The sequence below is a fragment of the Aegilops tauschii genome, chromosome 7 (assembly GCF_002575655.3).
Source record: "Aegilops tauschii subsp. strangulata cultivar AL8/78 chromosome 7, Aet v6.0, whole genome shotgun sequence".
NCBI lineage: Eukaryota > Viridiplantae > Streptophyta > Magnoliopsida > Poales > Poaceae > Aegilops > Aegilops tauschii.
The window spans coordinates 66,616,303-66,688,391 of record NC_053041.3 but is presented as its reverse complement, the minus strand read 5'-3'; the positions used below and the strand labels follow the sequence as shown (position 1 = coordinate 66,688,391).

The 72,089-nt window shown below is 45.1% G+C and overlaps 2 protein-coding genes and 1 pseudogene across 2 annotated transcripts; 2 read left to right on the top strand and 1 right to left on the bottom strand.

Annotated features, from left to right (window-relative positions):
• Positions 1–41,601: 41,601 nt before the first annotated feature.
• LOC109762716 (uncharacterized) lies at positions 41,602–43,710 on the top strand. The gene is made up of 6 exons (XM_020321592.4): positions 41,602–42,338; positions 42,423–42,512; positions 42,629–42,781; positions 42,895–43,019; positions 43,129–43,258; positions 43,437–43,710. The coding sequence occupies exons 1-6, from the start codon at positions 41,760–41,762 to the stop codon at positions 43,560–43,562; spliced, it is 1,203 nt and encodes a 400-aa protein (XP_020177181.1). The 5' UTR covers positions 41,602–41,759; the 3' UTR covers positions 43,563–43,710.
• A 15,830-nt stretch (positions 43,711–59,540) lies between these two features.
• On the top strand, positions 59,541–62,758 carry LOC109762706 (GDSL esterase/lipase At5g45910-like; annotated as a pseudogene).
• A 3,861-nt stretch (positions 62,759–66,619) lies between these two features.
• LOC109762705 (F-box/FBD/LRR-repeat protein At1g13570) lies at positions 66,620–68,836 on the bottom strand. Its single transcript, XM_020321582.4, has 3 exons — positions 67,763–68,836; positions 67,517–67,660; positions 66,620–67,390 (listed from the first exon to the last, which is right to left on the bottom strand). The coding sequence occupies exons 1-3, from the start codon at positions 68,753–68,755 to the stop codon at positions 67,013–67,015; spliced, it is 1,515 nt and encodes a 504-aa protein (XP_020177171.1). The 5' UTR covers positions 68,756–68,836; the 3' UTR covers positions 66,620–67,012.
• Positions 68,837–72,089: the final 3,253 nt, after the last annotated feature.

Below are 72,089 nucleotides of genomic sequence, written 5' to 3'. Positions count from 1 at the left end.
TTCCAAGCCATGGCTTGATAGCCTATTACAAGTGTAGATTCTTTGTTCATTGTGATAGCAAAGAATCCCCAAGCAATATTTTGAGCCGTGCTCAGTGGGTGCCTATGTTTGAGTTGTTCTTTTGCAACACTCTCTTTGGCCCCAAATTAATTTGGCTTTGAGCTGATCAAGAGGTGTGACTATGGTTCGAATACGACCAAGCCCCCAAGTGATTTTTCTGGTGGCTTTGCACCGATCAAGAGGTGTAGCTATGGTTCAAATACAACCAAGCCCCCAAGTGATTTTTATATAAAGCTTTATAAGCTGAATCAAGGTGTAAATTGGACGCCGCTTTATGAACAGAAGCCCCCATGTAGCCACACATGATATAAGAAAAACAACAGATACCCCGCTTTAGCTGAGGCTCTGGTTTATTATATTGATCATAATATATACATTGTCATAACTATGTACACAAGCAGAGCCTATGGCTCAGGTATAGTAAGGCCGAAGATGAGCGATATTCCACGGCCGGTGGGTCTCCTTCTCTGATTTACGTGAGTCCTTGCGCTCTCGAACATCAATAAGATAGTATGACCAGTTATGCAGATTCTTGCTGACCACAAAGGGTCCTTCCCAAGGCGGGGATAACTTGTGCATATCTGTCTGATCCTGGATGAGTCGGAGCACCGATCGCCTTCTTGAAAAGTTCTGGTTCTAAGCCGGCGGCTGTGATAACGACGCAGATCTTGCTGATAAATCGCCGAACGGGCTGCTGCAATGTCACGCTCCTCATCCAACAGGTCAAGCTCTTCCTGTCGTGCCTTCTCATTGTCAGCTTCAACATACGCCGCCACACGAGGCGAGTCATGACGGATGTCACTAGGGAGAACCGCCTCCGCTCCATAAACCATGAAAAAAGGTGTATAACCCGTGGATCTGTTGGGCGTGGTATTGATGCTCCATAACACAGAAGGTAACTCCTCCACCCAACAACCCGGCGTCCATTGCAAAGGAACCATGAGCCGGGGCTTGATGCCTCTCAAGATCTCTTGATTGGCTCTTTCTGCTTGACCATTAGACTGGGGGTGAGCCACTGATGATACATCAAGCCGGATGTGCTCACATTGACAGAACTCCTTCATAGCACCTTTGGACAGATTGGTACCATTATCAGTTATAATGCTGTGTGGAAAACCAAACCGGAAAATCACCTTCTTGATGAATTGAACCGCCGTAGTACATCACACTTACTGACTGGCTCTGCCTCCACCCACTTAGTAAACTTATCAACCGCCACCAAAAGGTGGGTCTTCTTGTCCTTGGATCTCTTAAAGGGTCCAACCATATCCAGCCCCCAAGTTGCAAACGGCCAAGTGATTGGAATCATCCTCAATTCCTGGGCCGGAACATGGGCTTGACGTGAGAATTTCTGACAACCGTCGCATTTTTTCACCAAGTCTTCGGCATCAGCATGAGCCGTCAGCCAATAGAAGCCATGACGAAAAGCTTTCGCTACCAGGGACTTTGAGCCGGCGTGGTGACCACAATCTCCTTCGTGGATCTCACGCAAAATTTCACGGCCCTCTTCAGGAGATACACAACATTGAAATGCCCCTGTCACACTGCAATGATGTAACTCCCCATTGATAATAGTCATAGACTTGGACCGCCGGATTATCTGCCTGGCCAAAGTTTCATCCTCTGGTAACTCGCCCCGGTTCATATACGCCAAATATGGAACCGTCCAATCCAGGATAACATGAAGAGCTGCCACCAACTGAGCCTCCGGATCAGGAACAGCCAAATCCTCTTCGCCAGGGAGCTTGATGGACGGATTATGACGCACATCCAGGAATACATTGGGTGGAACCGGTTTACATTGGGAACCCAAGCGGCTTAAAGTGTCCGCCGCTTCATTCTTCCACCGGTCCACATGATCGACCTGATAACCTTTGAAGTGACATGCGACAATATCCACCTTTCGACGATATGCTGCCATGAGTGGGTCCTTGGAATCCCAAGTACCAGACACTTGTTGAGCCACCAGATCCGAGTCACCGAAGCACTTAACTCAGCTTAGATTCATCTCTTTAGCCATCCGAAGACCATGGAGTAAAGCCTCATATTCAGCTGCATTGTTAGTGCAAGGGAACATTAAACGGAGAACATAACAAAACTTATCACCTCGTGGGGATGTTAATACGACTCCAGCCCCCGAGCCCTCCAATTGCCTGGACCCATCAAAATGAATAGTCCAATAAGTATGAGCCGGCTTCTCTTCTGGCGCCTGTAATTCTGTCCAGTCATTGATGAAATCCACAAGTGCCTGAGATTTGATCGCCGTCCGGGGCATATATTTTAACCCGTGAGGCCCAACCTTAATAGCCCACTTAGCAATCCGGCTAGTTGCTTCCCTGTTTTGGATTATATCCCCCAAAGGAGCAGAGCTGACCACAGTGATGGGATGACCTTGGAAATATTTCTTAAGCTTCCGGCTTGCCATAAAAACTCCATACACCAGCATCTGCCAATGTGGGTACCTTTGCTTGGACTCAATAAGTACCTCACTGATATAATAAACCGGCTGTTGAACCGGATACTCCTTTCTGGCCTCGTTGCGCTCCACCACAATAGCCACGCTAACAGCCCGGGCGTTAGCTGCCACATATAGCAACAATGGCTCTTTATCAATAGGAGCAGCAAGAACCGGGGGATTAGCCAGCTGCCGCTTTAAGTCCTCAAATGCTTCATTGGCGGCGTCACTCCAGACGAAGTCATCCGTTTTCTTCAGCATCTGATATAAAGGGATGGCCTTCTCACCAAGGCGACTAATAAACCGGCTCAAGGCGGCAATCCGGCTTGCCAGACGTTGAACATCATTGATACACTTCGGTTTAGCCAACGAAGTTATAGCCTTGATTTTCTCCGGATTAGCTTCAATGCCCCTGTTAGACACCAGAAAGCCCAAGAGTTTGCCTGCCGGTACACCGAAAACACACTTGGCCGGATTAAGCATCATTTTATAAATCCGGAGGTTATCAAAGGTCTCCTTCAAGTCATCTATCAATGTCTCATTCTTTCTGGATTTTACCACAATATCATCCACATAAGCATGAACATTGCGGCCGATCTGATCATGAAGACAATTCTGCACACAGCGCTGATAAGTCGCCTGGGCACTCTTGAGCCCAAAAGGCATGGACACATAGCAGAAGGCTCCAAAAGGAGTTATAAACGCTGTCTTCTCCTGGTCCTTAACTACCATTTTGATCTGATGGTAACCAGAATATGCATCCAAAAAGCTCAAACGCTCACAACCCGCCGTAGCATCAATGATTTGATCAATACGAGGGAGAGCAAAAGGATCTGCCGGACAAGCCTTGTTAAAATCTGTATAGTCCACATACATACGCCAAGTGTCGTTCTTCTTTAGCACTAGTGCCAGATTAGCCAACCATTCAGGATGAAATACTTCAATGATGAACCCAGCCGCCAAGAGCATGGCTACTTCCTCACCAATATCCTTGCGTCTTTCTTCATTGAACCGGCGAAGAAATTGCTTAACCGGTTTATACTTTGGATCGACATTGAGAGTGTGCTCAGCAAGTTCTCTCGGTACACCTGGCATGTCAGAAGGCTTCCACGCAAAGATGTCCCGATTCTCACGGATGAACTCGATGAGCGTGCTTTCCTATTTTGGATCCAAGTTAGTGCTGATTCTAAACTGCTTGGATGAATCGCCTGGAACAAAATCAACCAGCTTAGTCTCATCAGCCGTTTTAAACTTCAAGGCCGGATCATGCTCTGTAGTTGGCTTTTCAAAGAAGTCATATCCGCCGGATCAACATTGTCCTTGTAGAACTTCAACTCCTCTGTTGCACAAACCGACTCAGCATATATCGCATCACCTTCTTCATATTCCAAAGCGATCTGTTGGATCCCATGAACCGTGATGGTCCCCTTATGACCCGGCATCTTGAGCTGCAGATAGGCATAACAGGGCCTTGCCATGAACTTAGCATAAGCCGGCCGTCCAAACAGGGCATGATACGGGCTCTTGATTTTCACCCCTTCAAAAGTCAATGTCTCTGACCTTGAATCATGCTCATCTCCAAAAGCCACCTCCAAAGCTATCTGCTACCTCTTGAGCACTGCGTTGGTTTTCCCTTGAAGAGGAAAGGGTGATGCAGTAAAGTAGCGTAAGTATTTCCCTCAGTTTTTGAGAACCAAGGTATCAATCCAGTAGGAGGCCACGCAAGAGTCCCTCGCACCTACACAAACAAATAAATCCTCGCAACCAACGCAATAAAGGGGCTGTCAATCCCTTCACGATCACTTACGAGAGTGAGATCTGATAGATATGAAAAGATAATATTTTTGGTATTTTTATGATAAAGATGCAAAGTAAAGAAAGCAAAATAAAAACAGCGAAAGAAATAGCTTGTTGTCGGGAGATTAAATATGATGGAAAATAGACTCGGGGGCCATAGGTTTCACTAGTGGCTTCTCTCGAGAGCATAAGTATTACGATGGGTGAACAAATTACTGTTGAGCAATTGACAGAAATGAGCATAGTTATGAGAATATCTAGGTATGATCATGTATATAGGCATCACGTCCGCGACAAGTAGACCGACTCCTGCCTGCATCTACTACTATTACTCCACACATCGACCGCTATCCAACATGCATCTAGAGTACTAAGTTCAAAAGAACAGAGTAACGCTTTAAGTAAGATGACATGATGTAGAGGGATGAATTCATGCAATATGATATAAACCCCATCTTGTTATCCTCGATGGCAACAATACAATACGTGCCTTGCTGCCCCTACTGTCACTGGGAAATGACACCGCAAGATTGAACCCAAAGCTAAGCACTTCTCCCATTGCAAGAAAGATCGATCTAGTAGGCCAAACCAAACTGATAATTCGAAGAGACTTGCAAAGATAACCAATCATACATAAAAGAATTCAGAGAAAATTCAAATATTGTTCATAGATAAACTTGATCATAAACCCACAATTCATCAGTCTTAACAAACACACCGCAAAAGAAGATTACATCAAATAGATCTCCACAAGAGAGGGGGAGAACATTGTATTGAGATCCAAAAAGAGAGAAGAAGCCATCTAGCTAATAACTATGGACCCGAAGGTCTGAGGTAAACTACTCACACATCATCGAAGAGGCTATGATGTTGATGTAGAAGCCCTCCGTGATCGATGCCCCCTCCGGCGGAGCTCCGGAAAAGGCCCCAAGATGGGATCTCGCGGGTACAGAAGGTTGCGGTGGTGGAATTAGGTTTTTGGATCCGTATCTGGTAGTTTGGGGGTACGTAGGTATATATAGGAGGAAGAAGTACGTCGGTGGAGCAACGTGGGCCCCACGAGGGTGGAGGGCGCGCCCCCTACCTCGTGCCTTCCTGGTTGATGTCTTGACGTAGGGTCCAAGTCCTCTGGATAACGTTCGTTCCAAAAATTACGTTCCCGAAGGTTTCATTCCGTTTGGACTCCGTTTGATATTCTTTTTCTATGAAACTCTGAAATAGGCAAAAAACAGCAATTCTGGGCTGGGCCTCCGGTTAATAGGTTAGTCCCAAAAATAATATAAAAGTGTATAATAAAATCCCAATAATGTCCAAAACAGAATATAATATAGCATGGAACAATCAAAAATTATAGATACGTTGGAGACGTATCAAGCATCCCCAAGCTTAATTCCTGCTCGTCCTCGAGTAGGTAAATGATAAAAACAGAATTTTTGATGTGGAATGCTACTTGGCATAATTTCAATGTAATTCTCTTAATTGTGGTATGAATATTCAGATCCGAAAGATTCAAGACAAAAGTTTAATATTGACATAAAAATAATAATACTTCAAGCATACTAACTAAGCAATTATGTCTTCTCAAAATAACATGGCCAAAGAAAGTTATCCCTACAAAATCCTATAGTCTGGCTATGCTCTATCTTCACCACACAAAGTATTTAAATCATGCACAACCCCGATGACAAGCCAAGCAATTGTTTCATACTTTTGATGTTCTCAAACTTTTTCAATCTTCACGCAATACATGAGCGTGAGCCATGGACATAGCACTATATGTGGAATAGAGTGGTGGTTGTGGAGAAGACAAAAAAAGGAGAAGATAGTCTCACAGCAACTAGGCGTATCAACGGGCTATGGAGATGCCCATTAATATATATCAATGTGAGTGAGTAGGGATTGCCATGCAACGGATGCACTAGAGCTATAAGTGTATGAAAGCTCAACAAAAGAAACTAAGTGGGTGTGCATCCAACTCGCTTGCTCGCGAAGACCTAGGGCATTTTGAGGAAGCCCATCATTGGAATATACAAGCCAAGTTCTATAATGAAAATTTCCCACTAGTATATGAAAGTGATATCATAGGAGACTCTCTATCATGAAGATCATGGTGCTACTTTGAAGCACAAGTGTGTGGTAAAAGGATAGTAACATTGTCCCTTCTCTCTTATTCTCTCATATATTTTTTTTATTTGGGCCTTTCCCTCTCTTTTTTATGGCCTCTTCTTTTTTTAGTCCAGAGTCTCATCCCGACTTATGGGGGAATCATAGTCTCCATCATCCTTTCCTCACTTGGGACAATGCTCTAAAAATGATGATCATCACACTTTTATTTACTTACAACTCAACAATTACAACTCAATACTTAGAACAAAATATGACTCTATGTGAATGCCTCCGGCGGTGTACCGGGATATGCAATGAATCAAGAGTGACATGTATGAAAGAATTATGAACGGTGGCTTTGCCACAAATACGATGTCAACTACATGATCATGCGAAGCAATATGACAAAGATGGAGAGTGTCATAGTAAACGAAACGGTGGTAAGTTGCATGGCAATATATCTCGGAATGGCTATGGAAATGCCATGATAGGTAGGTATGGTGGCTGTTTTGAGGAAGGTGTATGGTGGGTGTATGATACCGGCGAAAAGTGCGCGGTATTACAGAGGCTAGCAATGGTGGAAGGAAGAAAAGTGCGTATAATCCCTGGACTCAACCTTAGTCATAAAGAACTCATATATTTATTGCAAAAATCTACAAGTTATCAAAGCAAAGTATTACGCGCATGCTCCTAGGGGGATAGATTGGTAGGATAAGACCATCGCTCGTCCCCGACCGCCACTCATAAGGAAGAGAATCAAATAAATAAATCATGCTCCGACTTCATCACATAACGGTTCACCATATGTGCATGCTACGGGAATCACAAACTTTAACACAAGTATTTCTCAAATTCAAAACTACTTAACTAGCATGACTCTAATATCACCATCTCCATATCTCAAAACAATTATCAAGCATCAAACTTCTCATAGTATTCAACACACTCATCAGAAAAAACCTTTTTTACTAATCTTGAATGCCTATCATAATTAAAGCAAATTACCATGCTGTTTTGTAGGACTCTCAAAATAATCTAAGTGAAGCATGAGAGAACAATAGTTTCTATAAAACAAATCTACCACCGTGCTCTAAAATATATAAGTGAAGCACTAGAGCAAAAACTATATAACTCAAAAGATATAAGTGAAGCACATAGAGTATTCTAACAATTTCCGAATCATGTGTGTCTCTCTCAAAAGGTGTGTACAGCAAGGATGATTGTGTCAAACTAACAAACAAAGACTCAAATAATACAAGACGCTCCAAGCAAAACACATATCATGTGGTGAATAAAAATATAGCTCCAAGTAAAGTTACCGATGGAAGTAGACGAAAAGAGGGGATGCCTTCCGGGGCATCCCCAAGCTTTGGCTTTTAGGTGTCCTTAGGTTATATTGGGGTGCCATGGGCATCCCCAAGCTTAGGCTCTTGCCACTCGTTGTTCCATAATCCATCAAATCTTTTACCCAAAACTTGAAAACTTCACAACACAAAACTCAGCGGAAAATCTCGTGAGCTCCGTTAGCGAAAGAAAACAAAACACCACTTCAAGGTACTGTAATGAACTCATTCTTTATTTATATTGGTGTTAAACTACTGTATTCCAACTTCTCTATGGTTTATAAACTAATTTACTAGCCATAGATTCATCAAAATAAGCAAACAACCCGCGAAAAAACAGAATCTGTCAAAAACAGAACAGTCTGTAGTAATCTGTAACTAACGCAAACTTCTGGAACTCCAAACATTCAGCCAAAATAGGAAGACCTAGAGAATTTGTTATTGATCAGCAGCAATTGGAATCAATATTTTATCACGTTCTGGTGATTTTTAACAATTATTTTCGTGAACAGAAAGTTTCTGGAATTTTCAGCAAGATCAAATAACTATCATCCAAGAAGATCCTATAGGTTAAACTTGGCACAAACACTAATTAAAACATAAAAACACATCTAACCAGAGGCTAGATCTAATATTTTTTTCCTAAACAGAAGCAAAAAAAAAACTAAAAATAAAATTAGGTTGCCTCCCAACAAGCGCTATCGCTTAACACCCCTAGCTAGGCATAAAATCAAGAATAGATCTAGGTATTGCCATCTTTGGTCGCCAATCCATAAGTGGCCCTCATAATAGATTCATAAGGTAATTTTATTTTCTTTCCAGGGAAGTGTTCCATGCCTTTCCTTAACGGAAATTGGAATCTAATATTCCCTTCCTTCATATCAATAATTGCACCAATCGTTCTAAGGAAAGGTCTACCAAGAATAATAGGACATGAAGGATTGCAATCTATGTCAAGAACAATAAAATCTACGGGCACATAATTCCTACTTGCAACAATAAGAACATCATTAATTCTTCCCACAGGTTTCTTAATGGTGGAATCCGCAAGGTGCAAGTTTAAAGAGCAATAATCAAATTCGCGGAAACCTAACAAATCACACAAAGTTTTTGGAATCGTGGAAACACTAGCACCCAAATCACACAAAGCATAGCATTCACGATCTTTAATTTTAATTTTAATAGTAGGTTCCCACTCATCATAAAGTTTTCTAGGGATAGAAACTTCTAACTCAAGTTTTTCTTCATAAGATTGCATCAAAGCATCAACGATATGTTTGGTAAAAGCTTTATTTCGGCTATAAGCATGAGGAGAATTTAGCACGGATTGCAACAAGGAAATATAATCTATAAAAGAGCACTTATCATAATTAAATTCCTTGAAATCCAAAATAGTGGGTTCATTAATATCTAGAGTTTTAACTTCTTCAATCTCACTTTTATCAATTTTAGCATCAAGATCTAAAAAGTTGGAATTTTTGGAACGCCTTCTAGGTAAAGGTGGATCATATTCAATCCTATCATTATCAAGATTCATATTGCAAAAAAAATATTTAATAGGGGACACATCAATAACTTTTAGATCTTCATCTTTATTTTCATAGAAATTAGAAGAACATGCTTTCACAAAGCAATCTTTCTTAGCACGCATCCTAGCGGTTCTTTCTTTGCACTCATCAATGGAAATTCTCATGGCTTTGAGAGACTCATTGATATCATGCTTAGGAGGAATAGATCTAAGTTTCAAGGAATCAACATCAAGAGAAATTCTATCAACGTTCCTAGCCAATTCATCAACTTTAAGCAATTTTTCTCCAAGCAAAGCATTGAAATTCTTTTGCGAATTCATAAATTCTTTAACACTAGTCTCAAATTCAGAAGGCATCTTATTAAAATTTCCATAAGAATTGTTGTAGGAATTACCATAATTATTAGAGGAATTACTAGGATACGGCCTAGGATTAAAGTTTCCTCTATAGGCGTTGTTACCAAAATTATTCCTACCAACAAAATCCACTTCCATAGATTCATTATTATTCTCAGTCAAAGTAGTCAAAGGCATATCATTAGCATCAGAAGAAACACTTTTATTAGCAAATAATTTCATAAGTTCATCCATCTTTCCACTCAAAACATTAATTTCTTCTATCGCATGCACTTTTTTATTAGTGGATCTTTCAGTGTGCCATTGAGAATAATTAACCATAATATTATCTAGGAGTTTAGTAGCTTCTCCTAAAGTGATTTCCATAAAAGTGCCTCCCGCGGCCGAATCTAAAAGATTTCTAGAAGCAAAATTTAATCCGGCATAAAAATTTTGTATAATCATCCACAAACTCAAACCATGTGTAGGGCAATTACGTATCATTAATTTCATCCTCTCCCAAGCTTGTGCAACATGTTCATGATCAAGTTTCTTAAAATTCATAATATCGTTTCTAAGAGTGATGATCTTAGCGGGAGGAAAATACTTAGAGATAAAAGCATCTTTGCACTTATTCCAAGAATCAATACTATTTTTAGGCAAAGACGAAAACCAAGCTTTAGCACGATCTCTAAGCGAAAAAGGAAATAGCTTCAATTTAACAATATCATTGTCCACTTCTTTCTTCTTTTGCATATCACACAAATCAACGAAGCTATTTAGATGGGTAGCGGCACCTTCACTAGGAAGGCCGGCGAATTGATCTTTCATGACAAGATTCAACAAAGCAGCATTAATTTCACAAGATTCAGTATCGGTAAGAGGAGCAATCGGAGTCCTAAGGGAATCATTGTTGTTGGTATTGGTAAAGTCACACAATTTGGTATTATCTTGAGCCATCGTGGCAAGCAAGCAATCCAACACACGAGCAAACAAGAAGAAAGCGAAAAAGAGGCGAACGGAAAAGAGAGGGCGAATAAAACGGCAAGGGTGAAGTGGGGGAGAGGAAAACGAGAGGCAAATGGCAAATAATGTAATGCGGGAGATAAGGGTTTGTGATGGGTACTTGGTATGTTGACTTTTGCGTAGACTCCCCGGCAACGGCGCCAGAAATCCTTCTTGCTACCTCTTGAGCACTGCGTTGGTTTTCCCTTGAAGAGGAAAGGGTGATGCAGTAAAGTAGCGTAAGTATTTCCCTCGGTTTTTGAGAACCAAGGTATCAATCCAGTAGGAGGCCACGCACGAGTCCCTCGCACCTACACAAACAAATAAATCCTCGCAACCAACGCAATAAAGGGGTTGTCAATCCATTCACGGTCACTTACGAGAGTGAGATTTGATAGATATGATAAGATAATATTTTTGGTATTTTTATGATAAAGATGCAAAGTAAAGAAAGAAAAATAAAAACGGCGAAAGAAATAGCTTGTTGTCGGGAGATTAAATATGATGGAAAATAGACCCGGGGGCCATAGGTTTCACTAGTGGCTTCTCTCGAGAGCATAAGTATTTTACGATGGGTGAACAAATTACTGTTGAGCAATTGACAGAATTGAGCATAGTTATGAGAATATCTAGGTATGATCATGTAATAGGCATCACATCCGAGACAAGTAGACCGACTCCTGCCTGCATCTACTACTATTACTCCACTCATCGACCGCTATCCAGCATGCATCTAGAGTATTAAGTTCATAAAAACAGAGTAACGCCTTAAGCAAGATGACATGATGTAGAGGGATAAATTCATGCAATATGATAAAAAACCCATCTTGTTATCCTCGATGGCAACAATACAATATGTGCCTTGCTGCCCCTACTGTCACTAGGAAAGGACACCGCAAGATTGAACTCAAAGCTAAGCACTTCTCCCATTGCAAGAAAGATCAATCTAGTAGGCCAAACCAAACCGATAATTCGAAGAGACTTCCAAAGATAACCAATCGTACATAAAAGAATTCAGAAGATTCAAATATTGTTCATAGATAATCTTGATCATAAACCCACAATTCATCGGTCTCAACAAACACACTGCAAAAGAAGATTACATTGAATAGATCTCCACGAGAGAGGGGGAGAACATTGTATTGAGATCCAAAAAGAGAGAAGAAGCCATCTAGCTACTAACTATGGACCCGAAGGTCTGAGGTAAACTACTCACACTTCATCGGAGGGGCTATGGTGATGATGTAGAAGCCCTCCGTGATCGATGCCCCTTCCGGCGGAGCTCCGGAACAGGCCCCAAGATGGGATCTCCTGGGTACAGAAGGTTGCGGCGGTGGAATTAGGTTTTTGGCTCCGTATCTGATCGTTTGGGGGTACGTAGGTATATATAGGAGGAAGGAGTACGTCGGTGGAGCAACAGGGGGCCCACGAGGGTGGAGGGCGCGCCCCCTACCTCATGGTCTCCTCCTTTATTTCTTGACGTAGGGTCCAAGTCTCCTGGATCTTGTTCGTTCTGAAAATCACGTTCGTTCTGAAAATCACGTTCCCGAAGGTTTCATTCCGTTTGGACTCCGTTTGATATTCCTTTTCTGCGAAACACTGAAATAGGCAAAAAACAGCAATTCTGGGCTGGGCCTCCAATTAATAGGTTAGTCCCAAAAATAATATAAAAGTGAATAATAAAGCCCAATAATGTCCAAAATAGTAGATAATATAGCATGGAAAAATCAAAAATTATAGATACGTTGGAGACGTATCAAGCATCCCCAAGCTTAATTCCTGCTCGTCCTCGAGTAGGTAAATGATGAAAACAGAATTTTTGATGCGGAGTGCTACTTGGCATAATTTCAATGTAATTCTTCTTAATTGTGGTATGAATATTCAGATCCGAAAGATTCAAGACAAAAGTTTAATATTGACATAAAAATAATAATACTTCAAGCATACTAACAAAGCAATTATGTCTTCTCAAAATAACATGGCCAAAGAAAGTTATCCCTACAAAATCATATAGTCTGGCTATGCTCTATCTTCACCACACAAAGTATTTAAATCATGCACAACCCCGATGACAAGCCAAGCAATTGTTTCATACTTTTGACATTCTCAAACTTTTTCAATCTTCACGCAATACATGAGCGTGAGCCATGGACATAGCACTATATGTGGAATAGAATGGTGGTTGTGGAGAAGACAAAAAGGGAGAAGATAGTCTCACATCAACTAGGCGTATCAACGGGCTATGGAGATGCCCATCAATAGATATCAATGTGAGTGAGTAGGGATTGCCATGCAACAGATGCACTAGAGCTATAAGTATATGAAAGCTCAACAAAAGAAACTAAGTGGGTGTGCATCCAACTCGCTTGCTCACGAAGACCTAGGGCATTTTGAGGAAGCCCATCATTGGAATATACAAGCCAAGTTCTATAATGAAAAATTCCCACTACTATATGAACGTGACAAAATGAGAGACTCTCTATCATGAAGATCATGGTGCTACTTTGAAGCACAAGTGTGGTAAAAGGATAGTAACATTGTCCCTTCTCTCTTTTTCTCTCATTTTTTTTATTTGGGCCTTTTCTTCTTCTTTTTTATGGCCTCCTTTTTTTCGTCCAGAGTCTCATCCTGACTTGTGGGGGAATCATAGTCTCCATCATCCTTTTCCTCACTTGGGACAATGCTCTAAAAATGAAGATCATCACACTTTTATTTTCTTACAACTCAACAATTACAACTCGATACTTAGAACAAAATATGACTCTATATGAATGCCTCTGGCGGTGTACCGGGATATGCAATGAATCAAGAGTGACATGTATGAAAGAATTATGAACGGTGGCTTTGCCACAAATACGATGTCAACTACATGATCATGCAAAGCAATATGACAATGATGGAGCGTGTCATAATAAACGGAATGGTGGAAAGTTGCATGGCAATGTATCTCAGAATAGCTATGGAAATGCCATGATAGGTAGGTATGGTGGCTGTTTTGAGGAAGGTTTATGGTGGGTGTATGATAACGGCGAAAAGTGCACGGTATTAGAGAGGCTAGCAATGGTGGAAGGAAGAAGAGTGCGTATAATCCATGGACTCAACATTAGTCATAAAGAACTCATATACTTATTGCAAAAATCTACAAGTTATCAAAGCAAAGTGTTACGCACATGCTCCTAGGGGGATAGATTGGTAGGAAAAGACAATCGCTCGTCCCCGACCGCCACTCATAAGGAAGACAATCAATAAATAAATTATGCTCCGACTTCATCACATAACGGTTCACCATACGTGCATGCTACGGAAATCACAAACTTTAACACAAGTATCTCTCAAATTCACAACTACTCAACTATCATGACTCTAATATCACCATCTTTATATCTCAAAACAATTATCAAGCATCAAACTTCTCATAGTATTCAACACACTCATAAGAATTTTTACTATTCTTGAATACCTAGCATATTAGGATTATTTAAACAAATTACCATGCTATTTAAGACTCTCAAAATAATCTAATTGAAGCATGAGAGATCAATAGTTTCTATAAAACAAATACACCACCGTGCTCTAAAGATATAAGTGAAGCATTAGAGCAAAGCTATATAACTCAAAAGATATAAGCGAAGCACATAGAGTATTTTAACAAATTCCAAATCATGTATGGCTCTCTCAATAGGTGTGTACAGCAAGAATGATTGTGGTAAACTAAAAAGCAAAGACTCAAATCATACAAGACGCTCCAAGCAAAACACATATCATGTGGTGAATAAAAATATAGCTCCAAGTAAAGTTACCGATGGAAGTAGACAAAAGAGGGGATTCCTTCCGGGGCATCCCCAAGCTTTGGCTTTTTGGTGTCCTTAGATTATATTGGGGGTGCCATGGGCATCCCCAAGCTTAGGCTCTTTCCACTCCTTGTTCCATAATCCATCTAATCTTTCACCCAAAACTTGAAAACTTCACAACACAAAACTCAACAGAAAATCTCATGAGCTCCGTTAGCGAAAGAAAACAAAAGACCACTTCAAGGTACTGTAATGAACTCATTCTTTATTTATATTGGTGTTAAACCTACTGTATTCCAACTTCTCTATGGTTTATAAACTATTTTACTAGCCATAGATTCATCAAAATAAGCAAACAACACTCGAAAAACAGAATGTGTCAAAAACAGAACAGTCTGTGGTAATCTGTAACTAATGCAAACTTTTGTAATTCCAAAAAATCAGCCAAAATAGGAAGACCTAGACAATTTTTTTATTGATCAGCAGCAATTGGAATCAGTATTTTATCACGTTCTGGTGATTTTTAACAATTGTTTTCGTGAATAGAAAGTTTGTGGAAATTACAGCAAGATCAAATAACTATCATCCAAGAAGATCCTATAGGTTTAACTTGGCACAAACACTAATTAAAACATAAAAACAGATCTAACCAGAGGCTAGAACAAATATTTATTCCTAAACAGAAGCAAAAATCAAAAAACTAAAAATAAAATTGGGTTGCCTCCCAACAAGCGCTATCGTTTAACGCCCCTAGCTAGGCATAAAAGCAAGGATAGATCTAAGTAGTGCCATCTTTGGTAGGCAATCCATAAGTGGCTCTCATGATAGATTCATATGGTAATTTTATTTTCTTCCTAGGGAAGTGTTCCATGCCTTTCTTTAATGGAAATTGGAATCTAATATTCCCTTCCTTCATATCAATAATTGCACCAATCGTTCTAAGGAAAGGTCTACCAAGAATAATAGGACATGAAGGATTGCAATCTCTATCGAGAACAATAAAATCTACGGGCACATAGTTCCTATTTGCAACAATAAGAACATCATTAATTCTTCCCATAGGTTTCTTAATAGTGGAATCCGCAAGGTGCAAGTTTAGAAAGCAATCATCAAAATCATGGAAATCTAGCAAATCGCACAAAGTTTTGGGAATAGTGAAAACACTAGCACCCAAATCACATAAAGCATAGAACTCATGATCCTTAATCTTAATTTTAATAGTAGGTTCCCACTCATCATAAAGTTTTCTAGGGATAGAAACTTCCAACTCAAGTTTTTCTTCATAAGATTGCATCAAGGCCCAACGATATGTTTGGTAAAAGCTTTATTTTGACTATAAGCATGAGGAGAATTTAGCACGGATTGCAACAAGGAAATACAATCTATCAAAGAGCAATTATCATAATTAAATTCCTTGAAATCCAAAATAGTGGGTTTATTAACATCTAGGGTTTTGATTTCTTCAATCCCACTTTTATCAATTCTAGCATCAAGATCTAACAACTCCGAATTTTTGGAACGCCTTCTAGGTAAAGGTGGATCATATTCAGTCTCATCATTATCAAGATTCATATTGCAAAACAAGGATTTAATAGGAGACACGTCAATAACTTTTAGATCTTCATCTTTATTTTCATAGAAATTCGAAGAACACGCTTTCATAAAGCAAGCTTTCTTAGCACGCATCCTAGCGGTTCTTTCTTTGCACCCATCAATGGAAGTTCTCTTGGCTTTGAGAGACTCATTGATATTATGCTTAGGAGGAATAGATCTAAGTTTTAAAGAATCAACATCAAGAGAAATTCTATCAACGTTCCTAGCCAATTCTTCAACTTTAAGCAATTTCTCTTGAAGCAAAGCATTGAAATTCTTTTGTGAATTCATAAACTCTTTAACACTAGTCTCAAATTTAGAGGGCATCTTATAAAATTTCCATAAGAGTTGTTGTAGGAATTACCATAATTATTAGAGGAATTACTAGGATAAGGCCTAGGATTAAAGTTTCCTCTATACGCGTTGTTACCAAAATTATTCCTACCAAAAAAATTCACATCCATAGATTCATTATTATTCTCAATCAAAGTAGACAAAGGCATATCATTAGGATCAGAAGAAATACTCTTAGTAGCAAATAATTTCATAAGTTCATCCATCTTTCCACTCAAAACATTAATTTCTTCTATCGCATGCACTTTTTTATTAGTAGATCTTTCAGTGTGCCATTGAGAATAATTAACCATAATATTATCTAGGAGTTTAGTAGCTTCTCCTAAAGTGATTTCCATAAAAGTGCCCCCCGCGGCCGAATCTAAAAGATTTCTAGAAGCAAAATTCAATCCGGCATAAAAAATTTGTATAATCATCCACAAATTCAAACCATGAGTAGGGCAATTACGTATCATTAATTTCATCCTCTCCCAAGCTTGTGCAACATGTTCATGATCAAGTTGCTTAAAATTCATAATATCGTTTCTAAGAGATATGATCTTAGCGGGAGGAAAATACTTAGAGATAAAAGCATCTTTGCACTTATTCCAAGAATCAATACTATTTTTAGGCAAAGACGAAAACCAAGCTTTAGCACGATCTCTAAGCGAAAAAGGAAATAGCTTCAGTTTAACAATATCATTATCAACATCTTTCTTCTTTTCCATATCACACAAATCAACGAAGCTATTTAGATGAGTAGCGGCATCTTCACTAGGAAGACCGGTGAATTGATCTTTCATGACAAGATTCAACAAAGCAGCATTGATTTCACAAGATTTAGTATTGGTAAGAGGAGCAATCAGAGTGCTAAGGAAATCATTGTTGTTGGTATTGGTAAAGTCACATAATTTGGTATTATCTTGAGCCATCGTGACAAACAAGCAATCCAACACACGAGCAAACAAAAAGCAAGTGAAAAAAAGGCAAACGGGAAAGAAAGGGCGAATAAAACAGCAAGGGTGAAGTGGGGGAGAGGAAAACGAGAGGCAAATCGCAAATAATGTAATGCGGGAGATAAGGGATTGTGATGGGTACTTGGTATGTTGACTTTTGCGTAGACCTCCCCGGCAACGGCGCCAGAAATCCTTCTTGCTACCTCTTGAGCACTGCGTTGGTTTTCCCTTGAAGAGGAAAGGGTGATGCAGCAAAGTAGCGTAAGTATTTCCCTCAGTTTTTGAGAACCAAGGTATCAATCCAGTAGGAGGCTACGCGCGAGTCCCTCGCACCTACACAAAACAAATAAATCCTCGCAACCAACGCGATAAGGGGTTGTCAATCCCTACACGGTCACTTACGAGAGTGAGATCTGATAGATATGATAGGATAATATTTTTGGTATTTTTGTGATAAAGATGCAAAGTAAAATAAAAGCAAAATAAAAAGCAAAGGAAATAACTAAGTGTTGGAAGATTAATATGATTAAGATAGACCCCGGGGCCATAGGTTTCACTAGTGGCTTCTCTCGAGAGCATAAGTATTTTACGATGGGTGAACAAATTACTGTTGAACAATTGACAGAATTGAGCATAGTTATGAGAATATCTAGGTATGATCATGTATATAGGCATCACGTCCGAGACAAGTAGACCGACTCCTGCCTGCATCTACTACTATTACTCCACTCACCGACCGCTATCCAGCATGCATCTAGAGTATTAAGTTCATAAAAACAGAGTAACGCCTTAAGCAAGATGACATGATGTAGAGGGATAAATTCATGCAATATGATAAAAAAAACCCATCTTGTTATCCTCGATGGCAACAATACAATACGTGCCTTGCTGCCCCTACTGTCACTAGGAAAGGACACCGCAAGATTGAACCCAAAGCTAAGCACTTCTCCCATTGCAAGAAAGATCAATCTAGTAGGCCAAACCAAACTGATAATTCGAAGAGACTTCCAAAGATAACCAATCATACATAAAAGAATTCAGAAGATTCAAATATTGTTCATAGATAATCTTTATCATAAACCCACAATTCATCGGTCTCAACAAACACACCGCAAAAGAAGATTACATCGAATAGATCTCCACGAGACAGGGGGAGAACATTGTATTGAGATCCAAAAAGAGAGAAGAAGCCATCTAGCTACTAACTATGGACCCGAAGGTCTGAGGTAAACTACTCACACTTCATTGGAGGGGCTATGGTGATGATGTAGAAGCCCTCCGTGATCGATGCCCCTTCCGGCGGAGCTCCGGAACAGGCCCCAAGATGGGATCTCGTGGGTACAGTAGGTTGCGGCGGTGGAATTAGGTTTTTGGCTCCGTATCTGATCGTTTGGGGGTACGTAGGTATATATAGGAGGAAGGAGTACGTCGGTGGAGCAACAGGGGGCCCACGAGGGTGGAGGGCGCGCCCTGGGGGGTAGGCGCGCCCCCTACCTCGTGGCCTCCTGCTTTATTTCTTGACGTAGGGTCCAAGTCTCTTGGATCTTGTTCATTTTGAAAATCACGTTCCCGAAGGTTTCATTCCGTTTGGACTCCGTTTGATATTCCTTTTCTGTGAAACTCTGAAATAGGCAAAAAACAGCAATTCTGGGCTGGGCCTCCGGTTAATATGTTAGTCCCAAAATAATATAAAAGTGAATAATAAAGCCCAATAATGTCCAAAACAGTAGATAATATAGCATGGAGCAATAAAAAATTATAGATACGTTGGAGACGTATCACAGCGCTGGGACGAGACACGGCACTCCCAAAGAGCTGGAAGTAACCCCTGGTTCTACCACGTGCTTGGACGAACCGGAGTAAGTTGGCGGGCTTCATGTTGCGCCGCTAACTCGGCCTCTCGACGTGCCCTAGCACGATCCACCACATCCTGAGCATCGCCACCGCCACCCGCCGGGTTATGGCCACGGGGCGGATTACGGTTTCGCGCACTGCTTGACACGGCCGGTTCATCGATATGCATGCTGTAACTCCGGCTTGGGCGGGGAGTAGAATGGATTCTTTCGCGACTATATGAATAAGCCTTCTGCTAAGTCAAAGCTGTCTGAAGGAGCTCCCTAGCCTGTCGCGTCTCGACCGCTACTGGGGACTCGCCTTCGATCGGGAGAGCCGCCAGTCGTGAAGCGACAACGACAATGTTATCCATCGGGTTGGAGTAGTGACCCAGCGGTGTTGGGACGTGCTGTGACGGGACGTTGTTCTGACGAGGCGGATCTGTTGGACGCGGTTGAACCGGCGCTCCCGTTGCAGGTGTCTCTGTCTGGTTTACCATTGGCGGATTACTGGTCCCTGCTCCTGGGGTATTAAAGAGGTTCCTGGCCTCATAAACCGGCGGCAAGTGAGACCGGTACCTTCTCCTCATGACATCGTTTGACGCGCTCTGATCCAACATAAGTCGGTAAGCCTGTGCATCCAATGCGGCCCGTTCCGCAGCCATCCTGGTATCCTCAGCTGCCAGGTCGGCCTTGGCCTGGGTTATCTGATCTTTCACCTTCGTGATTTCCGCATTATGCTCATCTTGATTCGCTGGATTAACCTCCGCCATCAGTGCTGCTAAAGCATCAAATAAATCAGATAAAACCTGAGCTGGCGGTCGCACGGGGCCTCCTGTCCCGGCCGCTGTCGCTGCTGCTGATCCGGAAACCATCGCCATTGCGGTTGAAGAGTGGAGCGCTGGCTGCGTACCGGCCACGAAGATCGCAACCTGGTTTGGCGGATCAAAGGGGTCCGGAATACTGTCGCCATCGGAATAGCCCCCAATCCGGCCATCTTGCAACTGGTACAATGACTCGGTCTCTCCGGTTGATGACTCGTCGCCGGAATAAATGACGGTTTCACCACCAGATTCCGATCTATCCTCAGATTCCACTCCGGGGATAACTCCCACGAAGGCACACTTCATGATAGGCTTAACCCGGGCAGATTTCACACGCTGAGCCGTCTCGATGATGTCGGTGCAGATGTCCGGCTCAGGGCCCGGTTCGCCGATCTTGCCAATGAAAACGTGGATACCGCCGAAGGGGACCCGGTGCCCGTACTCGATTGAGCCGGCCTTGGGGCCCCAGACTGCGTCGTCGATGTAGAGCTTGCCGCGACGACTCTTGGTCATCCGGCCCACAGCGTATCCCTTGAGTCCTTCGAAGCTGCCCTCTAAGAACTCGAAACCATCGTGCGATAGCCCCACGGTGGGCGCCAACTCTCGTGGTTTTGTCACGGCAGATGTCCTAGAGAAAGGACTTAGTCATGGAGCCATCGCAACGGGTTAACTTAAAGGGGTTAAAGCGGACAAGGGACGCAGAGAGTTTATACTGGTTCGGCCCCTTGCGGTGAAGGTAAAAGCCTACGATCCAGTTGGTGTGGGATTGCTAGGGTTTCGATGTCCAGGGAGCAAATACGCTTTGCCTGGGTCTCGAGTTGTTGTTTGTTGTCCCTAAACCGCCGCTGGGTCGTCCCCTTATATACATGGGTTGACGCCGTCGGTTTACAGGGTCCCGAGGCCGGCTCATAAACATGTCCGGCTCGGTCTCTGCTCTTTCTATCTTACAACACAAGTTTACATATCGATGTTGGTTTACGTCTATAGACCTTAAACCATCTTTGGGCCCTGGGCCTTCATAAAGTACCACCGTCTGTCTTCATGGGCTTCAGGTACAGTGAACCATTATGGGGATAACCCGACCTCTCCTGGCCGGTTTACGCCCAGTAGTAATATCCCCAACATTAGGCCCCAGATTGATTTGAACTGGTTCATGTCAATCTTCAACACATCATCATCTTCACAGAAATCTTGTAAATCGCCATGATGTCATTTTCCGGAATCGTGATAAACCGCCGTGATGTCATCTTCCAGAATCATGAAAAACCGCCGTGACTTCACCTGCTATTAAAATTGCATATAGCTCACCTTCTTTAATGAGCCTCCGTCAATCGAGGCGACAGCCACTAGTGCAGAACCGGGCTTTAGCGCCGGTTCGTAAGGGCCTTTAGTGCCGATTCTGCAACCGGCACTAAAGAGTGGAGACTAAAGGCCCCCCCTTTACTACCGGTTCGGCATGAACCGGCGCTAAAGTGCCACCACGTGGCACGAGCCAGGCCCGGGTGCTGGTAGACCACTAGTACCGGTTGGTAGCACCAACCGGTACTAAATGTTTGGGGGGGGGGGGGTTGGTTTTAATTTTTATTTCTCCATTAATTTTGTGTTTTCCATTTAATTCTTTTTTGTTTGCTGGTATTTTACGATACTACATATTGTACACGTTATGCATATATATAAATAGATTTTCTCATAGAACCGATCATATATATATATATATATATATATATATATATATATATATATAATCGAATGTCTCACAACCACCATTAATTATTCACACATACACATGTATATATATACAATTTCTCCTACATGTTGCCTTGGTGCCTTCGGAGCACGATGACAAGTGGTTCATGGGGGCGGTAGCGGATAATAGTATTCTCCTTTGGGATCTATGACCTGGTCGAGCAAAAATCCCGCTATTTCCTCTTGAAGTGCTCGTATGCGCTCCTCTGGTAGGAGCTGGTCCCGCACCTCTTTGAACTGTTAAGAAGGAGATCAATATGCATGTGTATTAGTTGTGTGACTAGATATCGACAATCATGTAAGATTTGTGAATAGTGTTCTGGCAAACGTACCCAGTCCTGTCTATCAGATCTACTCCTTTCGGACGCCATCATGCGAATGTTCTCGCAAACGTAGTATGCACACACTTCAGTCCCCGGCGCCTGCTTCAGGGTCTTTACGAGAATAGAATTTAATCAGATAATAATTAATCAAGCATGTTAATTAATTAATGGTATTGAAACAAGAATTAAAGAGATGGTAGCTAGCTAGCTAGTACTACTTAATTACTTACATTGGGTCGATACCAACATAGCTTTTGTCGCCATTTTCCTAGAGTCACCTTGATGTACTTTGCCCAAGCCCTGCCCGCCGGCAAAGAAAATTAATAAAGGGGTTATTAAAAATAGTTCATATCAGGAAATGACGAACTAAATAGGCCGAGATATAGTTAATAATGATTGAAATAACATGTCGACTATCCCCTTCACGATGTTGTAGTCACTATCTTTTTTAAGTAGTGAGTCCAGTACTTCAACTTTTCCTTCGTCAACTTTAATGTCTAACAAGATCCAGTGGAAGCTGCATGCGCATACGTTTGCATGTATAAATTAAGCGGGCATGTGCATAACACTAATCAACTATAACCCTAAACCCTATACACTTATTAACATCTAGCTAGTAAGCAAAAACAGAATTTGTAGTACAAGACAGTGTGACTCACTCGAAGTTGTAAGGAAGTAGTATATCTTCATTGCTATTGAGGCGCTTCAAGAACTCTACCATGTTTTTCTCTACATCTTGTCTACACCATTCCAATTTCCATGTGTATTCATTAACGGTATTTGGGTCAATGAACCCAATGCCATAGCGTCCAGCTTTTTTCATTTCATACATCTTCATCCTGCATAATACCACAGAAAAGAATATATAGTGAGGATATATAATTACAGGTAATTAATGATCAATCAATGAGCACTAGAGCTAGCTTGAGACTTAAATTACAGAAAGAAATCACTTACAGACAATAGCAATTGACGATAGATTTGTCGAGTGCATCTTGATTGAATAACTGAAATAGTTCTGAATACTCAACGGACAGAGCTTTCTTATTGAAGTAATGATCTTCCTCCACTTGCACCATGAGGGACTCTCGATTGGAAATCTTCGTAATTTTCATGTACCAATCATGCAATTCATACATTCTCGTTGGGAGGTTCTTGACCTCCTCGGGCTCGACCAAAGGTTGGCCCCGGACATATTTCCGTTTTATTTCCCCCTCTCTAAGCGGAGACATGGGCTCGATATCGAGGAGTTGTCCAACAGTGATCTTGAGCATTTCAGCCTACATTATATGCTCCTCGGTTATTACCACATCGCCCAGCTCAGGAACGTAAACGGTTTGCCCACAATAATATTGGGCGCGCGTACTCTCATGTGTTGTTGGCACAACAAGCGGGGGGGTCGATTGCGCCGCCTGTTCTCCCAGCTGGGGAACGGTTTTCCCGCATTTTTTGACAGCTTCTTGTTGGCTCGAGCTCGAGCTCGCTTCTTTCTGCAGTCGTGCTCGATGTGCCTTCCTGATTTGGCGCTCATAGTCTGAGTCAACAAGCTTGGGAGCTGGTGGTCTAGCCATACGAATGAAGTGGTCAATCTTTTCCTCAGGCACTTTCTCCCTCAGTGGCGTTGCCGGTTTCGGTCCAAAATGAGCGTCCACTTCGGCCCGCACTATTGCATCGTTTTGCTCGTCGGTCATGTCGTAAGGCCTCTGAGGAAGAGGAGCGAGGCTGCTTGGGCCATATTTATATCGCTTGTCTCCGCTCGCCTATACTTCCTGTACTACCTCGACTCGTACCGCTACGCACCATAGCTGCGGCGTGTCTCTTCTGCGATTGCTTAGGCGGCGGAGACGGCTGACGTGGGTTAGTTGGAGCAGGAGGAGTGGCCTGACGCTGTGCCGGACTTGAAGCGGGAGGTGTGGCCTGACACGGTGTCGAACTTGAAGCAGGAGGTGTGGCCTGACGCTGTGCCAGACTTGAAGCAGGAGGTGTGGCCTGACTCGGTGTCGGACTTGAAACAGGAGGAGTGGCCTGACGCTGTGCCGGACTTGAAGCAGGAGTCTGCTCACGCGTTCGTGGACTTGGAGGAGCGGGAGTCTGCTGACACGGTGGCGGACTTCGAGGAGGAGTCGGCAGACGCGGTATCGGTGGACTTCGAAAGATGATGCAATCCTTTCTCCATAGGATGATACGATGTATGGCCTCTCCCAGTGTGTGCTCGTCGTCACCTCTAGGAATGTCAAGCTCTAGCCTCGAATATGGGTCCACCGCCTCATCAACCAAGACACGAGCATAGCCCGCTGGAATTGGGGCGCAATGGAAGGTTGCTTCGGCGGTAATTGTAAAAGCAACGGCGTCCGCCACCTTCATGGATATGTTCTTCATTTTGAAGTGTAGCTCACAGTTAGTGTTCTCTATGATGTCATCCACAGGGTATGTATCCAGCAGTGCGTCGCCCGGGGCGGAACCAACGCTGCTTCTCGGCATGGATGGGACGGTGCTATCCAATGCTGGATGATCATCCGCTTGTTGCTGCCGCTGCTGAGACCCCCTTTCCTGGCTAAGTGAGTCGATCTGCTGCTGGAATTTGAGTGCCAAGTCCGCGTGCCTTCCTTCTAGGCCTTGAAGGCGTTTCGCGTCCTGCTTCCTCTGCTCCTCCTCCAGCTTCCTCTTCTTCTCCTCCTCCATCTTCTTTCTTGCACGGGTCCTGTAGTCGTCGTTCCATTCCGAAAAGCCCTCATACCAGGAAATAACGCCCTTGCCTCGTGTTCTTCCCGGGTGTTCAGGATTTCCCAGGGCGCGCGTAAGCTCGTCGTTCTCTCTGTTGGGCGTGAACACCCCCTTTCGAGCATCTTCTATTGCGTCAAGTAACTTTTGTTCTGCTCCTTTTAGACTTGCCTTCTTCGAAACCAGGCCTGTCTTCGGGTCCAACGCCCCCCATGCGCATAGAACCAAGTTCTGCACCTGGGGGGCCAGCTCCTAGTAACCGGAGTGACCCCTGCATCCTCCATATCTTGCTTAGACTTATCCCACTTAGGCATTGCCACCGCGTAGCCACCTGGACCCAGCCTATGGAACTGCGTCTTTTTTGCGGCATTGGCCTTGTTTTTTCTCGACTGTTCCTTACATAATTCTGATTCCTTGAATTTCATGAAAGCGGGCCAGTGTTCTCTTTGCTTCTCCAGTGTTCCCTTGAATTCTGGAGTCTTCCTTTCTGCAGCGAGGTAGTTGGCCCATACAGTTTTCTTGTGGGTGTTGAATGCAATTGACATCTTCTTAAGAGCAGCGTCCTTGAATTTCTGCACATCTGCATCAGTGAAATAATCTGGTAGGGTGAAATGTTCCATCAGAGATTCCCAAAGCTTTTGTTTTGCTCTGTCGTCGACCCAAGTAACATCTGGGCGTTTAGTTTTTGGCTCTTTCCATTCTTGAATGGAGATCGGGAGTTGGCCCTTCACAAGAACTCCGCACTAACGAACGAACTTGTTCGCAATGTTCTTAGGCGTGAGGGGTTCGCCACTAGCTTTGATGGAATCGATGTTGTACTTTACACCCTCCTTCAACTTTTTGCCCGGGCCGCGCTTTGTCCTGCTGTCTGTAGAAGCATATTTTCTCGATCCGGAGGGCTGAAAGAAGAAAGATCGATTCGTTAATATATCTTCAAATAAAAAAACATGTGATGATCACTAGATGCCTGCTTATATAAATATACCTCGCCGGTAGTCTTTGTTATTTCAAGATCAACATTGTATTCGTCATCATAATCATTGTCTGCGTCATCATAATCATAATCATAGTTCATGACTTCATCAGCTCGGTCGTCGAGATCGAATATCTTATCATCACCCTCCCCGGTATTGTTCAGATATTGGGAGCCGTCATTTGCTTCATTCAGATCATCTGGCCGGTTAGGTCTGCGTATGATCTCGAACGGGGCCTCTTCTCCCTCTCTGCCGGTATTGTCCGCCATAGCTTTTATTTAACTAATACAGAAGAAATATAAAACAATTTAGTATTCAAATTACAATGCATGGATGCAATCAATAAGGAAAAACTGAATCATATAGTACATAATATGCATTGTCTCGAATAATATATAATCTCGAATACATCGTCTCGAATAATATATAATCTTGAATACATCACTGGCTAGGTAACTAATAAAGATCGAATACTATAGAAGAATCTAGGCCACTCGCGGTTCCTGGGGCGCGGGCGGTGGACACCCAAAGACAAGGAACCATCACAGGATCATATCTCCGGTCATCTGCCCAAAGAACCTGCCAGGTATTGGAGAACCTGACGTCCATAGCAGCCATGTAGCGATGGACGTGCTCGTCCTCCTCCCTGACACGACGACGCACCACCTCCGGCGGGGCCGGTTCCCTCTGCACCGAGTGTGGCCCACGCGAACGCCACCAAAGGAGATCAGGGTCGACGACGGGACCCGAGGCCGGGTTCCTCACCAAGCGGCGCGCCCCTCTAGGTAGCACCTCCCAGTGCCAGCCCGGCAGAGCCCAATCCCGGACATGGGTCAGCTGGACGTCGTCGCGAACGGGTCGACGGCGAGGATGCGGGCCGGCCATCGTCGAGAACAAATACTATATGCCCGCAAAAAGTAACATTTTTTAAATGATTGGATTGTGATAACTAAAATTCTATATGCAAATTCTAACAATTTGACATTAATCTAATTCATCTAACTAAAACTAATTCTAAAATTTCTAACATTTCTATATATATAACTAACATTTCTAATATTTCAATAACTAAAAAACAGAAAAATTGCTAACATTTCTATAAATATTTCTATAACTTAAAAACAGAAAAATTTATAACATTTCTATATAACTAAAATTTCTAATATTTCTATAACTAAAAAACAGAAAAATTTCTAACATTTCTATAAATATTTCTATAACTAAAAAAAGAAAAATTTCTATAACTAAAAAACTAAAAAACAATGTGTGTGTGTGTGGACATGGCGGCCGGGGCAGGAGCTCACCGGCGAGGCGAGGCGACGGGGGGCGGCGACGGGGACGGCGACGGGCGGCGACGACGGGGATGGGGACGGGGCGGTGACGACGGGGATGGGGACGGGCCGGGCGGGGACGACGGGACGACGGGGCGGGGCGCGGCGACGACGGGGACGGGGACGGGGCGGCGACGGGGACGGCCGGGGCGGCGACGACGGGGACGGGACGGCGACGGGGGTGTCGACAGGGGCGTCGACGAGGGGTGGCGACGGGGGCGGCGACGGGGGGCGGCGGGCGAAGGGTCAGAGGAGAAGAAGCAGATGAGAAACTGAATTTTTTGAAGTGTTTTCTTATATAGGATGGGCCTTTAGTACCGGTTGGAGCGACCAACCGGTACTAAAGGTCAATTTTGGCCAGGCCAAGCGGCGGGAAGCGCCCACCGTTAGTACCGGGTGGTGGATCCAACCGGTACTAAAGACCCTTCCTTTAATACCGGTTTGAGCCACCACCCGGTACTAAAGGTGGTGCGCTGACGCAGGTGCGGTGCGTCATGTTTAGTCCCACCTCGCTAGCCGAGGGGCGTCCGCACTGGGTTATAAGCCCCAGTGCGGTAGCTCTCTCGAGCTCCTCTCCAAAGCAGGCCCACTGGGCCTAAATGTTCTGTGCTGCCCTGTGGGCCTACTGGGCCTTTGCGGGCCTGCATCCTGGCCCAACAACAGGTTGGGTTTCTAGTCGTATGCAGGCCGCTGTGGCGCAGTAGGCGGGCTTTTTATTTTCTTATTTTTTTTGTTTTATTTATTTTTGAGTTGTTTTTTGCTGTATTTAGAGTTTCTTTGTGAATATTTTTGCTTTAGGTACAAAAAATTACAAACTTTCTATTAGTGCCGGTAGTTTACAAATTTGAATAGTTTACATTTTGAATTATTTGAAATTTGTGCGAATCACTAGTTTGTGAATAACTTAACTTTGAAAATAGATTTTTCAGTGATTCTTTTTTCTTATGTTTAATATTAGTGTGTTTTATCATTATATTCAATTTGGTAATGCTTAGGTTATTTAAAAATGAAATGCCTTTGTAACGGATGAGTTTTCGTCCGAAACCCTGATACTTCGAAAGAGATTGTCCATTTTGTACACGAAGTGCATCCATTTTTTGCGGTAACCCTCCCTACTTTTTTGCACATGCTATGTGGGTGAAATTATGATACCATGCCAACTTTCAACCTTTTCTGAGTTCATTTGAAATGCTTTTCAATTTCAGGGTCATTTAGCTGAAAAAATCAGTAAATGCATGAAAGAATTTGTTTGCACATAAAATTTCTTCGCGTTTCAAATGCCAAAACACATAACTCCCCTAACTATTACAGAGATTCCCTCCTAGGTGTGAAACACAGAAGAAAGTGATGATAGTGAAGCCGATCACATCCCAGATCTTTGGGTGTGAAACTTTTTCTTCGCGTGTGTCCCTTTGCGCCGTAGCCATGGAAATTCTTCATCATTTAACTGGATGCTCGGGTCAATATTCACTGTGAATGGAGCAATTTCATCAAACTTTTCATAATCTTCTGACATGTCTGTCTTGTCATCCACTCCCACGATGTTTCTCTTCCCAGAAAGAACTATGTGGCGCTTTGACTCATTGTATGATGCATTCGCTTCCTTATCTTTTCTTTTTCTCGGCTTGGTAGACATATCCTTCACATAGAAAACCTGTGCCACATCATTAGCTAGGACGAATGGTTCGTCTGCATACGCAAGATTGTTGAGATCCACGTCATTCCATACTGCGGGTCTTCCGTTACCCCGCCTCATGTCATATTGACCCATTTGCACCGAAACAAAGGGACCTTCAAATCACGTCCATAGTCAAGTTCTCATATCTCCTCTATGTAACCATAATATGTTTCCTTTCCCGTCTTGGTTGTTGCATCAAAGCGGACACCACTGTTTTGGTTGGTGCTCTTCTTATCTTGGGCGATCGTGTAAAATGTATTACCATTTATCTCGTACCCTTTGAAAGTAATTATATTCGAAGATGGTAACTGGGACAGCGAGTATAGGTCATCTTCAATAGAGGCGTCATGCATGGTACGTGTCTGCAACAAGCCGGCGAAACTCCTGGTTTGTTCACATGTAATCCAGTCATCAGACCGCTCCGGGTGTTTGGAGCGTAGAAAATTCTTGTGTTTGTCCATATACGGAGCCACCAAGGCAGAATTTTGTAGAACTGTTTAGTGTGCTTCAGTGAGAGAATGTCCGTCCATACATATTTTTGGATTCCCTCCTAGCGTGCCTTTTCCATCCAGTCTGCCCTTATGCCGCGATTCAGGAACACCAATCGGCTTAAGGTCAGGAACAAAGCCAATACAAAACTCAATGACCTCCTCATTTTCATGGCCCTTGGAGATGCTTCCTTCTAGCCTAGCACGGTTATGAACATATTTCTTTAAGACTCCCATGAACCTCTCAATGGGGAACATATTGTGTAGAAATACAGGACCCAAAACGTTAATCTCTTCGCATAGGTGAACTAGGACGTGCGTCATGATGTTGAAGAAGGATGGTGGGAACACCAACTCGAAACTGACAAGACATTGCACCAAATCATTCTCTAACCTTGGTATGATTTCTAGATCGATTACCTTCTGAGAGATTTCATTGAGGAATGCACATAGCTTCACAATGGCTAATCGAACGTTATCCGGTAGAAGCCCCCTCAATGCAACCGGAAGCAGTTGCGTCATAATCACGTGGCAGTCATGAGACTTTAGGTTCTGGAACTTTTTCTCTGCCATGTTTATTATTCCCTTTATATTCGACGAGAAGCCAGACGGTACCTTAATACTGAGTAGGCATTCAAAGAAGATTTCCTTCTCTTCTTTGGTAAGAGCGTAGCTGGCATGACCCTGATGTATGTCGTGTTTTCCATGCATACGTTGCTGGTCCTCCCGTGCCTCAGGTGTATCTTTTGTCTTCCCATACACGCCCAAGAAGCCAAGCAGGGTCACGCAAGGATTCTTCGTCACGTGCATCACGTCGATTGCAGAGCGGACCTCTAGGTCTTTCCAATAGGGCAGGTCCCAAAATATAGATTTCTTCTTCCACATGGGTGCGCGTCTGTCAGCGTCATTCGGAACAGGTTGTCCACCAGGACCCTTTCCAAAGACTACCTTCAAATCCTTGACCATATCATGTACATCAGCACCAGTACGGTGGCGAGGCTTTGTCCGGTGATCTGCCTCACCTTTGAAATGCTTGCCTTTCTTTCTTACGGGATGCCTGCTCGGAAGAAATCGACGATGTCCCAGGTACACATTCTTCCTACAATTGTCCAAATATATACTGTCGGTATCATCCAAACAGTGCGTGCATGCGCGGTATCCCTTGTTTGTCTGTCCTGAAAGGTTACTGAGAGCAGGCCAATCATTAATGGTCACGAACAGCAAGGCCTTTAGGTCAAATTCTTCCCCCATGTGCTTATCCCACGCACGTACACCTGTTCCATTCCACAGCTGTAAGAGTTCTTCAACTAATGGCCTTAGGGCCTTGGATGAGCACTAGCATCATAATGAACTTCCGCTTCATGCACAACCAAGGAGGAAGGTTATACAAACATAGAGTCACAGGCCAAGTGCTATGGTTGCTGCTCTGCTCCCCAAAAGGATTAATGCCATCTGCGCTTAGACCAAACCATACGTTCCTTGCGTCATCTGCAAACTCCTTCCCGTACTTTCTCTCGATTTTTCTCCACTGCGACCCGTCAGCGGGTACTCTCAACTTTCCGTCTTTCTTACGGTCTTCTCTGTGCCATCGCATTACCTTGGCATGCTCTTTGTTTTGGAACAAACGTTTCAACCGTGGTATTATAGGAGCATACCACATCACCTTGGCAGGAATCTTCTTCCTGGGGCGCTTGCCCTCGACATCACCAGGGTCATCACGCCTGATCTTATAGCGCAATGTACCGCATACCGGGCAAGCGTTCAAATCCTCGTACTCACCGCGGTAGAGGATGCAGTCATTAGGGCATGCATGTATCTTCTGCACCTCTAACCCTAGAGGGCAGACAACCTTCTTTGCTTCGTACGTACTCTCGGGAAATTCGTTGTTCTTTGGAAGCATATTCTTTATCATTACCAGCAACTTTCCAAATCCCTTGTAGATACACCATTCTCTGCCTTCAATTGCAGCAATTCCAGTGTGGTGCCCAAATTTTTCTTGTCAGCTTCGCAATTCGGGTACAACAATTTCTTGTGATCCTCTAACATGCGCTGCAACTTCTTCTTCTCCAAATCACTTGCGCAGTTTCTCTTTGCATCGGCAATGGCCCGACCTAGATCATCAGAGGGCTCATCTGATGCCTCTTCTTCAGCTTCTTCCCGCATTGCCGGCTCAGCTTCTTCCCCCATTGTTGTATCATCGTATTCAGGGAACCCATGGACAGGATAGCTGTCGTTGTCCTCTTCTTCTTCATTGTCTTCCATCATAACCCCTCTTTCTCCGTGCTTGGTCCAAACATTATAGTGGGGCATGAAACCAGACTTAAACAGGTGGACGTGAATGGTTCTTGACGTAGAGTAATTGTGATCATTCTTACAGACTAAACATGGACAAGGCATAAAACCATCCGCCCGCTTGTTTGCCTCAGCCGCAAGCAGAAAAGTTTGCATGCCATTAATGAACTCGGGAGAGCATCGGTCATCGTACATCCATTGTCGGCTCATCTTCATTACACAACACCGAAAAGACCAAATTAATACAAGTTCATACAAGACTTAAATGCAACAAACAAATAACTCTCTAACTAAAGAATTTAAATGCAACAACAAATGCGATCAAGATCGCAACTAAGGTAACAATTGATCCAACAGCATGATGATACCAAGCCTCACTATCAATGGCATATTTTCTAATCTTTCTAATCTTCAAGCGCATTTTCTCCATCTTGATCTTGTGATCATCGACGACATCGGCAACATGAAACTCCAATTCCATCTTCTCCCCCTCAATTCTTTTCAATTTTTCTTTCAAATACTCGTTTTCTCTTTCAACTAAATTTAACCTCTCGGCAATAGGGTCGGTTGGAATTTCCGGTTCACAAACCTCCTAGACAAAAATATCTATGTCAACTTGATGGGCATAATTTGTCATAACCATGAAATGCAACTACTAGTTTTAAAAGAGAATATACCACATCCGAATCATAACAAGGACGAGGGCCGACGGGGACGGATATCAAAACCATGGCACTATGTATAACAAACAACGTACGGGTAAGATAACTATACGAGTAACTATATATCCAAATCACACAAACATCAATTTGGTAATGTAAAACATTCATGAACAAGAGGCTCACCACAAGGTGGTGCCGGCGACGGAACGGGGCGGGCGATCGACTGTGGTTACGACGGAGATTTAGAAGGCACTAAGTAAACCACACCTACATATGCAAACTAAGTGTTATTTTTGACCTCAAATTGCATATAAATCAAATACTAGCACATATATTTCCTCCCAAATTACTAAACTCATAAATTAATCACTATACAAAGCATTGCAAGAGCTAATCTAGCAATGAGAGATGATAGGACAAAGTTGCTAACCTTTGTGATCATTTGAATGGATGGGGGCCTTCAAATCTTGACAAATTTTGGGCAAAATGTGTGATGAGCTCGAGAGGAAGAGGGGAAGAACAGAGAGGAGAGGGGAAAGGGGAAGAACAGAGCGAGCTCGGGTGGACGAAGGGTTTATGTAGGACGACCTTTAGCACCGGTTCGTGCCACGAACCGGTACTAAAGGTGCTGGAGGGGCCCCGGACTGACAACATCCTGCCACCACTCACTTTAGTACCGGTCCGTGGCACGAACCGGTGCTAAAGGTCGGCCACGAACCGGTACTAATGAAAGCGGCCGGCTAGCCGTTGGAACCGGCACTAATGCACACATTAGTGCCGGCTCAAAAGCAAACCGGCACTAATGTGCTTGACATTTGACCCTTTTTCTACTAGTGAGCTCTGCCATATATCTAACTTTTGGGCTCCTCGATTCTCGCACCTGTCACTTATCCCTTTGCCTTTATAAATAAGACCAGGGGGGTCTTTCCATTTTCCCCCGTGCCTCTTCGGACCCTGTCCCCACTATGCTAAACACAACCCAATCTATTCACAAATTCTTCATGTGCGTTCTATTTGAAACTCGTTCAAAATCTTCACTGGGTCCTTGTCAGCTGAAAAATTTGCAAACGGAACTTTAAAACTTATCTTATCTGAATTTTCGGCCCTTGCCGCTGAAACCGTTTCGCATCCCACGATAATACTTATCTACTCACCCACGATCTCACACGATCGCCACCTCTCAGTATGTGGGTGACACATGTCAAGTGAATGAGAAGGGTCAGGGGCACGCTCGTCCAATTTCTTCGGACGAGTGGTTTTTCACTTCGGCTATAAATACCCCTCCCCTTCCTCACTTCGTTTTTATTCTGCTCGACCTCTCTCCCGCTCGAGCTTCTCAAACCCTAGCGCCGCCACTACTTCCATCGTCGCCGGTGAGGAAGAGCTTCATTGCCTCGACCTCGTTGCCATCGTACTCGCGCCGGCTGTGGATTTCTTCACTCCGCCGCCGCCGTAGCTGTCTTCCTCAGCCAAGTTAGGGCGTGGAAGATCTAAACTGACGAGCTTCACATCTACACTTCCAGTTCGTCGTGTTCTTCTTCAAGGGTAATTAAAAGTTACTTTTGCTGCCCTCTTTGATTCAAATGTTTTCTACAAAATCTTCGAAAGGTGTTCACACTTCAAATCTTCACACACTAAACACCTCACATGTCATCTGCTCTTGATCCTTTTCTCTAAGCAACATTTTTCTTCAAGATTAATCAATTGTGTGGGTTTTCGATCTGTACAACTCTGGAACCTAAGACAAAGAACGCTTAGTGAAATTCTTCAAGACTCATCTGGTCAAATTCCTCACACTTGTTCTTTTTGCAAAAAACTTCTGAGAACGCATATGACCTCTCCAAATTCCTCGCAACTATACTCTGTTCACAGGTACTCATGTCCGCTACTGAATCACTAGGTTCTCATCAACTTAACTCATTTGCAGCGTTCCTCGAAGAAAAGTTGCACACCTCTTCAGAAAATTCTGTTGTTCATATTCCTCAGCTGAAGAAAATGGCTGACGGTAAGAAGCCACAGAAGGGAGGAAAGAGGCCTGAGGTCAATACTGCTTTCGAGATCCCTGATGACATATACAAGGATTATTGCACTCCTAATGAGGCCAAGTTTGGCAAGGAGGACAAAAATCAGCGCAAGGTGCGCATACAAAGGATAGAGAGGAGATGGGCACGGGAATGGAGGGAGTACAGGTATGTTACTCCCAAGTATATGAAGAAATTCGCTCTAAATCCTCCATGCCCAAGACCTCCGTTGGCACCTAGCCAAGAAGCTGATCCCACCAGCCTCAAGCGTGGTGAGGACTATCCTGATGAATGGGCCAAGCGCCAGGCCAAGCTAGCCAAAATAGCTAAGGAGGCAGTGAGGAAATTTAATGAAGATTCTGCTGCTGCTGCTACCACTGCTGAGGCCTCTGCAAGCAAGCCAAAGAAGGCCATGGCAAATAAGCCTGCTCATAAGCCAAGTGCTTCACCCCAAATGCCCTCACGGCCAAGTTCCTCAGCAATGCCCTCACGGCCAGATTCTTCAAAATCCTCACGGCCAACTCCTCAAGCTGCTCCAGCTCCTCCAAGGTCCTCAGCTCCTCCGCCAAAGTCCTCAGCTCCTCCGACAAAATCCTCAGCACCTGTGCATCTCGCCACGTGTCAAAGGACAACAGGCATATCTATTGCCTCAGGAGCTTCTGCTAGTTCTTTAGCTCCACCAAATTCATCAACTAGCCCCACTCTGCTAAAGAAAAAGGCCACTACTGGACGAGGCTCTCGACCAAGTCCTCACAAGAAGCAGGTCGACTTTCAAGTGCCATCTGATGAAGACGAAGCTGATGATGAAGAATTTGCTGAAATCATCAGAGACAGGCAGCTCAAGGCCGCTAGAGCCAAAGGCACAAATGTGCCTCTACTTTTGGATCCAAAGTTGATCCTTGATTACATTGATCTCTCGCACAAGGACCCCAACACACCTATGCCTGACTTCAAGTTGACTCCTTGCCAAAGTCATATGCTGACTGCCTTTATTCAGGAAGAAAAATGGAAATTTGAAAAGGCCAGGCAGTTGAAGAAAGCGCAGTACAGGAAGGAGCGTTTCCTGAAGAAAAACGTTGTCTCTATGACAACTGAAGAACTTGTCACTATTCAATCTGAGATTAAGAAACTCAGTGATGAATTTGACGTATACCGCGCTGACTGGCTTGGAGCCAAAGTCAGGTTTGTGAATTTAACTGAGAAGTTCACTACCAATGTTGCAGCCCCAACGCAACAAGAAATTCCTCAGGCTGAGGCATCTGCTCAGCCGACTGAAGAAAATGCCAGCACCGCTGATGACAATCAGGCTGCTGAAGAAACTGCTAGTGTCAGGGCGGATGACTGCATTCCAGCCGGTGAAGAAATTGCAACGGCAACCACTAGTGTTGCGCCTGAAGAAACTATCAGGCCAGCTGAAGCTTCTGCTGCTGTGCCTGAAGTAAATGAACAAAATTCCCCTGCTCCTCTTGCACCTACCCCAACTCCGATTCTTCCGTCTACCTCCGATGTGAAGAAGACCAAGGCTGCAGAGCGTGCAGCTGTGAAGAAAAGGAAAGCATCAACTTCATCAGATTCTTTAGCTCCGAAGAAGATGAAGCCATTAACCAGCTCTTTTGAGAATCTAATTGATGCTATTCCGGTTTCATCCATGCCATCAAAGGACCCTGTTCCTTTTGATGAAGAATATGTGATTCCAAGTGAATCAGATGAAGAGATTCCTTCTGCTGCTTCGTCAGAACAGTTGGATGAAGAAATTGAAGCGGATGCAATCCCTTCAACCCCAATAGTCTCATCGCCCATGCCTCAGTTCACTGCTGAAGAGGCCGGCGTTGAGGAAAAGAGTGAAGAAGTAGATGTGGACATTGGATGTACAACACAAGTGTTGAATGATGACGTTTGGGAAAGTCAGCACCCCAACTCTCCTCTGTTCACACCTCTGCAACAAATTCCTCAGTCCCCTGTGAATACTAAAGTACAAATGGGATCTGAAGAACCATATGCCACACCGTCTGTCCATGAAGAAATTTCAGCCACTAGTGCTGAAGAAAATGTTAATGAAGACTTGAAGACCCAGGCTGCCACTGAAAATGAAATTCCTCAGCCTGTGGATCCTGAGATTGCGATTCCTAAGGTGGTGATGCAATTGACCGATACTCCTCAGCCCAAGCCAAAGGATCCCTTCTCGAAGAGGCAGAAATTCAAGGCTGATGACTTCTTCGGCGAGCATGTCTTCTTCACCAACTACAACCCATATGACTCTGCTCGTCTTAGAAGGAAGCGTTTCTGGACTGCCAGCCAGGCCAATTTCTATTCTTCACTGCTTTTCAACAAAGACAAAGTCTTCGACCACGAGGATATTCCTCACGTGGATATGGAATCACTGCCTTGCTTCTCTCCAGTCCTCAATGTGCTTCATGATGCAGAACTGCTCAACTTTTGCTCTGACATTGTTGATTGGAATGAAGAGCTTATTCTTCAGTTCTACGCAACGCTGCACGTCACAGGTGATGCTGACGATATCAACACTTGGGTGTTGAACTGGATGACCGAAAATACTCATTACAAAGCACCGGCCTCTGAATTACTTCATGCCCTACCAATCAGTCCTCCCCTTGAAGGTGCTCGTTGTTTGTACCAAGAGCCTGAACTCACTGCTCATTACATGCAAGTGCTAATGAAGCCTCTGAAGCCCGGTCAAGCCCCAAGGACCAAATTCCTCGTGAAGGAATTGATGTATGTACCAAGAACAGTCTATCGCATTCTGACGAAGACTTTGAGTCCTATCAAAGGCCACGACTCATCTAATGAGGAAATCGTTGGCATCATGAAGAATCTGCTATTCAACATCATGCATGGCATTCCTGTCAATTATCATGATTTCTTCATGAGGACTCCGGCAAATGTTGCACTCTCTCCGTTCGAGTTAAAGCCTTACGCACCTTGGATTATGAGATTCCTCAGAATAAGGTCTTCACTCAACTACAAGGCTGATTTTCAAAATCACCTCAGCTACTTGCCCCCAATTGGAGTCCTCAAGCGGACAAATTCCTCAGCTGATGGCAAGGGCAAGGCACCTGCTATTATTGATGAAGGCATTCGTCCATTGGATGGCCAGTTTCGCAAAGCTGCATCTTATTCCACCAATGATGACTCTGCCACTCATGATTCTGCCGCTCATGCATCAAAGCCAAATCCTCAAGCCACAGCTCCCAGGGTGATGACTGACCGTGAGCTTCTTCTTAGTCTTCACCAGAAGGTGGATCGAAACCACAAATGGGTTAAGCATCAGTTTGGTTCTATTCTTCACAACATGACTGCTACACATAATGCAGTGAAGAAAAACCATTTCTACCTCCATGAAGTCTTCGGTCACACCTGGGCTATTCTGTCACATCTATATGGTGAAGAAGATCTGAAGCAAATGGGTCTCAAGGAGGATTTTGACTAGTCTGCTCCTCCACCGAAGAAATTCAAGAAGGTCAAGGTTCCTTCTTTGGTGGCCAGCTCATATTCTTCATCACGCGAAACCGACGAGCATGAAGACTTGGACGACACTGCGGCAGGCCCTACAACAACAAACGACCCCAACAACGCTGGCGCTCCTCCATCATCTTGATATTCTTCAGGGGCGTTAGTCCTCACTTTTCGATCCTTTTAGTCATTCGATGACAAAGGAGGAGAAATTTGAGTTAGTCTTCAAGCGGGTCTATCTATATGGGCGTTTTTTGCTAAGTTACGACTCTCGTTCTTCTGAGACTTTATTCAATCGAGTTGTAAACTTAAACCCTATGGTGGTCTAATACTTTTGCTGAGATTTTCTGCATGCTTATTCCTCGTTAATGTTAATGCACGCATGCTGAATTACATCAATCACCATATTTCATCATGCATTTCAAATTCTTCATGTTATATGTCAAATGTGTGTATGAATTACAAGATATAGGGGGAGATCTCCATGATTCTACTCTTCAAGTGTGCATTGCTTCAGAAGCAAATTCCTCACTATGCACATCTTCAGGGGGAGTTCTTCTATATCTTGCAATCTATTTCCTCAATATCAGTATCTACACTTCATATGTTTATCCCCGTTGAAAACTTAACCTATATTGTCATTAATCACCAAAAGGGGGGAGATTGTAAGTGCATCTAGTGCCCCTTAGTGATTTTGGTGTATTGAAGACTTATAGGTTAAGGGACTAATGTGTTTATGAGTGTACACAGGTCTATAAGTATATGGGAGTTTGATATTTACAGAGAAAGTCGACCCCTAAAAATGAAGTTCTTCGACTGAAGACTTTGGATTTCTGAAGACTTTGAAAGTGAAGAAATTGGTGTGACCTTGAAGACTTGGTGCTCATTCAAGGAACATGAAGCATGAAGACTTTTGTTTTCGTAGTTTCATTTTCTCTTTCTTGAGTCATAGGAAACACCGTACTGTTAAAGGGGGTCGAGCAAATACTAAGGAAAAATTTCCATGTGATGCTCAACTCAAAATCCTACACCTACCAATCCCTTCGAGTGAAGCCATTGGAAATATCATACAGTTCAGTCATATTTTTCAGTGACAGAGACGAAGTTCTTCTGGTCTCTGAGGAATTCGTTCTGACTGAGGAGTTAGGAATTCGCCAGTGCGGCTTACCTACACAGTGAGGAACATGATAGCCCTGAGGTATTTGATACTCAAAATTCCGACCGTTGCTGTGCTTCGCGCCAGCTGTCCCAAAATATCTACCCATCTAACGGTCATATCATTGAAGAGCATTTATGTCTTATCATGTCGGGCTGCTCCCTAGGCTATAAATATCCGCCCCCTACAACCACTAGCTAGTTGGCTGCTCCGAGAGAAACTGACACTTGTCATTTGAGAGCATCCCATCCTCCGAGGACTTTGAGCGAAAATCATCAAGTGAGGAAAACCCAAACCCAAACACCTACAAACCCAAAGTGATTGAGCATCACTGAAGAGATTGATCTTGCCTAGATCCGACGCTTGTTACCTTTGAAGACTGTGCTTCTTCCAGACGGTTAGGCGTCATGGTCTAGAGCATCCAAGAGGAAATTGTGGATCGCCGAGTGACCGAGTTTGTGAAGGTTTGGAAGTCACCTGAAGACTTACCACGAGTGATTGGGCAAGGTCTGTGTGACCTTAGCTCAAGGAGAATATGGTGAGGACTGTGTGTCCTCAGGTTTAAATACCTAGCCGCTCCAACCAGACGTACAACTGACACAGCAGTTGGAACTGGTCTACCAAATCATTGTCTTCACCAAGCTTACTGGTTCTATTTCCTCAACTCTTTCATTTCCTCATTACTGTGTTGTGTGCCTGTTCATATCTGTTCGAAGACTTTGACTGAAGACTTTCTCAATTTCTTTAGTCTGTTTGTCTTCATCCTGTTTTATCTTGTGCTTACGCTTCCTGTACTCTGTGTCTGTTTTCATTTCATCATGATGTCCATGTTTATGTTCCGTCATGTATGCATCTGCGTACTTATTCCGCTGCAAGCAGTTCTTCGCTTAGGAATTTCCTCACCCTGAAATTCCTCAGTGAAGAATTCATAAAAATCGCCTATTCACCCCCCCCCCTCTAGTCGATATAACGCACTTTCAGTAACGATTCATCCCAATATAGAGCAAGGCCAACACTTTGTCCCATAGAACTAACACCACAGAAACCTTTCAAACCTAGCCTCCACCTTAGCTTTTCCATCTTATCAGCTACTTTCCTCGTCTCACAGAGAAAGAAAAGCTTGGGGACGTTGGTTTTAGAGAGGGCCAACACCTCACGAACTGTTCGGCGTTTCCCCACCCCCCGACAGTTCCAAATCAAGGAATTCATTGCTCCCGAAGCGACTCCTCAAGGGAGCCGCCAGATTATGAACATCATCACCAGAGTTAAACACCATTCTCCCCCTCTTACCATCGGAGCTCTACGTTGGAGAAGAATTCTGGATATCATCACCGGTACCTGAAGTTATAGTAAGCAATGGTTCCTTTGCCTCGTCCTGACACTTGACCTGCACACCCCCTAGAAGAAGGCATTTCCTTACACCTTTGTCCTCGTCCATACTCATGTTTACATGATTGTCAATCACATGCCCCGCTGGAACCAACACAGCAACAAGGTTTTTACTTGGGCAAGTTGTCGTATCAGTTAAATCCTCATCAACACTTGCAGCCGGTGGAGGAGCAAAAGCCCGACCACCTCCTCTAATCTCAGCTCTGTTCATTTTTGGTAGATCTGCATATAACCAATCCCCAAACTTCAAATCCTTTGTTGTGTAAACACCCAATCTACACTCCTTATGCTCATGTCCAATTTTACCACAGTGCTTACAAAAACGTGCAAATTTCTCGTATCTCACATCATACACCTGCCCCTCCTTTCCTCTAATGATACTGACGTGCTTTGTTAGAGGTTCTCTGACAACATGTTTCACTCTAATCCTCACATAATCTCCTTCAGAATTTCCTAAAATCCTGAACTCCAAGATCTCACCAGCCATGCGAATCAATTTTTTCACAATATCCTCACTACAATACCCGTCAGGATGTTTATGTGTATGCAACCAAATAGGAATATAAACGAACTGAACATCCTCCGCCCTACTAAATCCATCGTATGTGTGAAGAAGTACATCCCAAAATCTAAAAAGCCATGGCCCCTGGAACATGGTCTGCTCCCAATCGCCAAGGCATGAAGCCTGCACCACAAACATATCGGCACCAACCGGCCGGAATCTCACCGGTTGCGCCGGGTTCCAAGCTGCCCGCGTGTCCTTGAAGAACATCGACTTTCCAAAGGTCTTATCAGTGTGCACCCGAGCAAGAGCCATCTAGCGTACGTGGTCATTGATCTCTGGAATTTCCTCTTCGATCACCAGATCATCGAACACCTCATCTTCTGGGTCAAGCTGCCCGAAGAAATCCTCTAGGTCATCCGTTTTGCCAGCTCGAGACCCGCCACTCGCGGCCGAGCGAGCGTCCAAATGGGTCGCCATCGCAGCTTCCGTCGCGCAGAAGCCTTGCAGGTCGCTGCAGAGAAGGTAGGACTCAGCAGCGATCGGGATCGCCGAGAGGAGACAAAACCCTAGTTGTCGCGCAGGGGAGGTGTTTTTGAGGAGGATATGCTCACGTTCTTTTCAACAGCATTTTGGAGCATCAATTTTGTTTCAACAACATTTTGAAGCATCAGTTTTGTTTCTTTTGCCACGTCTTTCACGAATGTCTTTTTTTAATGTTCTCTTGAGCCAAACAAGCCCTCACAATGCCACGCTGGCCTCAAAAGCATCGTGGCGGCCAGCGTGTACCATCCTCTCTCCCAGTCAACCATCCAACAGTTTTTTTCAAACGTACTCCCCGCCACCCCCTCTCCTGAACCACGCCCACAGAGCCACCACACAAACGCCGCACACACTCGCATCTCTCCCCGTGCACCGCGTCCATGCAGAACCCCCGTAGCGTCCTCCTCCCCAACTTCTTTCCCGCCACCAGTCCCTTATCCACCAGCGGCGAGGCCCCGCTGCCTCATTCCCCGATCGGTTAGTCGCGCTCTCCGCCCGCCCCGATGTCCTCCTCCGATGACCTCGTCCGCCGGATCGCCGCCTTCTTCCCGCTCCCGCCGCCCCCGCAGAAGCAGCAGCTCTCCGGCGTCGCCGCCGCGGTCCTCAGCGCGGGCGGCCGCCTCGGCCGCGCCGTGGGCGACGTCTTCCGCCGCCTGCGCATCGACGACGGCCTCGACATCGCGTACGCGCGGCGGCACCGGAGGGTCGTCCCCGGCAGAGGCGGCACGATGGCCGACGGTGATGGCGCGCGGAGCAAGCAGGACCAGATCGCTGGCTCTGGCGGCGATAGTCCGGCGGTAGGCGGCTCCGGGCGGTTCGCGCGGTCGCAGGGGAGCATGGTGCTGTCGGCGGCGTTCGACAGCAGGACGAACGACGTGGAGAGCTCCGTGGCGGCCCGCGGCGACCTGTGGCGCGCCGAGGCATCGCACTCCAGCAGCAACAGCAGAGGCGGCGGCGATGGTGCCGCGGCGCCGCTGTTCCTGGTGCAGCTCGGCCCCGTGCTCTTCCTCCGCGACACGACGCTGCTCTTCCCCGTGCACCTCTCCAAGCGCCACCTCATCTGGTACGGCTTCGAGCGCAAGGTAAGCAACTGACGAACACACTGAATCTAAGATCTTATCTGCACAAGAGAGAAGCTAAGAGTATAAGATCTGATATGTGAGCAGAACGGAGTGCACTCGGTGTGCCCGGCGTACTGGACAGCTCGCCGGAGATGCTTCTTCATGTCGATGATCTGCCTCAACCCATTTGCCTGCGTGAGTGTTCGATCGGCGTTCTGAATTCTCTGTCCTGAATCCTGCATTCCTGATGATGACCAGTTAATTCCGTCACTGTCTTTGCCTGAACTTTCCCTTGGAAAACAATTGGGCAGTCGTTCATGGACATGCAATTCCCCAACGGGCAGCTGAGATACGTGGCCGGCGACGGGTTCACTGCCCGCGGATTCCTCCCCATCGGCGGCGGCGGCATCGTCCAGGCCCACGGAAAGTTCCCCGGGGAGAAGAGGCTCAGCTTCTCCTACAAGGTCAGCAGCACCCTACCCGATCCCTCACAAAATGTATCCGCATTCTCTACACACATCACAAACTAAAGTCAGAAACCCGATCGAGAGATGATCTGAGCCGAATTGCTCTGCAGAACGGCAGCGGGGGCAGCATCACCCCGACCGTCCAGTGGCCGGACAGGTCCCTCTCGCTGGGGCTAACCCAGGTGCTCTCCTGGAGGAGGAGCGGCCTCATGCTGCAGCCAGCGCTGCAGCTCAGGCAAGTTCACACACTTGCAGCCACTCTATGTTCTTGCTGCAGTTGATCCTGTCCAGATGGGGATCATATAACTAAGCTGGCTGCCATGATGTCTCTTTGTGATGAACAGCGTGTGCCCCACGTTCGGAGGGTGCCGGCCCGGGGTGTCGACGGAGCTGGTCCATTCGGTTAGCGAGGAGGCCAGCGTCGCCTGCGGCTACTCCCGCACCGCCTCCCCCTCCGCCTACGCTTCCGTGTCGGTCAGTCTTCTCCTCTGATCCACCATTTTTCTCATCGTTGAAGTACATTTGCACACGTTGCATACTTTTGGATGAACACATGGGTGCATTACTTGTACTCGGTACACATGGTTTTACTTCGTGATTCATCCATTGTAAGTAGATGGTAACGAATTGGTCTTGTTATGCGTGTGTGCAGCTCGGGAGATCGAAGCTGAACGGCAGCGCGTCGAGCTCAGGGCTGGTGTTCAGAGTGGACGCGCCGCTGCACGGTTTTGGGCGGCCATGGTTCTCCATCCAGATGAACAGTGGGCTCGAGTTCTGAATCTTTGGTTGTTGCAAAGGTAAATACGAGGCGGTATTGCGTCTCCACAAAGGCATGTATAGTCGATGCTAGTTTTGTACATATGGCTTGACAGAGGACTGGAACAGACCCTTTATATACATGGTACGAATCCTATGATTGGCTGAAACCGTGGAAAAGAACCATCAAATTTACATGGTCAGATAGATCTCTTGGCAGGAATTAATGCACCGCTCCTGCCCCTTCGGAGATTTCTGGGGGAAAAAGCTCTGCTGTAACAAATTTGTGTGAAGTAATTAAAAGAGGTAGCTAGATAGAAATGTTTTACTAATTCGGGAAATTTCAGCCGGATAGTTTTGAATTTCAGTTTCAGAAAAAATTCAGTCATTACTGGATTTCACAGAATTTAAAATAAAATTAAGTGATTTCGGTTTTCTTTTCGGTCAAAGGGCCAAAATTTTCACTTGAATTTGACTAAAATTCAATCAAATGTTTTAAAATTCAAAAATTAACTTCAAAATAATTCGAATTTCTGTATACTATCGAAATTGGTGAAACATTTTGATTGAAAGGTAATTATTTTAGCATATACCAAAAATAATGAAATTTCTAAAATCCATTGAAATTACACTAAAGTGAGAAACATCAGGTATGCTACGCAACTAGAGCTTGCAAAGAGTATATATCGCTCATTGCGAGCAATAAGGGAGGATCGACAACACCATGGGCCTACATGAGTTGGCCCATGGCGCCATTTTTCTATTGAGGTGGCCATTTTCTGGCAAAACCTATTCGGCGCTGCAGGCGCCGGTTTCTTTGGTTTTCTGCTAACCGGCGCCTGCAGCGCAGGCGAGCTGGGCCGGCCCATATATGTCCTGTTTATTGTAAAAACGTTCAAAAAAGGTGCGTCTGCCTTGAGTCGAACTCGCGATCTCTTCCACCATCTCCAAGGACGCTAACCACTTCCCTCAAAAAAAAAAAAAAGGAGGCTAACCACTATGCCGTCAACCAACTCGTGATTTACATCTTGTTTTGTTTTATCTGTTCTCTTCATTCGTGGGAATGCTCCCGGTTTTCGGAAGGTTCCGGAAGCTTCCCAAACCGGGTTTCCCCAGTTGGTGGTCATTTCCGGGGCGGTTTTTATCTGGGTTTTCTTTTTGTTCTTTTTTTACAAAATTAGTGTTTTGTTTATAAAAAAAATCGATGATTTTTTAAATTTAACTTGTTTAAAAATCGATGATCTTTTTTCAAATAGGACGAAGTTTTTCCTGATTTGATGAATTTTTCTAAATTCTCTGATTTCTTTCCCAAATTCGCTGAACTATTTTTAATTTTGATGAACTTTTATATCAAATTTGATGATCTTTTTTCGAGTTTTGATGAACTTTTTTTCAAAATCGATGAGCTTTTTCCAAATGTGATGAACTTTTTTTCAAACCCAATGAACTTTTTTGAAATCCAATGAACTTTTTTTCAAAATCGATGAACTTTTTTCAAATGTGATGAACTTTTTTCAAATCCGATGAACTTTTTTTCAGATATGTGAACTTTTTCTAATTCATCGAATTTGTAAAAAGTTCATCGAAAAATGAAAAATGACTGACAGGCTGAGTAATAAATAGCACGGCTGTTTTAGTTCTAATACCATAGAGGGCGCGCTGTAGGCGCCAGTTTCAGGTTCAGGTGCCTACAGCGCCGAATAGGGCCTCCCCCATTTTCTAGCATCTTCTTTGGTGTGGTAGCACTGATTTTCTTACGAGACGGGAATTTTGTTTTTGTCTCATTTCCCGTTTCATCGTTAATAATCCCTCTGTTCCAGAATATAAGTCTTTCTAGAGATTTCACTAGGAACTACATACGAAGCTAAACGAGTGAATCTACCCTCTAAAGTACGTCTATATACATCCGTATGTAGTACGCATTCAAATATCCAGAAATACTTATATTTTGGAACGGAGGGAGCATTTTTTCCCACCGTTACTTTATTTTATGTTCTTCCTTTATTTTTTTTCCATTTTATAATTTTTTTTAACTTTTCAGAGAGAATAGGTGAACAATTGATAAAGTCCACGAGTATTTTTCTCAAAAACGACAAAATATTACATGGTTAGATAGATCTCTTGGTTAGATGGTTCTCTTTTTTTTGTGGGCTGGTTAGATGGTTCTCTTGGCAGGAATGCACTGCTCCTGCCCCTTCGGAAGTTTCTGGGGAAAAAAGCTCAGCTGTAACAAAGTTGTGTGAAGTAATTAAAAGAGTTAGCTAGATAGAAATGTTTTAGTAAGTCGGGAAATTTCGGGCGTCAACGTTGAGACATAATAATCTAAGACATCAAAAAATAGCTTAAATTACTTTAAAACAAGAACAATTTTTTTAATGCATGAGTTTTTTTCAATGAATATTTCTAGTGCGTAATTTAAAAAATACATAAACTCGTTTTACTAAGACATGAACACTTTTTAAATGTGCATTCTTTCCTAATTACATGAACTATTTTTTAAATTTGTGATTTGTTTTATGTTAATTTTTTTAAATGATCCAATATTTTTAAATAATTTTTCAAAAATGATGTGGACATATTTTTTAATAATTAATAAATTAGAAAACTCTCTCTATATATATGATTTTTTTGATTATTTAGAAATAGATAAAAGTAAAAATTAAAACCAAAAAGGGAAAAATAAAGGACGCAGCAAGCGTACGTAATTGGGTCTGGCCCATTGGGCTTAAGCACCAACGCTGTTGCACCATACGACTGTCGCAGGCCCGGCCCGTACGACTGTCTAGCTCAGTGGAAAGGGATACTGGCGAACAAACTAAGGCCCTGTTTGTTTAATAAGTCATATGACTTTTTTAAGTCCCAACTTATAAGTCATAAGTCCCTACCTGTTTGTTTACATCGACTTATAAGTCCCGAGTCCTTGCCTGTTTGTTTACAGGGACTTATAAGTTGATAAAACACTTGTTCACATAACCCTCCCATGCTCAGAGACCTGCTCGGCCTCCTCCGCCCTGAGACACGGGCCTCCCACGACCAGGTCCAGTAGGAGGAAGACCATGGCCGGCGGACTGGTCGAAGAGGAGCTGCTGGTACGAGCCCAACTCCGGGAAGTCGTCGACGTTGTGGTTGAGATCCAAGACTCCCATTCCCCTCCCGAGATTGATCCCGGCGGATGAGCCCTAGGATGCCTGATGATGCGCGTGGAACTAGAGAAGAAGGGGATCCGGTCCTCCTCATCGTCGGCCATGGCGGCGGCGGTTCAGGGTGCTGCCGGCGGCGGCGGCGACTGGAGCAGAGCGGGGATGCAGCACTAGTAGGAAAAGGGGCTTTTACCCCGGTTCATAAGGGCCTTTAGTCCCGGTTCTGGAACCGGGACTAAAGGGTCGTTACTAATGCCCTAGCCCTTTAGTCCCGGTTCTTACACGAACCGGGACTAAAGGCCGTCCACGTGGCCGGTGCGGGGAGCCCAGGCAGGAGGGCCTTTGGTCCCGGTTGGTGCCACCAACCGGGACCAATAGGCATCCACGCGTCAGCACCTGGCAGGAGCTGAGGTTTTTGTTTTTTTGAAAGGGGGTGGTTTAGGGGTTTTGGGGGGTTAATTTAGGTGTTTCATATATTGTGTTAGCTAGCTAATTAATAGAGAGAAGTGTCCTCTCTTATCTCCATGCTTTGTCGACGCTACGTACTATATACGTATGGAGAGGAGTAGACACGCTAGCTAGTAATCAAATGAAGGAAACAGAAGATCATCATGAACATATATATATATATATATATATATATATATATATATATATGCATACAGAGAGAAGTGATATCGACCACCTCTCCTTCTCCGAGATATTGGTCGAACAACAAGTTCTCGTATATCTATCCGACACTACCGGCTACATATATACAATAATTATCTCTTACAATACAATCTCCTAATTATATTGTAGGAACACAGGGTCCACATAGTATTCTCCGTTTTCAGCGATCACATGGTCAAGGAAGAATGCCGCCAATTCCTCTTGAATTCCTCGCATACGATCTGGTGCTAGGAGTTGATCCCGCTTCCGAAAAATCTAATTTGAAGAAGGGGGTCAATACATATATATATGAATAAATGAAACTCAACACAAATGATGGTAATAAAATAAAATTTTGAATATTATTGCTTACGCACTTCATATTGTTCTTCAGTGTAGCCCCGCTCACAGGTATGGTAGCGGATGGACTCGCAAATGTAGTATCCACAGTAATTATTTCCGGGTTGCTGCCACAACCACTTTACAAAATAGAGGTCAATCAAACTGATAAGCAAGCATGCTAAATGGTATTGATCAAACTAGCGCTTGAATCACTAGGAGATGTGCGGAACATGCTACTATAGTACTTACTTTCGGGTGTCTAAATTGCAGCTGGTTCGGCAGTCCCGGGGCTTTTGAGGTGAATTTTCTCCAAACCCTGCCAGACAAAGAAAACAATTACTTGATATCAGGAAATGAACAAAGTTGCTGATATGGTGGATAATGATCGATTTAACTTACTTCTGGAGCATTTGAGTCATGTTCGCATAGTCCTGGGGATCTTTTCGTCTCGAGTCTAAGACGGTTACTACTCCCGGCTCAAGCTTAATCTCTAGGAGAATATAGTGGAAGCTGCGCATGCATGCATAAGCCATCAATTACATTACCATAACCTGGACTAATAAAGGGAAACCGAATATGCAGAAGACAGTAACACTCACTTGAAGTTGTAAGGAAAGAGTATTATATCTTTGTTTTGATTTATTACCAACGATTGTAGCAAGTTGGCCTCGGCTTCTTTGGCATGAAATTTAACCTGAGTTGCATCTATGAGATTTGTGTTAATGAACCCAATATCACCGATTTGTCTTTTCTTCAATTCGGCGATCTTCAATCTGCATAATATAGTGAGGATAAGTATAAATACATGCAATGAAAGAGCTGACCTATATAGAGAGACTTAATGACAGAAGTAGTACTACTTACAGACAGTAGCAAGTGATCGTTGTTTTATCGAGGGACTTTAGATTGTAAAACTGGAAGAAATCCTCAAATGGAACATTCAGCAGTTCAATTCCAACGAGGTCATGCTCCGGTTTAACTCTCAGCGTTAAAGTACTCATCCGATCAGACTCTCTGCAGGTTTTCATGTACCAATCATGTAGTCTTCGCATCATCGTGCTTAGAGATTTGACATCTTTGACGAGAGGCTTCCCGTAATGGTATTTGTGTTCGTCCACCTCCATGATTTCATAATGTACATCGTCGGGCAGGTAATCTCCAAGATCGGTATAACTGGGCACCATACCCGGATCATTAGCGACGATGTCTTTTGACACCTTGAGCGGGGGGCACGATTGGTTCTCTTGTTCGCCGAGCTGGGCAATTTTTTCCCAGCTCGTCGTTCTTTCATCCTTTTATCACTGACAGTACTTCCCGACCACTCCGCTTCGACATATGCCTTTGCAAGAACGCGCTCATAGTTGCCTTTTGGCGGAGACTTTGGTGGTTTTGTCAAGGCAGCCAGAGTGCGCTTTGCTTTCACCGGATCTACCTTCTCCTCCGGAGGTGGATGTTTCTTTGCTTTGTCCCCTTCAAAGAAGTTCTTCACTTCGGCTCGCACGATCTTCGCGTTCTCCTCCTCGGTCCTCTCATATGGTAACTTCTCTGGAGTCTTCAGAGAAGGACCGAATCTGTATTGCCTCCCGCCTTTGGCAGCTGTACTGCTAGACGCCGGCAGAGCAGACGGAGCGGCTGCGGCTGTCTTCTTTCCTTGCTTACGAGGCGGAGGAGAAGGACTACGACGCGCCGGAGCAGCCGCAGCGGCGGCGGGTCTCTTCCGCCCTTGCTGACGAGGCGGAGAAGGAGGAGGCTGGCTGCTCTGGCGCGCCGGCGCTGGCGGAGAAGGAGGCGGAGTGCCGCCACGCGCCGGAGAAGGAGGCTGAGTGCTCTGGCGCGCCGGCGCTGGCGGAGAAGGAGGCGGAGTGCCGCCACGCGCCGGAGAAGGAGGCTGAGTGCCCTGATCACTCGCCGGAGGAGGAGGCGGAGTGCCCTTACTCGCCGGAGCCGTCTAGTTCGGAAGCTTGATGAGCTCCTTCCGCCATAGGCATGGAGTCTTCAGAGCTAAACCCAGCCGAGTCTCCCCTTCACCGGTAGGGTGGTCAAGCTGGAGGTCCTCAAATCCCTCCGTTATTTCATCCACCATCACCCTAGCATATCCTTCAGGAATCGGCCGGCAGTGGTAGGTTGCGCCGGGTTCAGTAGGTAAAACAGAGCCAACAGCCGCCTTGACTTTCAAGTTCTGCCATTCCGCCATAAGGTGACAATGTTGAGACTCCGTGATAGCATTCACGGGGTAGCTAGGAGTAGCCGCATGCTCCAGCTGAGGCAGCTCGGTGGAAGCCACGCTGCTTCTACGCTGAGATGGCGGTGTAGCTTCGGGGGCAGTTTCGGCATCTCTATTGCTGTCTTGTTCCTCTAGCACTTGAACCCTTTCGTGCAGACGCTGAATTTGGATCTGCTCTACTTTTTTCCTCCTCTCCTGGGTTTTGTAACCGCCCGCGTCCGGAAAACCAGCCTTCCACGGAACGGAGCCTGGCGTGCCTCGTGTCCGTCCAGGGTGCTCAGGATTCCCGAGGGCCATTGTGAGCTCGTCGTTCTCTCTGTCTGGAACGAACGTCCCTTGCTGCGCTGCATCGATATAGTGCTGAATCTTCTTGACGGGTATTGCAAGTTGCTCGTCCGTCCAACGACACCTCCCTGATACAGGGTCCAAGGTTCCGCCAGCCCCGAAGAACCAAGTCCGGCAACGGTCTGGCCAGTTCATTGTCTGTGGTTCGATCCCTTTATCAAGCAGATCCCTCTCAGACTTGGCCCACTTAGGCCGGGTTTTGAGGTAGCCACCTGACCCCGTGCGATGGTGAAGCTTCTTCTTCGCAGCATTCTTCTTGTTTGTCGCTGACATCTTCTTACTCTTTTCCGATGTCTTGTGGGCCACAAATGCGGGCCAGTGATCTCTGATCTTCTCATACCGGCCGATGAATTCAGGTGTCTCTTCTTTGTCGACAAACGTTTTCAGCTCATTCTTCCACCTCCTGAATAGGTCTGCCATCTTCTTAAGAGCATGAGACTTGATTAATTGCTCTATAACTGGCTTCTCCGGATCCTCCTCTGGCGGTAGGGTGAAATTTGCCTTCAGCTCAGTCCAAAGATCATCTTTCTGCATATCATTGACATAAGACACCTCAGGGTCTTCCTTCTTAGGCTTATACCATTGGTGGATGCTGATCGGGATCTTGTCCCTAACTAGAACCCCGCACTGAGCAGCAAAAGCATCCTTTGTCCGGAGGGGTTCAATCGGTTGGCCGTCGCGCGCGATTGCTGTGATCTCAAACCTTTCATCCGAGCGCAACTTTCTCTTCGGGCCTCGTCTCTTTACCGCAGTTGTGCTCGATCCGGAGGGCTAGAAAAAAGAAGAAAGACGAGTGTTAATTAATATGTGTACATACCAAAACAATGAATGCATCAATTAGCTAGTCAGCACAGGCTTAACTAATATATTTACCTGGCCGGACTCTGTTCGGTCACCGGATCCGTCACCACGGGCTCCTTCTTGCACCAGCATTGGGTCACCGGAGCCATCATAATCATGTCTTTCCTCCTCCACTCTTCGATCACCGCAGCCTGCTTCTTCACCCTGTTCTTCCAGACCATCATTGTCGTTAAGATATGACAAGATATCACCTCCGGCTAAGATTATGTCCCCCAACACCTCTTCTGCTTGCTCATCTCGTCCGTGCTCCATTGTTTCTGCAAATATTACAACATGGCAATTATTACACAAACATGACAGCAGGTGGATATATTAGTGCAAACGTAGACCTAGCTTATTCCGGGTTTGGGGTGGCCTAGGCAACGCTTCAAGGGTAGGGGCGCGGCGGGAGGGGGTAGGAGACCGACATTGTTTTTTTCTAGGGTTTGGGTGTCCTCGAGAGTTTTGGTCGAGCGAGAGGGCCGGGGGGTGCTCCCGTGGTATAAGTTATCACGGTCGATAGGGGGTATACATATCGACCGTCCATCATGTCGAAGTTATCTGGGAGGGAGTTATATATATCGACAACGACGACATACATACACGGGAAAATAATGTTATCGGGGAGGGGGTATATATCGACCCCCCCCCACGTGTTGAAGTTATCGGGAGGGGGTTTTATATCGACAACGACGACATACATACACGGGAAAATAATGTTATCGAGGAGGGGGTATATCGACCCCCCCCCCTCGTGTTGAAGTTATCCCCCCTCGTGTTGAAGTTATCGGGAGGGGGTAATATCGACAACGACAACATACATACACGGGAAAATAATGTTATCGGGGAGGGGGTATATCGACCCCCCCCCCCCCCCCGTGTTGAAGTTATCAGGAGGGGGTTATATCGACAACGACGACATATATACACGGGAAAATAATGTTATCGGGGAGGGGGTATATCGACCCCCCCTCGTGTTGAAGTTATCGGGAGGGGTATATATCGACGACGACAGACCCGATAAAACATAAGAAAACGAAGAAGAAATAAAAAGAGGAGAGAAGAAGAAAGGAATAGAGGAGAGGATTGAAGAAAAAAAAGAAAAAAAAGAAGAAGAAAAAAGAGGAGAAGAAGAAAGGAATAGAGGTGAAGAAGAAAAAATAGAATATTTTTTATTTTTTCTTCTTCTCCTCTATTCCTTTCTTCTTCTCCTCTTCTTTTTCTTCTTTTTTCCTCTTCTTATTTATATCTCCTCTTCTTCCTCTCCTCTTCTTCTTTCTTTCCTCTTCTTATTTTCTTCTTTCCTATCCTTCTTTTTCTTCTTCTTCCCTTCCTAGCTAGATATATAAAACTTTTCTAAAATTGTAACTTTTGCATATATAAAACTTTTCCATGTGGATCATCATTTCTCATATATATCGAATATATATCCATTGTCATATATAAAAACTTTCTATATATGAACAAAAACTTTCTATGAACAAAAAAACATTTTTGACATATATATTCATACATTTTGAACATCTACATACATACAAAAAAAATTGTTCACATATACATTATAGCCACATACACATATACATCACATATGAACAAAACAATTAAACTAATAAAAATAAAAAAACAGAGCAGGGGCGGCGGCTCTCACAGCGGGGGCGGCTAGGACGATGGCGACGGCGGGGGCGGGGGCGGCGAGGGCGCCGGCGCACGGGGCGGGGGCGGCGAGGGCGCCGGCGAGCACGCGCGGGCCGGGCAGGGGGGCTCGGGGCGCCGAGGCGGCGCGCGCGAGCAGGGGAGCACGAGGCGGGGCGGCGCGTGGGGGCAGGGCGACGGCGACGAGCACCGGGCGGCGACCCGTCGAGGCAAGGGCGCGGGGCGACGGCGATGAGGAGCGGGCGGCGACGGCGAGCACGGGCAGCCTGGCGGCGTCGGGGCAACTGGCGAGGTATGTCGAAAATTTCCCAAGTGTGGACTTATATAGCAAATCCTTTAGTCCCGGTTCATGGCACCAACCGGGACTAAAGGTGGGCATTAGTCCCGGTTGGTGCCACCAACCGGGACCAAAGGCCTCTTTTCAGCAGCCCAAAGGGCGGGAAGCGGCGGCCTTTGGTCCCGGTTGGTGGCACCAACCGGGACTAAAGGGGGGGCATTGGTCCCGGTTGGTGCCACCAACCGGGACCAAAGTCCTTACGCTGCCCGCGGCCAAAAGTTTAGTCCCACCTCGCTAGTTGAGAGGGGCTCGGAGTGGTTTATAAGCTCCACTACGGCTGCCCTCTCGAGCTCCTCTCAAATGCAGGCTTACGGGCCTAATGTCACACTGTACTGTCTGTTGGCCTATTGGGCCTTCTGCGGGCCTGAATCCTGGCCCAGGTTGGGTTTCTAGTCGTATTCAGGCCGTGGTGGCCCAATAGGTGGCAGTTTTTTAAATTTTTTGCATTATTTATTTTCTTTTGTTTTTTGCTTTATTTTTTAATTCTTTTTGCTTTTAGGTCAGCAAAATTATAAACTGTCTGTTAGTGCCATTAGTTTTAGAAAACATATAAACTTTCTATTAGTGCCATTAGTTCTTTATGAAAATTCTTTTTGCTGTTTTTATTTTTTTATTTTCTTTTTTGCTATATTTATTTTGTTTTATTTCTACTTACAACAAAAAACTTATTTATTTTATTTTATTTTGTTTCTAATTACTTATTTATTTTACTTTATGATAATTCTTTCTGCTATTAAAGTTTTTATCAAAAAAAGTTCTTTATGAAAATTCTTTTTGCTTTTAATGATTAAAAATAAAAAAGAGGCGCAATGCGCGTTGATTTGCTTCAAGCCTTTCGGAATAGTGTAGACTGCACTGCACATAGCTCGATGCAGTCTACCTTATTCCTCAAGGCTTGAAGCTAAGCAACGTGAGCATTGCGCCTCTTCTTCATCGTCTCTGCACTCAGGGCTTATAAACCGCTCCTAATGCCTCTCAGCTAGTGAGGTGGGACTAAAAAACTGCTTAGCTAGTAAGAAACTCTAGTACCGGTTCGTGCCACGAACAGGTACTAAAGGTGCTCGTGGGGCCACAGCCTCATTAGTACCGGTTCGTGGCACCAACAGGGACCAAAGGGTGGAATTGGTCCCGGTTCGTGCCACCAACCGGGACCAATGGCCTTGCACAACGGCGTGGTGGTGAGTTTAGTCCCACCTCGCTAGCTAAGAGAGAGTCGCACCTGTTTATAATGTGCGGTGCGCCTGAGCTGTCGAGCTCCTCTCTAAAGCAGGCTTACGGGCCTAACCTCTCTGCACTCAGGGCTTATAAAGCATTTCAAATGAACTCTGAAAAGGTTGAAAGTTGGCATAGTATCATCATTTCATCCACATAGCATGTGCAAAAAAGTTGAGAGGGTTACGGCAAAAACTAGATGCACTTCTTGTACAAAACGGACAATGGTATCATACTCGTCTATTACAAAGTTGGCATGCTATCATCATAATAGTTGCGGGAGAAAGTCTTCACTTTTTCTTCGCTTGTGTCATTTGCTTATTGCACCGTAACCATGGATAATCTTCATCGTTTATCAGGATGCTTGGGTCAGCCTTGACTTTGAAGGGAGGAATTTCATGAAACTTTTCATAATCTTCAGACATGTCTGTCTTGCCCTCCACTCCCACAATGTCCCTTTTTCCTGAAAGAACTATGTGCCGCTTTGGCTCATCGTATGATGTATTCGCTTCCTTATGTTTTCTTTTCCTCGGTCTGGTAGACATGTCCTTCACATAGATAACCTGTGCCACATCATTGGCTAGGACGAACGGTTCGTCAGTGTACCCAAGATTGTTCAGATCCACTGTTGTCATTCCGTACTGTGGGTCTACCTGTACCCCGCCTCCTGACAGATTGACCCATTTGCACTTAAACAAAGGGACCTTAAAATCACGTCCGTAGTCAAGTTCCCATATGTCCATTATGTAACCATAATATGTGTCCTTTCCCCTCTCGGTTGCTGCATCAAAGCGGACACCGCTGTTTTGGTTGGTGCTCTTTTGATCTTGGGCGATCGTGTAAAATGTATTCACATTTATCTCGTATCCTTTGTAAGTCAATACAGTCGAAGATGGTCCCCTGGACAACGAGTACAACTCATCACAAACAGTGGTGTCACCTCTGAGACGTGTTTCCAACCAACTGCTGAAAGTCCTGATGTGTTCACATGTAATCCAGTCGTCACACTGCTCCGGGTGTTTGGAGCGCAGACTGTTCTTGTGTTCATCGACATACGGGGTCACCAAGGTAGAGTTCTGTAGAACTGTGTAGTGTGCTTCAGACCAAGAATATCCGTTCCTGCATATTATTGAGTTCCCCCCTCCAAGCGTGCCTTTTCCAGTCAGTCTCCCCTCATACCGTGATTTAGGGAGACCTATCTTCTCAAGGCCAGGAATGAAGTCAACACAAAACCCAATGACATCCTCTGTTTGATGGCCCATGGAGATGCTTCCTTCTGGCCTAGCGCGGTTACGGACATATTTCTTTAGGACTCCCATGAACCTCTCAAAGGGGAACATATTGTGTAGAAATACGGGCCCCAGAATGACAATCTCGTCGACTAGATGAACTAGGACGTGCGTCATGATATTGAAGAAGGATGGTGGGAACACCAGCTCGAAACTGACAAGACATTGCGCCACATCACTCCTTAGCCTTGGTATGATTTCTGGATCGATCACCTTCTGAGAGATTGCATTGAGGAATGCACATAGCTTCACAATGGCTAATCGGACGTTTTCCGGTAGAAGCCCCCTCAATGCAACCGGAAGCAGTTGCGTCATAATCACGTGGCAGTCATGAGACTTTAGGTTCTGGAACTTTTTCTCTGGCATATTTATTATTCCCTTTATATTCGACGAGAAGCCAGTCGGGACCTTCATACTGAGCAGGCATTCAAAGAAGATTTCTTTCTCTTCTTTCGTAAGAGCGTAGCTGGCAGGACCTTCATACTGCTTCGGAGGCATGCCGTCTTTTTCGTGCAAACGTTGCAGGTCCTCCCGTGCCTCAGGTGTATCTTTTGTCTTCCCATACACGCCCAAGAAGCCTAGCAGGTTCACGCAAAGGTTCTTCGTCACGTGCATCACGTCGATTGAAGAGCGGACCTCTAGCTCTTTCCAGTAGGGTAGGTCCCAAAATATAGATTTCTTCTTCCACATGGGTGCGTGTCCCTCAACGTCATTCGAAACAGCTAGTCCGCCGGGACCCTTTCCAAAGATTACGTGTAAATCATTGACCATAGCAAGTACGTGATCACCGGTACGCATGGCGGGCTTCTTCCGGTGATCTGCCTCGCCTTTGAAATGCTTGCCTTTCTTTCGACATTGATGGTTGATCGGAAGAAATCGACGATGGCCCAGGTACACATTCTTCCTGCTTTTGTCCAGGTATATACTTTCAGTGTCATCTAAACAGTGCGTGCATGCGTGGTATCCCTTGTTTGTCTGTCCTGAAAGGTTACTGAGAGCGGGCCAATCGTTGATGGTTACAAACAGCAACGCGTGCAGGTTAAATTCCTCCTGTTTGTGCTCATCCCACGTACGTACACCGTTTCCAGTCCACAGCTGTAAAAGTTCTTCAACTAATGGCCTTAGGTACACATCAATGTCGTTGCCGGGTTGCTTAGGACCTTGGATGAGAACTGGCATCATAATGAACTTCCGCTTCATGCACATCCAAGGAGGAAGGTTATACATACATAGAGTCACGGGCCAGGTGCTGTGATTGCTGCTCTGCTCCCCGAAAGGATTAATGCCATCCGCGCTTAAACCAAACCATACGTTCCTTGGGTCAGCTGCAAACTCAGCCCAGTACTTTCTCTCGATTTTTCTCCACTGCGACCCGTCAGCGGGTGCTCTCAACTTCCCGTCTTTCTTACGGTCCTCACTGTGCCATCGCATCAACTTGGCATGCTCTTCGTTTCTGAACAGACGTTTCAACCGTGGTATTATAGGAGCATACCACATCACCTTCGCAGGAACCCTCTTCCTGGGGGGCTCGCCGTCAACATCACCAGGGTCATCTCGTCTGATCTTATACCGCAATGCACCGCATACCAGGCATGCGTTCAGATCCTTGTACGCACCGCGGTAGAGGATGCAGTCATTAGGGCATGCATGCATCTTCTGCACCTCCAATCCTAGAGGGCATACGACCTTCTCTGCTGCGTATGTACTGTCGGGCAATTCGTTATCCTTTGGAAGCTTCTTCTTCAATATTTTCAATAGCTTCTCAAATCCTTTGTCAGGCACAGCATTCTCTGCCTTCCACTGCAGCAATTCCAGTACGGTACCGAGCTTTGTGTTGCCATCTTCGCAATTGGGGTACAACCCTTTTTTGTGATCCTCTAACATGCGATCGAACTTCAGCTTCTCCTTTTGACTTTCGCATTGCGTCCTTGCATCGACAATGACCCGGCGGAGATCATCATCATCGGGCACTGGTTCCTCTTCATCTTCAGCAGCTTCCCCCCTTGCAGCATCATTGGGCACATCGTCTGGTTCCTCTTGATCTTCAGCAGCTTCCCCCGTTGCAGCATCACCGTATTCAGGGGGCACATAGTTGTCATCGTCCTCTTCTTCTTCGCCGTCTTCCATCATAACCCCCATTTCTCCGTGCCTCGTCCAAACATTATAGTGTGGCATGAAACCCTTGTAAAGCAGGTGGGCATGAAGGATTTTCCGGTTAGAGTAAGACTTCGTATTCCCACATGTAGGGCATGGACAACACATAAAACCATTCTGCTTGTTTGCCTCAGCCACTTTGAGAAAATCATGCACGCCCTTAATGTACTCGGAGGTGTGTCTGTCACCGTACATCCATTGCCGGTTCATTTGCGTGCATTATATATAATTAAGTGTGTCAAAAACCATTACAGAACATCATGAATATATAATTAAGTGACCAAATTAATAGAAGTTCATCATCACATTATAACCAAAGTACATACATAGTTCTCATCTAACAACATATATATAGCTCTCCAGAGCATCTAATTAATTAAACCATACATTGAAACTATGTAAAACATTTCAATGCGAAAACAAATGCGATCATAATCGCAACCAAGGTAACAATTGATCCAACGGCATAATGATACCAAGCCTCGGTATGAATGGCATATTTTCTAATCTTTCTAATCTTCAAGCGCATTGCATCCATCTTGATCTTGTGATCATCGACGACATCCGCAACATGCAACTCCAATATCATCTTCTCCTCCTCAATTTTTTTTCCTTCAAGTAATTGTTTTCTTCTTCAACTAAATTTAACCTCTCGACAATAGGGTCGGTTAGAATTTCCGGTTCAACCACCTCCTAGATAAATAAAATCTATGTCACGCTGGTCGGTATATTTGTCATAAACAATAAATGAATCAAATAGTTATAAAAAGATAATATATACCACATCCGAATCATAGACAGGACGAGGGCCGACGGGGGCGGATACCAAAACCATCGCACTATGTAATAAGAAGGAATAAAATAGTAAGAAAATTAGACAAGTATCTATCTAAAGTAAGAATTTTTTTTCTTTCAAAAAGAAGATAAGAACAAGAGGCTCACCACGGTGTTGCCGGCGACGAGATCGGCGCGGGCGGTCGACGGCGGTGAAGACGGGAATGGGACGTGACGGGCCGCTAAACCTAGACAAATCTCGAGGAAAATGGAGCTTTGAGGTCGAGCTTCGAGAGGACAAAGCTTAACTAGTGTGGCTCGGGCATTTCATCGAACACCTCATGTGCATAGGAGGTGAGCTAGAGCACCACAAAGCCCTCCCCTCGCCGGCCAGAGAAAAACAGAGCACTAGAGTGCTCTGCTCGCGGGCGAGGGGTATATATAGGCACCTCATTGGTCCCGGTTCGTGGCATGAACTGGTACTAAATCCGGGCCTTCTGTCCCGGTTCATGCCAAGAACCGGGACAAATGGTTGTGGGCCAGGAGCGAGGACCATTAGTCCCGGTTCGTGGCTCGAACCGGGACAAATGGTTCCATACGAACCGGGACCAATGCCCACGAGACCCCGGCCGGCCCCCTGGGCTCACGAACCGGGACGAATGCCCCCATGGGTCCCGGTTCGTGACTGAACCGGGGCTAATGTGAAAACTGCCCTATGACCTATGCCCTGTTTTCTATTAATGCGGGAAGGAGCGAAGCGGGGAAGCGATAAGGTTAGGTGCGGGGCAGGGGGAATCGATGGAAAATTCCCTATAAGTTCCTCCATGAGAGTCTTTTTTGATAAGTCCCAAATCACCACTTTAAGTCCGTATAAGTCCCTCCTGTTTAGTTTAGATGGGACTTATAGGGACTTTTTTAAGTCCCTAAACCAATAAGTCCCTCGAAACAAACAGGGTCTAATTAAGGGCGACCAGCAGGTCGGCAACCATTTTTTTGTTGTACGATTGGGAAAAGCAAAGCCCCGGCCTGGTCGGCAACCATGGGTCGCCACGTTACGGATCGATGCATGCGATCATCACAGGTAGTGCGGTTGGTCGCATCTCCGTCAGCTATCAATTCGCTCCCGATCTGCAGGGTTGGGGCCGGACATCGATCAGCCATGGCAGCGCCGGCAAACGCCATATATATGCACGCGACGTGCACTGCGAGGGTGTGCCAAGTAAACGCAGCGCGAAGCTCTAGCTAGTGTGTATCCATCATGGCCGTCACGGGCAGAGGCATCGCCGGCGTTGCACCCTTTGTCGTCCTCTCGTGCTGCCTGGTGGCTGCGCTTGAAGCGGCCGGCGGCGGCGGGGCCGGGTGCACGGACTCCGCGGTACAACGCCATCTTCAACCTGGGCGACTCGACGTCGGACACCGGCAACATCTGCCGCCGAGGCCGGCACGAGCCGGCCGGCGTGCTGGGCATCTTCGCCCGTATCCCCTACGGCATCACCTACTTCCGCAAGCCCAGCTGCCGCTGCTGCGACGGCCGCCTCAACGTCGACTTCCTCGGTAACCACGTCGTCACGATCGACGACACCCTGTTACACTGCCACGTACTACTGTGGTTAATCTAACTGCATGCACACGCAGCGCAAGCGCTCGGGCTGCCGCTCCTCCCGCCGTCCAAGGCGCGCGGGGAGGACTTCCCGGCGAGGCGCCAACATGGCAATGATCGGCGGCACCGCGCGCGACTACAGCGGCAGCAGCATGTTCACCGGCTACGGCGTGCACCTCGACGGCTCCATGGACAGCCAGATGGACGCTCTCCTCCGACTGCTGCCTTCCATCTGCGGAACACCGCAGAGTAATATCGATCATTCACATCGGATCGACCATTCGATCGATTCATTTGCGCATGCACATGCGATGATGATGTCTTTTCCTAGCTCGATCGGTGCAATAACAACTACGAAGTTTAATTTTGTGCATGTGCGCTTGTATATAGGTTGCAAGGAGTATTTGGCCAAGTCGCTGTTCGTGTTTCGATCGGCTGGGGGAGAACGACTACAACATCCAGATGGTGAATGGGTCCACGGTAGATGAGGCAAGAAAGAGCATACCCAGCATAGTCAACACCATCACATATGGCATAGAGGTAACCGCAAAGGCTAAAACTTGTCAGTTTTACCTGAACATGCATATATCCTTTTCATTGATATACACTTCCAAAATAACTATTTGTTTTTTTCTCGACAAAAGGGATTACCCCGGCCTCTGCATCACATGATGCACACATCCATTTTATTAAACGTGGATCAAGTTCAAGTTACTTCCAAAATATTTATTTTTCTAATGTCTTGGTCTGAAACAAAACGGTATCTGGAGCACAAAGAATAACTCGCAAATGGAGAAGTGACAAGTGTATATGTCAACCAACAAATAAAATATCCACTTAGTGAACTTTGCACCTAACATACTTATGTTCCAAACTAACATGTCATGCAGAAATTAATCACTCTCGGCGCAGTTGACATCGTGGTGTCAAACGTTGCTCCCATGGGGTGCTACCCGCTATACCTGAACTTCTTCGAGAGCCCTGACAAGGGTGACTACGACGAGTATGGGTGCCTGAGAAACCACAACGCCTTGTTTGATAGGCACAACTCTTTCCTCAAGAACGGGCTCAAGAAGCTTCAAAAGAAGCATCAACACACAAGGATCATGCATGCCGACCTTGCAGGCCACGTCTACCAAATGGTGCAGGATACCCAAAAGTTTGGTAAGTTTCATTTGACAATTGTGCTTGCAAAAGGAGTGTTTCATTCTTTTTAGTAAAACAGATATAGGTTAGGGTACGTAATGGTGCTAACTTAGTGATGGCATGTAGATAAAGAAACAAAAATAAGTCTTGTCTTCTCTTAGTTAAGAGATGGTCTCTTACAAAGAAAGATAAGGCATTATCTTACAAGATGTCTTCTCTTACTCACATGTTTTCTTATTTTATTTTTAATCACCCATGAATTTCATGACCTCATAACATTAATTTTAAAGATAATACTAATTAAGAGATAATCAATTGTATAAGATGTTTTATTGATTTATCTATATGATATACAATACATCAAAAAGACCGCCTTGTCAACCACTAGGCATGTCCCTAGGAACTTCAACCAGAAACAACTCTCACCTTGCACCTCAATAGACCACCACCAGACCATTCACACTTTTGTGTAGTACAGTTACAACTTTTGGCTTTAGTTTAATTGCACTTTTTTCGTAAGTACACCTTTGTTCAATGGTTTCGTATTTCTGAAATCCAAACAAAAATCATCGGTTGTTTTCAATGGTTTCGTATTAGGCTGAAAGTAAGACCGCGAACCTAAATATGCCACCCAATGTTCAGTTTGATCTATTTCTTTCATGCAGGCTTTGGGATTGGGACCATACTTATGGGATGTTGCGGAAAGGCCAATGCGCCAAACGGATTTGATCTGCTCGCAATGGAGTGGTGCGGGATGGATGGCTCGAGCGTCTGCCATGACCCGGGCAGCCACCTAACCTGGGACGGTATGCACCTTAGCGACGCTGCCAACAAACGGATCACCGAGGGCTGGCTAAGCGGCATGTACTGCAACCCACCGATTCTGCAGTGAAGCTCCTTGCCGAAATGCGTACATAGATACACGTACACACGGGCAAACTTTTATAGAACTATGCGCACATGTATTGGGGAAATATACTAATATGTACCCCAAAATTTGAAATAATATTGAAATATGTTATATTATTTGTGGGGTTAGATGCATCTTGTATTTGTAAAGTGTTAAGAATATAGTTGTATTTTTATAAAGTATTAAGAATAGAGTTGTATTTGTATGAGGCATAGATGTTATGCAGATTCTAATAAAAATGGCACACCATGTTGATTTGATTAGAGGGGTAGTGCCTAATCTTATTGCGTTTTTTAACAATACAATATGCGGCAGACAATGTTTTTTTCTCTTGGAAGCTTATGTTTGAACATAGAAAAACCATCTTAATTGCATAGCCTATATATATGTACATAGACAACCTTTGAAATATTTTTCAATTTCCAGTACATAGAAAAAGGCTATGCAATTAAGATGGGAAATTTGTAGAGAAAAAAGATGAAGTTTTTGACAAGTATCTTTTCTCTCTCTAAAAAGGTTATGCAATTAAGATGAGCATGTATTTAGAATATTTCTACATACTCATCTTAAGAGTTTTTGACAAGTGTCTGCTAACGGACAGTGTGTTCAATTTGGGGTATGCTGTTGGAGATGCCCTTAAATAGAATTCCCTCCGCCGGAGGGAGTACCTTAAGGCCTCATTTGGTTGCACAGAATCCCTCCGGGATCCCCGCTTATTCCCCGGGTGAAGAAAGCACGGGTCAAATCGAACCGGGGAAATCCACAGCGACATTTGGACGCATCCGTTCCGGAGGGATCCATCCCCGACCCGCATCGTTTCCCCGGGGAAACGATCCACGCCTCCAGCGGTCGGGGAGAAAAACCACGGCTCGAGCGAGACCGCGAGCGTAGCGACCGAAAGGCGACGGCGAGCCAGATCTAGCACTTTGCCTCCGAGCTTCTCCGCCGGCGATCGGAGAGACGGCCCGGCCCCTCTCCCTCCGATGCTCCGCCACCACGCTCCGCCCCTCCAGCGACCGCGATGTCCGTCGTCCTTACGCTGCTCCTTCCCCGGATCTCCCCTCCGCCTTGAAGCTCCTGTCCCCTCCGGCGACGGCGACGGTTCCGCGGACTTCGACCTAAGGCTAGCCCCCCTCCTCTTCCACATCTCCATGCACTGATGCTTGAACTTGCTGGTCTATCCAATAACTTGAGAACCGGCTTCTTTTAACTAATTCCAGAAGCCGGAGGCAAAATTACTTTGCTTAACAGGAATCCATCTCATACATTCCTGTGTTGCAAAGTAAAAAAATGCAATAGTCGGAGGGAATTGACTGTACTATAGTTAAGGCAACTGATTTCCATACAATGGCCGCAATGCACAAGCAGTGTTAGTGTCAGTGTATACTTGTTTCAGAGATGATTGGAGTGACAGTTGATCGGTTCAGCAGCTGCCATCTAATCAGATAACAATTAATAGACTAGTACTCCCTCCCTCTCAAAATTCTTGTCTTAGATTCATCTAGATACGGATGTATCTAATACTAAAACGAGACTTGATACATCCGTATTTAGACAAATCTAAGACAAGAATTTTGGGACGGAGGGAGTAGTAGGCAAAGATATTGAAGAGCTAGTGTCAGATCAATTCATAGGAGCATGTATGGACAGACAATTATCAGATAGTATATAGTATCATAATGCACGGTTGTGATGCATCGTTGTATCACAATGACTAGACTATAATCATGCCTTTCACTTACATGCACACAAAGCGCTCCACAGCTAGCATTTCAGAAAGATTAATTTCTTATAGTGCTCTGTATATAATTGCCTGGAATTTGCATTTCAGTACACATTAGCCCATATATTTATCAGCTAGGTGGCGGCACCGTGTTCAGTGGCTGTGTGCCTTTCGGTTTGTTGGTCATTGAGAAGATTTCACCTGAACCAAGAAAGGTATGTGAACATTCATCGTTGATGCCTTCTTAATTTGGTATACAATCACAAGATTGTTGGTATAAATTGATCGACTAGTCAACAAGAGATGTGGTTGGTGATGTTTATGTCCTGCCTTATCATTGCCTTGTGAACAGAAATAATTTTATCACGCCCCTGGACAGATGGTAGTGTGTACTTAAATAAGTGTGGTGAACTACCTATTTACAAACTTACTCATCAGGGAAGTAACTTGTAACAGCAGTGGAGTGTGGGCATGTGCCACATATTTATTAGTAATTTGGTAGGCTGCATTCATTTACACTTATGACATTGCCGGAGAATACATTTTTTTGTGAACTGGTTGTTAGGCTGCCTTGCCTCTTTTTTGGAATAGAGGCCTTTACTTTCTGCACTCAGAAATCCATGTTGGTTTTGTCCTTACTTTTCCCATTATACATTTTTATCCCCAGTTTTTACTAATTTTGGAATTATGTACTGCCGTGAAGCTTGATAATGGTTTGGTGATCTACTGCTTACCATCTTTGTCGTTAGTTATTTAGTAATTATTACTGAAATTTATGTCACAATAACCAGAAATAGCAGTTAGTTTTGTGGTTCTTATCCTTTTTATCAGCAAGTCATGTTGTTCATTATTAGAAATCCAATTATCCTTTTTATCAGAAAGTCGTGCTGTTCATTATTAGAAATCCAATTATCCTTTTGATCAGCAAGTCATGCTGTTCATTATTAGAAATCCAATTATCCTTTTTATCAACAAGTCTTTCTCTTCATTATTAGAAATCCAATTATCCTTTTTATCAGCAAGTCATGCTGTTCATTATTAGAAATCCAAGCTTTAGTCATCATGCGCTCATGTAATTGTTACAATTCTCAGTTGGATACATGATGCTAACTTCCTTATTTTTTCCGTAGTTCATCTAGCATCGAGCTATGGTACCTGATGTCGATGCGGAGTGGAGAAAAGACGTGAGTAGGACTAGTGATTGCCGCCTTGCAGTTCATCTTATTCAAAAGTGTCTCTGCTTCAGACATCACAACTTGATAATTTACAACTCCTTGTAGTGAACAAACTTGAACAATGATGCATCAATGCCAGTTGTAATGATTGGTTTTATGTCGGCACTCAGAAAACTTGTATGATTGGTTGTTGCAATGAAATGCGAACCAACTAATATCCGAACCTTTGTGAAGTGATGATTATCAGTTGTAATATTCTTCAAACTTCTAGTTTACATGAATTATGAACTCTTTTGTGTGTGTGTTTTGTAACTTTTTCAGAATTATTTGTGGAAATATCTACACATGAGCTGTGCCTGATTCATATGAATTATTTGTTATATTGTATTAGCATGTGAGGGATTTCCTGCCCTTCCCCTTGTTACCATTTTGGCACCAGGGATAGTGGGGAGATCTCCCCCGCGTGGGAGGGATCCCATCTGCACAGGGGAAAACCACGTTGGGGGATTGGTGCCCAGGGTTGGATTTACCTGGCAACCAAACAAAGCCTAAAAGGAGCAGATTCCACTTTCTCCCGTAGGGAAACATTCCTCTCCCGATCAGGGCAAATCAAGGCAACAGGCACTCTAGCAGCACTGTACTAGCAATCAGCCACACTTTAGGCTGTAGCTTTATTTGTTCCTTCAATATATTTGAACTGATTTGATAAGCGTGTCGATTACGACTTTGCAACTTTCTGCTGCGCCTTAAATATACGCCAAAACATTATATGGATCACATGGCTTCAGCTTTCTGCAGTTGACTAGTATATGTTTAGAGAGGTAAACTGCATCTACGTGTTAGAACCAGCCGTGGAATGGTTTTGTTCACTCGTCGGGCATCGATGCTCCACCATGCTGGTTTAACTGTTTAAGTAGCATACCGCTCATTCTAGTGGTACAAACGAGTCCCCTGTGTGCTTCTAAGCAGTGATGCTCCTCAGTTGCATCTACGTAGCATGCCGCTCAGTTCCACCTAAACCGACACGGTTTATGATGTTTGACTCTTAGTAGTAGCTTATCAGTTGAAACATGTAAAGTGACCTTCAGAGGTAGAGTACAGTACCTACCAACCATGGAGAAAAAATGACAAAGGCACAGCTTGAAGGGGGTGGGCTTGGAGGAGACACAGTAGACTGAAGGTGTGATCTGTGTTTCTCACTTGGAGGTGCAAGAATCTAAAAGATGGAAACTGTTTTAGAAGGAGATGCCCAAAGGAAGAAGTAAGCACACAATTATCTAGGAGGAGGGTGCAGAAAAGCAAAAAACACACAAATAGTGATTTCAAAAGGATTTCAGCAAAATATGTCCAAGTGGGCCTAGTTTGACAACCTCAACATGATAATATATACAATGATTCAGCTCGTTGGCTATTCGGAGTTATGTCCATTGAAATGCACCCCAGCAAGTAAAATTTCACAACTGAAGAACCAGATATATAGAGCACAAATAAACATAAAGGAGAACCGACCTGCGACAATAATTGACTAGGCATACATAACTATGCAAAACAACCACAGCACAACTGGTAACCAGCTGGGAAGGAATTTTATTTCCATGTTAATGCACAGAGAAATTAGCATGCATCAAGCCTCAAATGTCAAGCAAAAAAGGGTGCAATGTAACACCACGGTCATGTCATCAGACCACAGCAAGCATGAAACACAGGGTACAGAGGTCCGTGATTGCCAACCAAAGATCAATTACTTCATGGTTGCAACTTGCAACAGAATGGTAAGTAGTGTAGTATACTAACTTGGACACTTGGGCACTTGGCTAATCATGGAAAAAGAGTCGACGGGCCGGATATCCAAACACTGAAAACAAACCACCTCAACGGTGTCTTGCATGCACAGACCACAGGAACAGGACATTGGTAACTTACAAGGCAATTTGCGTCGCACGCACCTGTTGTGGCTTCAGTAGTTTGCACAAGGAAATTTCATAAGGGAAAAAAGCTCGCCAAGAGAAAATTCAGACCCTCTCTTGTAACGTCCTTGAAGTTCAGAATAGCCAGTGACCAGCGCTATGGAGATTTCACCTGCCCGTTTCACATTCGCCATTTTGGAATGCACCTCCTCCGCCGGCAAAGTGGAGCCAGTGGACAACAGGATCACCACCTGCTTGAGCATCAATGCACTCTCGACGAAGTATTTGAGGAAGGCGAGCTCACTTCGACCCCCTTGGAAATCATGGAAAATCAGCCGCTTGATGCGTGACCGGATGCATTCTATGGCACCAGAGTCGTGCCAGAACTTTTGGTTGAGCTTGCCAGTGGATTGATCAGGCTGTCCAGACTGCAAATAAAAATCCCATCAGTTAAATGCACATGAAGTTCTTCATCAGCTATATTGATAGAAATTAGCAATACAGCACGGGATGATAATGGGCAGATGCACACGAAAGCTGAAAGAGGGCCTCACCTTGATGTAGAGCGTCTCGACATTAGGAAAGCATCCGAGGACACTGGGAATCATCTTGGCATCATTGCGCACTCCGAAACGCACCTCCAAAGCCAGGACTGTCACACTTGTTACCATGGTTCTTGGGCTCACCTTTGTACCAGCCTGCCAATGCAGTTCACATTGCAACCAAATTGTTAAGAGAGGAAAAACCCACAAATGGAGAGTTTACAGTCTCCGAACAAATGGAAGGATCCGTCGAGGCACCTTGATGATTGTGTTGCCGATCTCCAGGACGTGATTCCGTGTGTCCAACTGCAAGTATGCCAACAATTGCAGCTTGGGGGCATGGCCAATCTTGACCTTGGTGCAGCCGGCCTCATGGGTCCAGCCTTCCAAATTGATGAGGCGCTCAAGGAGTGGGGCGTTCACCACGAAGATCTCCTCCAAGAAGGACCCGATGATCTGCACGCACCGGAGGCTTTGGCTGACAAGGCGCAGCCGGAGCGTGAACAGGTTCCCTTCGAGGCAGAGCGTCTCCAGCACCGGGCTCCTGTCGAGCATGAAGTCCAGATCCCGGCCCTCCACGACGACGCTGTACAGCCCGAGCTCACGGAGGTTGGGGAAAGAGACGCCCGGCGGGAGCCCGGCCGTGCTGGGGAACTTCCAGAAGCAGAGGTGGAGGCGGGTGAGGGTGGCCGTGCGCAGGAACGTGGCGGGGAGGACGACGTCGAGCGGGCGCCGGCGGTTGACGAGGACGAGCTCCTGCACGGCCTTGGCGGCGAGGAGCTGGAGCCAGGGCCCGAGCAGGTGGCGGGACTCCTCCGTGCAGCTGCCGGTGAGGTGGACGCAGCGGAAGGGCCCCGGGTGCGCCTCGAGGACGCGGGACAGGGCGGGGGCGGCCGGGGAGGGGGAGAGGTCCGCGTCGGCGAGGACGAGCGGGGCGGAGCGCCAGACCCCGCGCCAGCGGCGGGAGAGCGCGGCCGTGCGCGCGGCGTCCTTGACGGGCAGGAGTGAGACGATGCTGCGGAGAAGCGCGTCGGGGAGGCGGCTGACGCGGTCGACGGCGTCGCCGGAGGGGAGGGCGGAGAGGCGGGCGGCGGCGGAGACGGGCGGGTCGGGGAGGGTGTGGTGGGTGCAGAAGAGCAGGCGGGCCAAGATCTCGTCCGCCTCGTCTGGGTCGCGCCCGGGGTGCAGGAGCTCGGCCAGCACCGCGGCCGTCGCCCCTAGGGTGCCCTGGGCCGTCGCCGGCGGCGGCATCCCCTCGGTGAAGACGAGGGCTTTGAGCGGCGCGTGCGGTGGAGTGGAGCGGGGACGGCGGAACACAAGGGAACGAAATGCAGAGGTAGGGAAAGTCACCAACTAACTTATCTTTAATGTGAAACTAGCAAGATGCTTGTGCATTGCACGGAACATCAAGATGCATTTTTTTACAAAACACTTGTTGTGATTGACCCATGCAGGAGTAATCCCATGTGTAAAAACTAATGATATCTTGAGAATTTTATCGGAAAAATGGTATCTCGAGAATTTCATTGAAGAAATGATATCTCGAGAAAGATGAGAGATAAGGTGAGGAGGAGTGGGGCGTGGTAGTGACTGGTGGTCGAACTGGGCGGAGGCATGGAGATGGACGACGCCGGCAGCGGCCACCATGTCAAATTGTTCCAGAGACTTCCTTTTTTAATTGCTCAGCAATGAGGTTATGGAAGATAAGGATGAACGAGGCAAGACCTTATCTGTAAATGTGGAGAGAGGTGCGGGTATCTTTTGTAAAATTGTCATAGTTTGCTTTCTATCCGTCAGATATAGATCAGACGGTCTATATTATAAGATGGCAGGCACACCATCATCACCAACTCAGTTTTTTATACGAGTAGAGAAAACAAACTTACTCTTTCCGTTCCATAAAAAACGTTGTTATATTATGGGACGGAGGGGTACCTTTCTATGTAAAAGGAAAATAACTTACCTTTCACATCCACCCCGGTAGATACGAATCGAAGCAAAAAAACCAGCACAACACATCCCGTGGACCTCCCCCGTGCCCGCCCACTCTCCGATGGCGTCGATGGCCGGCAAGAAGCAGAGCCACCCGACGGCGAAAAAAGGCCGTTGCGTCATGTCCCACTCCTCCTCCCCCTCTCGCCGAGCCGACGGCCCCTTCTCCATCCCCAGTAACCCCTACGCCTCCTCCCCTGCCCCCTACGCACATCGATCGCGCAGCTAACGACGATGATTGTGTGGTGACCCACATAATGTTAAAGGGGTAAAAATATTGTTTTGCTTGGTATTTGTGTTCCAATGCTCCAACTAGTTGAAGAATCGTGTGATGCTCATATGTAATGATGTTTGTTGCTATTATAATACACAAATGAACCAGGATGACATAGTGGAGTTCATTACGACATTGGATGATAGCAACATCCTCGGTCTCGACGACATTGCCATGTCTATGACATGAAAGCCAAGAAGAGAGGGGGTGCCGAAGTCGAGGAACTCGGCACACAAACTATGAATAGAAGCTTACAAAGTTGGTGATGAGTCTAGTTTTGCATCATTCTTTACTTTTTATTTTGCATCATAGTCATATGATTTTCGAGATTTTATAGCATCCACGCACCCTTTTTGACTGATTCTATTTAGGATCCTAGTGGAGGAGGAGATACGAAGCATTAAAGAAGAGAACACCAATCTATGGGTGAAAATCATGCTAGTTGGTGTGATAATAGCCTACCATACGAAGCAGCAACCAAGTGTGAGAAAAACAGCCGCATAGGCACTTCACTTCCAGAGGCAAAGACGGTGTACGCGTCGCTCGTAGCGAGCGGCACCGTGATAACCCACAAGTATAGGGGATCGTAACAGTTTTCGAGGGTAGGGTATTCAATCCAAATTTATATATTCGACACAAGGGGAGCCAAAGAATATTTGAAGGTATTAACAGCTGAGTTGTCAATTCAACCACACCTGGAGATTAATTATCTGCAGCAAGTAATCAGTAGCAAAGTAATATGATAGTTTTGATAGTAGTGACAGCATCAATGGTAACGTAACAATGATAGTAGTAATTTTGTAGCAAGTGTAATAGTGATGATAGCAGTAGTAACTTAACAAAAACAATATAAGATAAATTCGTAGGCATTGGATCAGTGACTTGTTGGATGATATTCATCATGAGACAGTTATAACCTAGGGCGATACGGCACTAGCTTCAGTTCATCAATATAATGTAGGCATGTATTCCGTAAATAGTCATACATGCTTATGAAAAGAACTTGCATGACATCTTTTGTCCTAACCTCCCGTGGCAGCGGGGTCCATATTGGAAACTAAGGGATATTAAGGATTCATTTTAATACAGAACCGGAACAAAGCATTAACACATTGTGAATACATGAACTCCTCAAACTACGGTCATCACCGGGAGTGGTCCCGATTGTTGTCACTCCGGGGTTGCCGGATCATAACACGTAGTAGGTGACTATAACTTGCAAGATCGGATCTAGAACATGGATATAATTGTGATAACATAAACGGTTCATATCTGAGTTCATGACACCCGGCCCCAAAGTGACAAGTATTAAGCATAGCAAAGTCATAGCAACATCAATCTTAGAACATAGTGGATACTAGGGATCAATCCCTAACAAAACTAACTCGATTACATGATGAATCTCATCCAACTCCTCACCGACCAGCGAGCCTACGAAGGAATTACTCACTCCCGGTGGGGAGCATCATGGAATTGACGATGGGGAAGGGTTGGTGATGATGAAGAACGAAGATCCCCCTCTCCGGAGCCCCAAACGGACTCCAGATCTGGTCTCCCGATGAAGAACAGGAGGTGACGGCGGCTCCGTCTCGTGGATCGCGATAATTCTTTTTCCTTGATTTTTTTCTGAAAAAAGAGAATTTTATAGCGTCGGTTTCAGGGTCTGCGGGGCCACCAGGTGGGGACAACCCACCTGGGCGCGCCAGGAGGGGGACGCGCCCTGGTGGGTTGTGCCCACCCAGGGGCCCCTTTCCGGTAGGTCTTGGCTCCAGAAATTCTTGTTTATTATATAAAAATTCCTCACAAAGTTTCGTTCCATTTCGAGAACTTTTATTTCTGCACAAAAACAACACCATGGTAGTTCTGCTAAAAACAGCGTCAGTACGGGGTTAGTTTCATTCAAATCATGCAAATTAGAGTCCACAACAAGAGGAAAAGCGTTAGGAAAAGTAGATACGTTGGAGACGTATCACGCCGCCACCTCCTGGTCGACTACTTCAACCCTGTGCTTTCAGATCATGGAGAGGACACACAGAAAGATAAGAATACGCACCAGAACCAGGTCGATCCACGCCCAATTAATTAATTCCCCTCCCCTCTCACCGTTGATTGCTCCCGTTCATTCTGACGCGCGCTTGGTTTCGTTTGTGATCATGTTGTGTTTTATTGGGCTGATCCGGCACAAATGGAGGAATCGTAGCCGACACCTCGAAAACGTCTGAATCAGGAGGCATCTGGTCGATGGGAGGCTGGGAGTCCTTGATGTAGGACGCTAGGAACTGGCTCTGGTATAGGACGATGGCCTGACTAAACTCTTGC

Excerpts from the sequence above, each read along its gene's own strand:
- LOC109762716 (XM_020321592.4), top strand. The coding sequence starts at position 41,760 with ATGTCCTCCTCCGATGACCTCGTCCGCCGGATCGCCGCCTTCTTCCCG. Across the intron at positions 43,020-43,128 it reads CAGCCAGCGCTGCAGCTCAG|CGTGTGCCCCACGTTCGGAG; the intron begins GCAAGTTCACAC and ends TGTGATGAACAG. Across the intron at positions 43,259-43,436 it reads CCGCCTACGCTTCCGTGTCG|CTCGGGAGATCGAAGCTGAA; the intron begins GTCAGTCTTCTC and ends GCGTGTGTGCAG.
- LOC109762705 (XM_020321582.4), bottom strand. The coding sequence starts at position 68,755 with ATGCCGCCGCCGGCGACGGCCCAGGGCACCCTAGGGGCGACGGCCGCG. Across the intron at positions 67,661-67,762 it reads TCGGCAACACAATCATCAAG|GCTGGTACAAAGGTGAGCCC; the intron begins GTGCCTCGACGG and ends CTGCATTGGCAG. Across the intron at positions 67,391-67,516 it reads TCGAGACGCTCTACATCAAG|TCTGGACAGCCTGATCAATC; the intron begins GTGAGGCCCTCT and ends TTTTATTTGCAG.